The 52924-nt window shown below is 39.5% G+C and overlaps 2 protein-coding genes across 18 annotated transcripts; one reads left to right on the forward strand and one right to left on the reverse strand.

The window, feature by feature from the left end:
• Positions 1 to 1411: 1411 nt before the first annotated feature.
• Positions 1412 to 31186, reverse strand: PLAG1 (PLAG1 zinc finger). 15 transcript variants are annotated; one of them, XM_033155257.1, is made up of 7 exons: positions 30973 to 31186; positions 23248 to 23381; positions 18982 to 19058; positions 12221 to 12330; positions 8214 to 8317; positions 3436 to 3794; positions 1412 to 2905 (listed from the first exon to the last, which is right to left on the reverse strand). In XM_033155257.1, exons 6-7 carry the CDS (start codon positions 3675 to 3677, stop codon positions 1642 to 1644), a joined length of 1506 nt encoding a protein of 501 aa, XP_033011148.1. In that variant the 5' UTR covers positions 3678 to 3794; positions 8214 to 8317; positions 12221 to 12330; positions 18982 to 19058; positions 23248 to 23381; positions 30973 to 31186; the 3' UTR covers positions 1412 to 1641. The 15 variants fall into 15 exon arrangements, with proteins under 15 accessions (XP_033011148.1, XP_033011149.1, XP_033011141.1 ...); XM_033155258.1 differs by having other exon boundaries at positions 8176 to 8317; XM_033155250.1 differs by having other exon boundaries at positions 8155 to 8317.
• Positions 29338 to 38990, forward strand: CHCHD7 (coiled-coil-helix-coiled-coil-helix domain containing 7). 3 transcript variants are annotated; one of them, XM_033155266.1, is made up of 4 exons: positions 29338 to 29464; positions 35972 to 36063; positions 37112 to 37210; positions 38613 to 38990. In XM_033155266.1, exons 1-4 carry the CDS (start codon positions 29353 to 29355, stop codon positions 38715 to 38717), a joined length of 408 nt encoding a protein of 135 aa, XP_033011157.1. In that variant the 5' UTR covers positions 29338 to 29352; the 3' UTR covers positions 38718 to 38990. The 3 variants fall into 3 exon arrangements, with proteins under 3 accessions (XP_033011157.1, XP_033011159.1, XP_033011158.1); XM_033155268.1 differs by lacking the exon at positions 29338 to 29464 and adding an exon at positions 31369 to 31529; XM_033155267.1 differs by lacking the exon at positions 29338 to 29464 and adding an exon at positions 35265 to 35321 and having other exon boundaries at positions 35929 to 36063.
• The last annotated feature ends 13934 nt before the right edge of the window (positions 38991 to 52924 follow it).

A 52924-nucleotide genomic window follows, 5' to 3' on the forward strand; every position in this document is an offset into this window, starting at 1 on the left:
ACTTAAAACCTTGTATTCATTTACACAAATGATTGGAGATAATTATGCCAAGGAATAGAATGTTACCAAGTTACAGCAAAACTACATTTTGCGTTTATATATCACAGTTTTTCCCTCTTTTGGTTATTGGGGTAGGAAATATAAGAGGGCATTTTGAAAAGGAACAGCAATTTGACATACAGCATGAGTAGCCATTTTGTTGTTAGTTTTCCCAAACACCCTTTTATATTACCGTAGGTAAAAGTGGCATAAGCAATATGCTTTTACTTCACTCCTAAGAGTCCTGTTATTAATTATTGGCAGTGAGAAAAATCACTTGCCAAATACCCAGGCGTGGTAAGTGTGATTACCATCTGCATTGTTACTTAGGGTGACATTACACACCATGAAATACAACTCAAGAGATCCGCTCCAATGATAATATAGAAAAATGTATTTGCCAGTTTACACTCATTTTTTGACTGCAAACTAAACATCAAATTGACATCATATAAAAAACTTTCTGTCTCGACTTCACCCCATCTTTCTGATGAGACTGCTAAAAAAGATTATGGAAAAGGTAACGTTAAAATGGATTTTATTTTATGCTTTCTGCTTACTTACTGAAGGAATTAATCAGCAGAACTGGAAGAAGGCACTTGTTAGCAATTCTAGCAATTCCTCCTTCGACTGCAGCTTCCCTGCCCCACAATGGTTGCTGTAAATCTGGTCCGGAGGGTCTGGCACAGGTGGTGGTGGGGTGCAGGGGAGTTCAGGGGAGAGGGGAAACTGCCACAGATGCCTACCTCCTCCATTCTGCTAATGGATTCCTTTAATCAGTGAGCAGAAAGCATTGGATACTTTGGGTACTCACTGGATACCCAGTGAGGAGTATTCAAAATAGCCCTATTGAAATTAATAGACCTAACTTAAGTCATGTTCTATAATTTCAAAGAGTCTACTCTGAGTAAAAACTTAGTTGAATACCACCCAATATTTTTATTTGAAGGTCAGCTCTTACATTTTGTCTCTTTTAAAACTTCCCAATCAGGCATAACTTTCTTACCAAATTATAATACTTTGTAATTGCACTTAAGTGAGAGGTTTCTTCCTCTCTATTCTTGTGAAGTTATTTAAGTGTAAGTGGTAGGTCCTTCAGACCTTTGAAGAAGACTACACATAAAAACATTTTCATACAAGAGTAACACATTTCCTTATTTATAGATCATGATTTTCAGTTCATGAACAAGGCAAAAAAAATATTCTGATTTTTTCACAAATTTATCTGTATTAACAGTAATGTTTTGTTCTTAGTCTTGAAAGTATCAAAATAGCCACAATTCCATTGACAAAGTGAATTATCAGATCTTAATGAAATTTTAAACAAGGGATACATAACTTTTAGTGGGAATGGTTTTCCTTTTCCTTTTTAAAGTGTGGGTCTATTGGCAGTGAGAATACAGAGACTTAAAAAAAAACAGAGTAAACAACTGTGAATGAACACATTCAAAATATTTTAAAAGTTAATTTGAATTTCATACTGGCTTAATGAGATTGGTACTGTACAAAAGTAGATTTACAAATGACATAGTAGGCACTACATTAATAAAAGTAATCTAAGGCATTTCTACAAATAAACTTGTCACAAGGCAATTTTTCACCCTATTGGAAAGCTTGGTGAAAACGTGGTAAGGTTGTGGTTGTGTTTAAACTGCTTGTGAAAGCTGCTGATAATGAATGCAAAGACCCAAGACCTATACCATTACCAGGGTCATGTGGATCTTGTGCCTGTTGAGGAAGCTGTGTCATAGATGAATGTGCTTCCTCTTGCGCGTAACTCATTCCAAGATTTCCTAGAGAAACAGAAGGATTAAAAGGAGGTCCATTTACTGGTATAAAATTGAATAACTGAGAGAAGTCCAGTGATGGGGTGCTTAGAGGTTCACTGATAGAAACTGAACTTTTTGAAAGGGAAACATCCCCAGATCCATCATCTAGTGGCCCTACTTGAGGATCCAATCCTAATTTAGATGAAGATGCTTGAGAATCTTGGGATGAAGAAGGCATACCACTTTGCAGTTCCATTAAGTAACTTTCAATTTCCCCTTTCAATGGCTGCTCTTTATCAGTCATAGAAACTGTATATGAGGTAGAACTGAGTGGATATTTTAGAGAGAGCTGGTGAGAAGGATGGACAGATTCCATATCTATTGGACAAGGCATTCCTAAAGGTAATGATGTGGCAACCATTTGGTGTGCAGATGTTGAACTCTGCATGGACTGAATCTGAGTATTGTAGAGATTTAATTGCAAAGTGTTTGTAAATGGCTTTGATGTCAGTTCACTGGAAGATAAAGACATCACTGGAAGTAACTCGTCCTTTATAGGCACAGAAACATTACAAGTAAATGGGTCTAGTAGATCCATTGGCTCCGTTTTGACCTTCAGAAGTTCTTGGTTGTGACTTTTCTTCATATGCCGTGTTAGGTGATCCTTCCGGCCAAATCTCTGTGCGCAATACTGACAGAGGAAGTCCTTTCTTCCAGTGTGCACTACCATGTGTCTTCGGACATCCTTTCGGGTGTAAAACCGACGATCACAATGTTCACACTGGTGCTTTTTCTCCTTCACTCCACCTGATGATTTGCCTGCATGAGTTTTTAGGTGCTCCAGCAACACCCCTGTGCTTTCAAATGTCTGCAAACATACTTTACAGGTGAGGTCACCACTTGTTGCAGCATGCAAAGCCAGGTGACGCTTAAACCCAAGCTTCGTGTTGTAGTTCTTTCCACATTCTTCACACTTAAAGGCCTCTTTATTGGGATTATGTGTATGTAGGTGATTCTTTAGGTGATCTTTTCGATGAAACATTTTCTCACAATAATTACACTTGTGGGTTTTCTCAGGAGAATGAGTAGCCATATGCCTTGAAACACAGATATATTCTGTAAGTAATTATTTTGATAAAAAGTATACGTGTTCATTTAATGGCAGCTAAATACTAAACTATTTTTTTTTTCAAACAAATATTTTGCAGAAGACATGTCACTATAGACATTAAATGTCATACTTAAATATACCAAATCACACATTACAAGCAATTTCATTTCAATTGACATTTTAGTTGATGTTTAAGTTATTTTAATAATATATTTCATTATATATGAATATTTCAATTATGCCCATAGCAAACATCTCAATCCATACACTTCTTTGCAACATGTTTATACAACTGAAAAAAGCTTTAAACTCCTCTTTGAAAACACACACAAAAACTGAAAGATATTAGCTTGTAAAACTATGCACTATAGTTTATACTTCTACAATCTGATGTCTAAATTAACTAACATTTCCTCCCTGCAAATCAGCTAAAGTGTACACAATATATACGTTTACAAAGCTTAAAATGGCCAACAAATGATAATATAATCTGAAAAATAAGTAAGAGTTTAATACCTTAGTAATTTGTACTTAGAAACAAAGGCCTTGGTGCAGTCTTGTTGTGTGCACTTGTAGGGCCTCTCTCCTGTGTGAGAGTATGAGTGAACCTTTAATTTCTCAACACTGTTAAAGGCCTTGTCACACAGTTGGCAAGGAAAGTTTTTTCTTGGTTTGGATTCACCACGCTTACGTTTCCCTGAAGGGACTTTCTGGGTATCTCTTACTTCTGACAAATCACCAGGAATGACAGTGGCCATCGCAGCCTAAACCAGGCCTTCTTGTTGGACACTTGGGAATTGCCCAACTCCACTAAATGATTTAGCTTTAGATGGCTTCTCAAGTTTCATGTGGTCGTTAAAGAAAGCAAAAGGGGACTGGAAAAAAAAATAAGAAACAACTATTTGTAACTACACTTAATTTTGAAGTTTACTTGCTATGTGATGTTTTTGAATAAAGCTTATATAAAATTAGGTTCAGCTGGTCTAATGTAATATATGTAGGCTCATTTAAGCTATTTATCACAGCTCAAAATTCACTGCTCAGGATGGACAGAACCACATATGTGCTGAAACTACATCTTGCCATTCTTTTGAGGTTCTTGAGGCAATGTAGTAGTACTACAAGAATTTATCTAAGCCTTTAAAAATAAAAGTAACTGTTCCTATATTTCTGTAGAAAACAGTTTCTTTTCTTGTATCAAATCAAAGTGATATGGCTAAGTGAGTGCCACCTACTGAAGAAGAAAAAAAGCACAATTCAAAAGGAATGTAGTCTGAAGCAGCACTGTAAACAGGACTAAAAATAATGGCACATGATACAGCACTCTCATGACTATACTACTACAGAACTTTGAGGAAAATGCAAGTTTGAATAGCCTTACATAATTTTTTTTATTGCCTGTAGAATACAAAATGCCAAGGAAAAGTCCCTGTGAACAGACAACTATAATGTCTAATCTAACTCAGTGTCTTCTGACCTTCTAGTTATTTATGCACAGAGACTTCAAAATATAAATAATAATAATAATAATAATAATAATAATAATAATAATGTATTAAGTGTATTCAATCATGCAAATCCTCAAATTGCATTCCAGAGTGCTATAGTCCTGAATGGTGTGTACCATGCAATTGTTCATCATGTGTAGAAGACCCTAATATTAGCTACATAAGGATCTGACTGACAGCCAAACTGTGGTGATTTAGTGCTCAGGAATTACATGGGCACAAGTACTGGTATGTCAACATCTACCAAGAGTTATCTAATCCTTGCTTTTAGTAACCATGAGCACTCTGTAATCCTCTATTCCTAACAGTACTGTTTTTCAAATATTAAAACTAAGCTGAGATCATAGATAGCAAGGCTCAAGAAGCTATTAAGGAAACAGATTGGAAGCTAGATATGCAACTGACAGATACTAAAGGTTTATGAGGAAAGACAAGCATAAGCATAGAAGGTACCGCAATAAGATTTATTCAGTGGTGTAGTTTGCATGTCATGGCAAATCAAACTATGGCTTATTGAAACCATGTGAATGTGTCGGCTCCTGGAGAGAAGCTCATACCTGCTTTGCTCCTCTCCCGTCCTTTTAGCAGTATGGAATGGCATCCAAACCCAAGATCATGATATCTCCTCAAGCATGATCTGTAACCAAAGGACAAATCCCAGGTTCAGAAGACACACTAAGCCGAGCCTTAACTCAGCTGTTGCACCACTCTGTGCTAAAAGGTTGGGGGAGGAGCCAGGCTCTCTTCTGGAGCCAACATGTTCATGCAGTTGCAATAAGCCACAGCTTGGCTTACAGTGATATGCAAAGTAGGCCAGTTCCTCCTAACTGAACGATTGTCCATAAAATCTTTGGTGCTTTCAAACAAACCATGTATTCTAATGAACGCCTAGTTACCATCCAAATATTTAATCTGTATATCAACTTTTGAAAAACCTGATACTCTTTTAAAAACATCCATCAGTGGATAAACAATTAAACCTACTTCTTGGGGGACAGGGAATGGCAAAATGTATAGATTAGCCTAGCATGTTTTTCATTGTTTTATTGATTTCTGCACTTCACATTGTAAAAAGAAAAAGATTTTGCTATTCATAATTGGTGCCAATTTCTTTCTAAATGAACTAGATAGATGATATAAGAAAAAAAAATACCTCCCTTTGGGAAAAGTGGTAATAATTATCTCCAGGATGTTTTATCCGCAGGCTAAAACCTGGTAGTAGCAGATTCAGCTGGTTATTTGGGGAGCAACCCTCTACAGACATTAAATTCTAGATTTTTAGGCTTGGCTACCACTACACTTTAACATAAGGAAGTTCACAGACAGCAAGTTTCCTGTCCCTTCCACCCCCTTGCAGCCACCTGCCCTTCATGAAAAGCCTTTCTGGAAGTCATGGTAGTGGTGGTGTTCATCTGAATGCCCCTATTGTACAGCAGCCTCATCATGGCTGTATAGTCAGGACCAGAATGCAAATTTGTGTGCTCCTGTCCTCCCGAGACAGCATCCCTAGCCTCTGATATTTAGGGCTTGCTAATATTGATTTTATGCCTGCATCAGCAATTTCATTAAGCAGACTTAGTATCAACCACAGTTTATAACCATAGTTAAGACCATTTTTTAAATAAAGTGGCTATTGAATATGTTGGTGCAGTTGCAATACCAATAATAGTTAGCCCAAAACTGATAGTGGGAGAAAAACCCACCTGAGAAGGCTAAAACCTCAGGATTCAAGTCCTCGGGGAACTGCTGATCTCTCATGTACTCCTGGTTAGGCTACTGGGAAAGGCCAAAATAGTTCTAAGAGCTTTTTAACAGCAGAGAGGAAAGGGCAACTATGAAACTGACACAACTGACACAACTCGGGGTGGGGTGGGGGACTACATTTTTTAAAATTAAAATGGTACATTTTAATGCATCTTCCACAACAAATTAAATAACATATCCTTATTTGTTGTGCCAGATACTGACACTCTGAGGACGTCCTAAGTGAAAAGGAACTGAAGCTGTTCTAGTGACCAATTGTTGTGTCCCTTAATTAGCAACAAAAACAAACAAGTGCAAGTCAAACTACAAATGAAAAACAAAGCACATTTAATTATTAGCTTGCAATCTTTCTAACCTTTCCTTATTGGTACCAATAATGCTTAAGAAAATATGAAGAAGTAGGAACTGGGAAGCAGAACACGCATTCCCAAAATTCAGTTGTGTGACCCTATAAAAGTCTTAAGCAAATAAACTGCAAAACCTAAGAGCACAAAAATAAAATAAAATAAAATAAAATACAAGAAGTGTTTATGGAAATACTTAATGAATTCAGAAAGAAAGTATAACATCTCATGGTGATTACTGCTTCATCATAATTCCGTAGCGATATGGCATCTTCAAGCCCTATAAAAGAAGCTACACCTATAGTGAACTGCAATCTTATCTACCCACATAGGTTTAGTGGTAAGATTTTCACGGATTTGTCTCTTAATACAGTAATGATATTGAACAAATTGTAAGGCCTTAGAAGTACCTTGGAAAAGAACTAGAACTACTGTATTTTCCTGTCAGGAAGTTGTGAGTAGGCTCAACCATATATGTTTGTGCATGTGTGTGTAATTGCTATACTTAAAAAAAATGGGTGAGACTATCTCAAGACCCTACATATGGCACAATCACCTGCACCGTGGACCACAGGTAGTGGTGTGGCCAGCTGTACAACAGGAGGGATATGACTGAAAGAGAAAAACCAGTACGAGAAATGCTGAGCCCTTGCCCCAGCCACAGGTTTTTGTTCTTATTTTTGGCAATCAAAACCAGTCCACCTAGCCACGTTTCATTTTGGTCTATGAGCTCAGCTACATGTAATGGATTGTGGGGCACAAAAGCTAAGGACAATGAGTTCAGCACTCCTCTTTCACCACCTCTCTTTCACTTTAAATATACCGTGCTTTAGAGTTGCGCTGCAGACCCATGTTTGAATGCTCAAGTCTACTACTACTACTACATCTAGTTAAGGCCTCGAGAGCATTTAATTTAAGGAGTTGAAACTATGTGCTGAATAAGAAAGATCTTTATTGCTCTGTAATCTAACCACTGAATTCATTATGATGATGCAAATGCTAATAAATTAAGTGCAGCTATGTCCTCATATAAAAACAGTTTCAGCAGGCAGGATCCAAAGAGGCCTGTGCATGCACGTAAAGCACTTCCAGGGGTGGGGAAGTTGATCTTCACTTGCAACTGCACCACCTTGTGCTCACTGAATTCTCTCCAGAGTGTGCCCTAACCGTTAGAAGCAGCTGGGAGGAGAGGGAGGGAAAGGAGAGGGATGCACGCAAGGAGCTTCAGTAGAAAAGGAGGATCAGTAAAGCCCTAGTGCACATGTAGAACACTGCATAGGGTCCTCTGGAGCCCAGCCATTTAAATTTGGTTATGCTAGTCCTGGAGTAAATTTCTGATTAAACTACTTACTAGCTTATTATTTCTAACTATCTAGATAATCTAATTCAATTGTGGATGTACAGGCTGAGCAATGCCAACAGGATTTTAACATTAATGTTCAAATATTACACTTCTCAAAGACCAGCTGAAATTTTTTTGAGTCACAATGCCTATTTTCAGCTTCAGTATATTATTACTTATTCATATTGGTTCTTTCACAACTATAGGTTGGATGATACAGTTATTAGAAACCATTTAAAATCTATGTTACAAAACAATACTTTTATATATTTTGTACCATTTTAAAAGGTGTTCATACTCAAAACAGATTTATGGTAGCCTCTGTTCAGTGCACACCTGGTGATGGATAACGAAGAAAAACCTTCAGATTTTGGTCTTAACCAGTTCCACTGACATGTCTAGGAGCAAACCAGAATCCAGTGCTTCCCATTTTTGCTGATCTGAAAAACAAAGAAGAAGGGGCTAGACATTAGTGAAGAGGTTGACTTCAGAAAACTAGATGTCAATGGGAAAGAAAAATAGCCTGTGCTCATACTTTTTATGGTATATAACAATAATTAACAGTAATCATGATCCAGATTTTCTGCATGCAGAGAACAACATATCTTGTCTCTAGACAGGACTAGAAGACGGCAAGTCAGAAGAGGAGATAAGCTAGAAAGCTAATATAGTCTTCTCCCACCCTTGGTGCTAACAGTGTTGCCCAACAGTACACTCCTCTTTCTGGCTGCATGCAATCTTCTAGTCTTCAGCAGACTAACAGCACCAGGAGCAGTTCTGCACAAAGGATCCGAGTAACTGAATGTGCCCAGAGGGAGAATGTTCTGTGAGACACTGCCATTACATGAGAACCAAGAGGGATGATAAGTCAGATGTAATCAATCTTCACTGCTCTTCTTGTTTGTGTCCTCATACCCTGTTCTGCTCCTTCCCTTTGATTCACTCACTTGTTTCCAGTCCTTTGCACATGGAATCAACATGCTTTACAATGGTCAATGCATACCAGCTTACCATTACTTTTTAATTTAATGCACATAACTGATAATGGTGAATTACAAAAGGTAGTAATTCCATAAGCAACAACAACACCATAAGCCAAATAACTCCAAAGATGAGAGTACATGTGTTTGAGTTCCACTTTGAGGTGTGGATGCATGCATGCATTTGATTTGAATCAAGAAGTATCAGTTAGAAGAATGGTTAAGCACTCTTCCCCCATCCTGTCTCTTCACCAATCATACATGTGCCTGAAGTGGGGCTTCCAGTTATGAAAAGGGATAATGGGCAGGGATTACACATACTGATACATAACTTGCTCCCTTGTCTGCAAGTATGAATTGCAATATGCTCCTCAGTACACATAGCAGGACTATGCCTGGATCAAATTCAAATTCTTTTAAAAAATTAAGGATCCACCTTATTTCTTTAATTTTAAGTACCGGTAGTGTTAAACTGTTTTAATGCTGTGTTTTAATTGTTGTAACCTGCCCTGGGACTTTGGGTGAAGGGCTGGTAATAAATTGTAGCAATAATAATACAAACAAAACAATTTCTCAATCCATTTACATTAGAGAGAACAGATTCACAATACAAACAATGTTACTTTTGACATGTCGGACAATATTAGCTTTAAAATGAAATTGAAAAGATTACTGTATTAGTTTCAAAGGCTTATTCACACACAACACTAAGCCATGGTTTATATAGGCAAAGTGTGATTTGTTCGACCATCCGAAGCATGCCCAGCAGACTAACTATGGTTTATTTCCAGACAACAAACCATGATGTAAAGCCATGGTTTGTTGTTGGCATATGAATCATGATTTGTTTTTAACTATGGTTTATCATTATGTCTAAATCCTGCAGCCTCACCTAACCATGGTTTGTTTGACAACCTCACCTCAAACTCTCACCAAAAATGGTCATCCTACCATAGATACAATCATAAAATATGAAACTATAACATGCAATCTAAACAGTTTTAATAGGAAGTAACACAAAACAGAGCAGACAAAGCCTGGGAAGTATTAGAAGTATTAAAAGAAATAGCGTGTTTACTTCCACAGGGGATGGGCTAGGAAATTTTGGAATACAATCAAGAAAGCAAATCAAAAATATAGAGTTACTGTTGAATTCTCTATTATTGTTCACTTTATATAAAAGAGATACTGTTCAACATTTATGCATTGATATTGTGTATGATTGAGTCAAGAATAAGTTATGCACAAATTAGAGAGCATTCTATCTTCCCACAACTTAGAATAGGAGAATGAAAACAGCAGTTATCAAAACAAACACTTCCATTCAGACAGATGTTCCTATTCTAGTTGATTTTATATCAAAATTGTTTAATTATGGTGAACACATAAAGATCAAAAGGTAATACTTATTCTAGTACATTTTTATTAATAATTAACAGAAGTTTCACACATCAAATACAATTTATATGTTCAAGTTATTTTAGCAATGTATTATTGTTAATACATTGCACATATTTAGTGTGCTTCATAATAATAACAATTTAAATATTTATACCCCGCCCACCTGGTTGGGTTTCCCCACAATGCATCAAAGCCAACATTTAGATAATGGCGAAAGGTCATCAACACACACGTGTCTGTGATAAAAGTATTGATTTTTTTTAGATTTTAGCAGGTGTAGTTCTACTATCAGGCACTGGCACAGAGTGCAAAAAGCAATCTCCCTGAAGCTACTATTCAGGAGACATCCCAGTCCTCTGGACAGGCTTTTCAGAGAATCATAGAATTATAGAGTTAGAAGGGACTGCGAAGGTCATTTAGTCCAACTCCTTGCAATGAAGGAATCATTTGACCAATGTGGGGCTCAAACCCACAACCCTGAGATTAAGAGTCTCTTGCTCTACCAACTAACTATAGTAAGGAACTACAGTGAGAAGAGGAAAAAGAAAAACTGTGTTTTGTGAGGTTCCTCCCTCATTTGGTTATCAAGATAAAAACACAGTGCCCTGTTCTCTCTCTCAAAATTATACCATTGTAAAATGAAGTATATGCTATCAAGTTGTCATTTCATATTTAAATAATCATTTCCCTCACCCCCAATGACACTTGCACTTTGTCTGAATATAACTTTTAAATTACAGAGGAATCTCCACTTACACGGGGGTTCCGTTCCAGGACGCACACAAGTGGGGATTCCCCTGTTCTGCCCTGCCCTTTTTTGTTGCCATTTTTGGCATGTGTGTCAGTAGGAGCACACATGCTGATTGTGTGCAAGTTGGGAGACACCTGTATATTACTGAAGTGGCTTCTTAATCAAATATTTCAGTTTATTTTATTTTTTTACATATTTATTAAGGCCTATTTCTGCAGGGTTTTTTGTTTTGTTTTTAACAGACTGGATCAAATGCCAGTTAGTATATAGAACCTGAAAGTTTTCCTGTTCAAAATATTCCAAAACAACCCACAACACTGGGCATATAAGAGTATTAACAGACTTGTTAGATCAGATGAAGTCTAGTGCACCTTTGCTTTCAATGGTGACTAGCCAGATGCTTGTTCACAATCAAGACATAAATATCATTATATTTCCCACCTGCAAGTGTCCCTAGCATCTAGTATGGAGAGTTATACTGTCTCTGAACATGTGGGTTTAGATATTATGGCTGATAAGAGGTAACTTCAATTTGCAGAGCTGTGGTAGAATAGTAAAAAAGATCCATGTAAAGGTGTGGTTAGGGGTAGCTTGACAGAACTGGTAGGGTTTATAGCATTCCCACTTCTGGGAGGCATCAGCTATCCCTGCTTGTAAACATGGGAACACACCTATAATTATAAATGTGAATAAAAGTCAATGTGCAACCAAACTAAGAGCTCGTCCACTTGTTCTGTGTCTAAAAAAAAATGGGGCCGGTCTGAGTGGTATTCTGCTGGTCCCATGCTTTCTAGGCATGGGTCTGAATGGCTGTGTGTTTGCCCCCCAAGCTTTCGCCTAGAAAACACACTCTTGACTGCTGAATCGGAACAAACAACAATCCACAGAACACCCAATTACAATTTGGTCTGATTCAGTGGTAAACTGTGGGTTTCCCTGGGGGAAAGCAGTGGGGCAAATGGAGGTGTGGATGAGGCCCTAAAAGGCATCATGATATGATGCGTCATGCTTGGATGAAGGAGACCAGAATACAAATCCTAAATCAGTTCTGTAGTCCATTTAAAGAATGAAATATTGCGCCCATTTTTCAGTCTAACACACCTCACCAGATTTTGTAAGCATAAAAGGAATCATCCTAAGGAATTACATATGTAATAAAAGTTTGTTAAAAGCAAAAACATAAAAAATAAAAATAAAAAACCTTCACCCACCTTTCAAGCCAGACATGTAAATAACCACTTGCCTAGATATGTAGCAGCTCACAGGCAAGTGGGAACTCAGAACTCTTGATCTGCAGTACATCCACATCTCGTGTCTAGCCCTTTAAAAATAAAATAAAATTCCATCGCAGAGGGCCGAGGAAACTTTACACTTTCCAGGTATCAGCACCCAAAAATGCCTTTTAACAGTTCTATCTGGTTCACCAGCTACAGCTTTTCTTGCACAGTAATATCTTAATAATAGTAATTTATTATTTATACCCCGCCCATCTGGCTGGGTTGCCCCAGCTACTCTGGGCGGCTTCCAACAAAATATTAAAAATACAATTAAAAAATCAGACATTAAAAACTTCTCTAAATAGGGTTGCCTTCAGGTGTCTTTTAAAAGTCAGATAGTTGCTTATTTCCTTGACATCTGGTGGGAGGGCGTTCCACAGGGTGGGCGCCACTACCGAGAAGGCCCTCTGCCTAGTTCCCTGTAACTTTGCTTCTTACAGTGAGGGAACCGCCAGAAGGCCCTCTGTTCTGGAACTCAGTGTCCGGGCTGAACAATGGGGGTGGAGATGCTCCTTCAGGTATACTGAGCTGAGTCCGTTCAGGGCTTTAAAAGTCAGCACCAACACTTTGAATTGTGCTCGGAAACATACTGGGAGCCAATGTAGGTCTTTCAGGACCAGTGTTATGCGGTCTCGGCAGCCACTGCTGTTATATGTGTTTGTAACCTAAAGGCTGGATTACTGTAATGCATTCTATATGGTGCTGCCCTTAGGGCTGCTTTGGAAGCTCCTGATTTGGAAGCCCATACAGATAGGGGTGCATGGCCGACACTGTGACACCACTGTTAAAACATTTTCACTAGCTACCCATTTACTACTATGTCATGTTCATTGATTTGCAAAGCCCTGAACAACTTGAGAGATCCAGGGTACCTTATATTTCAGCTCAAACACTGAGTTCATCTGCAAGAGCACTGTTAGTCCTCTCCCAAAGTTGGTAAAGCTCACCTGACAGCAATAAGAAACTGCACTGACACAGTTCTAGAATGCTTTGCCAATAAAGATTCAGTAGACATCTTCTGTTTTAATTTTTACATTTCCACTAAAAAGCCCCCTGCTTTCTTTTTCAAATAGCACTGCCACTTTATCTTTTTTTGTACCTAATGGAGACCTGGTAATTGACCACAAAAATGCAACATGTATGCTAAAGCTCACAACTTACACACATTTAACTTGTGTGCATTCAGCTTTACATACTTGGCAAAAAAATTAAAGAGTAAATACCAAAGGGGTGGATATCAAGAAAAGACTTTGGCAATGCCACCTGCCATTGAATGTGATGCATTTTGACTATACAGGCAGTGACCATTTTATTTAAGCATGTCCAGTATGTGTGTGACTGTGCATGCGCATATCATGCCAAACTCAGTTTATCAGTTTATCAAACTCAGCATATCATGCCAAACTCAGAGAGCCAGTGTGGTGTAGTGGTTAAGAGCGGAAGACTCGTAATCTGGGGAACCGGGTTCAAGTCCCTGCTCCTCCGCATGCAGCTGCTGGGTGACCTTGGGCTAGTCACACTTCTTTGAAGTCTCTCAGCCCCACTCACCTCACAGAGTGTTTGTTGTGGGGAGGAAGGGAAAGGAGAATGTTAGCCGCTTTGAGACTCCTTCGGGTAGTGATAAAGTGGGATATCAAAGCCAAACTCCTCCTCCTCTCCTCCACTCAAAGTGACCCAAAAGTCACAAAAAGGGGTAGAATGGGGAGTTTGCAGGCTTTTTCAATGGGTGTTCTGACTATACACAATTTCACGTAAGAGTGCAGTACCTCGGAACATAACCCCTGCACAGGTCACTGCCTGTATTTAAAATGTAATTGAACTTAAAGGTAATAAGCTGGTTTGAGAAATATAACTGATTGATCGATAAGAATGATTGTGAGGTGCTTCAAAGCCTATTATAGCTTGTCAGCTATAAAGTTTCAGGATAGCTGATCACAGATGAAAATTACTTAACAATCTAGTGTTAGGAAATACAGGAAGTTAACATGAGAGAAACCTGCTTAGGAACTGTAGGAAAACTGAAATGCATCAGAAGGTCTGGTACATGTGGGACATCTGTGTGCAGATCGGTGTCCCTATGGGCTAAATATTAACCACTTTTAAATGTCAATCTCTGTAGAAAAACAAATTCTGAGTACCCGTGCCTGTAATGCTGGGATAATATTCCATAGGTTAAAAGAATTCTAACATCAACTATTACATTGCAACAATGATCATGCTATATATACCTCATTCTAAATAAGTATTTGGTCGTGCCAGTTCTGGACTTCTTGCTATGCCCATGCCACCTCCTTTTTTAAGGTGCTGGGAGTAAAGGGGGAGTGTCTAGGTTTTAGATGGGTTGGGTTACTGAAGAAGCAGGCAAATTTCCTTGGGGCTAGGAATTTGGGCAGGTCTACTGTGACACCGGGTTCTTCAGGGTCTGCAACTGGTAGTGGTAACATGCTTGCCCACTAGTGGGTGGAGGGAGTCCTGCCCTTTTTGCAGTGAACATAACAATTTGCGCACCCAGATGCTCGCCCAAGTTGCTGTGTGGCTGGAAGCGGGACAGTTATGAGAATCAGAGAAAGCAGCATTGTTATTTGCATGTCAGGGTACAGCAAGGAGACCTTATAGGAGGGGGCATGATGAAGTGTGTGTGTGTGTGTGTGTCAAGTAAGCACATATCCATGGGTGACACTTTTGGGTCAAGGTAGGTACAGTGCACTTAAGTACTCAGGATACTGAGTCATAATGTGAATGGAGTTCATGGGCAGAGGTGGTACAGTTCATTCAATTTCCATGGGAGAACTCTTCATACAGACTTCAGAGCAGGGCATCTGCTACTTGCAATCATATTCTCTGCAAGGTGTCACGCTCCTCCATGCTTTGGGCCATCTTTCCCTGCCTCTTTCTTCCAGGGCTCACATGCGCACTTTGCCCTACTCTGCACATGCAAACCTCATGAGACTCTCAGAGGACACCGCTACCACAAGTCTACATATAAGCTGATTGTTGGATCAGAAGAGGGGAACCCACTTAAAGAATTGAAAAACTGACCCCAAAGAAGGCAAAGTGCTGAAAACATAACCCTGGATGACCACAACAGAAAGCAGAAAGGGGAAGTGATAACAGAAAAGAAGTACAGAAATAAGTAGTACTCAGGTGGGTCAGTAGCATCAGAGAATGGTGGTCCATAGCATCAGAGGCTAGTTATAAATCAATAATGGGGAAAGGTGTCAAATGTCATAGGGAGCACTCACCCTCATGGCATAGCTATCTTAATTTCCCTGGCTTTACCACTGTGTGTGAAATAATTTCCCCCTGATTTAGAATGCAAACTCTTGTCTCTCTGTTTTAGCACAGAGCAGAAATCTTCACTTATCATTGCCACCAGCCTCTGTGATTACTAACTCAGATCAGGCACACCCTGGGTCAATACTTCAGACCAATTCCTATACTGTATAGAAAATCAAGATCCATTTACATGAGATAGAATATAAAGTTGAATGATTGAACCAGCACCACACTTTAAAGTTTTATACCATTAGATACTATTACATCTTCGTGATCCCAAATAATCTTTCTGACTGCTTACTGTCCCCACAGAGCTTCAGCACAAAGTAACTGGACAATATAATGTGATCTCCAGCTGTGCTTTTAGTTGGCCAACCAAATGACAAATATAGCAGTTTAGTGTGAAATTCCTTTTGATGGATGAGTTTTGGCAGGTAAGCTGTTCCATTCAATAGGCTTCCTCTCAAAAAACCCACAATGCATTTAATTTGCAGTGGAATTGTACAGCTCTATTTTAAAAACTGGTGCACATAAAAGTGAATATTGTATCAAGCCCATATTTTCTATGGATGTGTCATCACAACTGTCAAATAATTTGCAATTAACAGAAAGGTATGTGATTTTATGTTACCCCCGATGTTTTATACATGCCCTGCAGAATGCAAGTTCAGATACATTTAAAAAAGATACTGATGCTTACTTAATATTTGCATCCATAGTTCAGAATCAGTTATGCTAGGATGGCATAGCCTTCAGTTTGAGGAAGGAGCCAAGGTGCTTATACATTCACTCAAGCATGGAAATAAATATGACACCTGATGAGCGCCATACCCCATAGTTGCTTTTGACTGGACTTAAACGTCCAGGGGTCCTTTACCTTTACCTTAATTCCATACTATGTAAGTACTACACTTTTCTACAGTCTCATATTGTGCTTACATACAGCTCAGTATTTATGCATCCACATTTCCCTTGGATCTGTGAACAGACTAGATCTGCAGGTCAAAATAACCTAACGAACTAATCCAGAGACTGAAAATCAACTGAAATTATGGCAGCTGCTACCCTATATACCCTGGGCTCTCACTTTCTCACACAAGCACAATACCACATTAAAATATAAGTTTATTGATAGAAGCTTGTGGGAGTTAGATGTTAAGAACTCCTAAAATGTACGTGTGTGCTAATGATCTAAAAAGGAGTACCACAGATAATACAGAAAAGTGTAGTGGTTTTCTTTCAGAAGATTCAATAACAGTGCCAAGAGAATTGTCAAAAGTGGTATTTTCATTCAACTTGTAATTTTAATTAGATAATCCTCACAAGTTATATTATTGCTAGGGAGGTGGCAAAGAAGTCTAGACTTGTTTCTTAAAAGTTTAGAAATTCAGGCCAATAACAGCCAAACTTAGGACCGAACTTAATTAACAGTTTCCACTCTTAAAAACTGGGTGGAATGCAGCTAGTGTCTCAGCAGAGGCATCATTTAATGGTTTAATTAAAGCAAGAAACTGCTAGGAACTCCAAAATGTTCTCTCCAATCTGGAAGAATGGGCATTAAAATGGCAAATGCAGTTCAGTTTAAGTGTAAGGTGATACAAAATTCCTAACTTCACATATATGCTAACGACATCTGAATTGGTGGCAACTGATCAGGAATGAGACCTTGGAATGAAGATGCCAAACCAGTGTGCAGTAGTTATGAAAAAGGGTGAATTCCACTTTAGAGATAATTAGGAAAGGGACTGCTAATCTCACAGTCTATGGTACAACTACACTTGGAATACTATATACAGTTCTGGCCACTTCACCTCAAAAAGGATATTGTAGAGCTGGAAAGGTTATAGATAAGAGCAACCAAAATGATCAAGGATCTAGAACTACTAACAAAAGGTATAAAGGTGAGTAAAGGGGGACATAATAGAAGTATACAGATTTATGTATGATGTGGAGAAAGTGGACAGGGAGGAAAACCCTTTCATAGTACCTAAGGCTATCCAATGAAGGTGAACGTTAGAAGATTCAGGACAGATGAAACGATGCATGCACTTCTTCACACAGTGCACAAGATGCAGTGATGCCTTTTAAAGATTAAGCAAATTCATGGAGATAAAACTATCAACAGCTACTAGCCCTGGTGGCTATTTACTGCCTCCAGAGGCAGAGGAAACATGCCCGGAATACCTGTTGGTAGGGTACTTAAGTGGTGAGTCCTACTGCACTCAGGTCATGCTTGCAGGCTTTCCTTGGCATCTCACTGACCACTACAAGATGTTGGATCTGATATGCCTTAGGTCTCTTACATTCTTCTATTTAATCACTATTGGTATTATCAGACTAAGTTACAGTCGGAGTAGAGCTATTGAAAACAACTGACTTTAGTTATGATGAACTTACTGTAAATCCATTGATTTCAACAGGTCTATTTAAAGTATGACTTATGACCCTGTTTCTCAAAACTTACAAACACACATGGGAAGCAACACCACTTACCATTCCATAAGCAATCCTGAGACCTCAGATCATTTCAGCTCCTCCTTTCCTGGAACTGCTTCCATCCCAGCCAGGTTGGGTTTTATTTTAAGTTTTTTTTTGGGGGGGGGACTCTTAAGATGAAGGGGTCCCTTGGTTTGCTTTTTACCCTCTTTCTCATCCCCCTTGTGTGCTACATCTTTTAAGACTGTAAGCCTGAATTTTTTTTATTGATCTGTAAACTCTTTTGGCTGACTATCTGGTTTTTAAAATGCTTTAAATAAGAAATAAATAATAGAGAGCAACACTAGGGAGGATGACAACCTGCAGCTATCCAGGCACAAAGCATGGCAAGCACCAGATATTGACACCACTACCCTCTTGATAATTGCTTAAGTGAAGCAATTATGGGAAGTAATTCACAAAGTATTGCCATAAATAAGTTGATTGTAATTTGTTTATTGAGCTAACTGCAGTATCTACAGTAGATACTTCTGTAAGATGTTATGGTGCCTACATGCCAAACAAGGTATCTGGTTTGCAAGGTCCTTTGATACCCAAAACTACTATCACACTATCTTTCCATTACCCACCTAGAGATTTATAAACATCACTAGTCAAAGAGTAAATCTACATTTCACCACTCCCCACCCCCATCACATTGTTGCTACTTTTCAAGGTAAGTGGTGAACTGTAAGCAATAAGAAAAAACTTGGCTTTTGTTAACATGCCCACATTTGTTGTTGCCTCCAAAAAACAACAACAAAGTGGTATACAGCCATAAATAAAAATGAAGCAGTCTAAAAAACAAGATATTTTAAAATAAACAGAACTAGGCAAGATTCCATACAAAATCAAGGATACACAGCAGTTTTCAGACATCAGTAAACACTCTCAATAAAAAATTAACCCACCAAGAGAAATTTAACAGATGAAGACAGGTATACCTTAGCTGGCAAAGTGTTCCACTACGTGGGCATCACTGTGAAGAAGGTGCAGCCTCATGCCCTTGCAGCACTCACATCTGTAAAAGACAGGGCATGGAGGTGCTCTTCATACCAGCAAGTTCCAAGTGTGCATTTTGCTTAAATGGTACAAGCTTATCAAAGCAACAAAATAGCCAACTGTCTTGGCAGCTGTTTTAGAAGCCTGAGCATATGCTTAGTTGGCACATGCTAATTTGCAAGTTTTTGTTAATTACAGACTTCTGTAATCAAGTACCAACCACAATCAGATACTAGCCCACAAAATGTTTAAATACTGTCAGATTGCAAACTAATAGAACCATTTGAACATTCTGTGAGCTAGTTTATTCCATTATTGAAGAGATGTCGGTGGCAGACATTTTCTGACTTGAACTGGTCCATCAACAAACTATGAGGCACAAATTCAATTCCTGTATATTTTGTATGTGCAAAACAGGATGGTGATCAAATGGTGAAACTTAAGCTGGACTTCAGCTGCTCTGCAAAACTCCAATCAACTATCTTATTTGAATCACATAGTCTCAGTAGCGCTTGTTATATGGCAAATTCGGAGACAGAGCTATGAAATATTCTGTAAGTTTTATAACAAAGTCTGTAACTCAAGGGAGTTCATATCTAAGGCTCAACAATGCAGACAAGGGGCTTGGATCAGTCAGTGCAACCATTTGCACTCTGCACCCCTCTTGGCTGATAAAAGCTAGCAGGGAGGGGGCAGTTGGCTCAGTCAGGGAGGGGATTCATACCTCCTTGCAAGATGGTGTGGTCCCTGCCTGCTTGAAGGAGGTAGTGGTAAAACCACTCCTCAAGAAACTCTCACTGGATTTGAAAATCTTAAGTGACTACCGGCCAGTTGCCATTCTCCTCTTCTTGGTCAAGGTTCTTGAGCAGGTGGTGCTCTTGGAGGAAACTTATTTTCAAGATCCATTTCAATTGAGGTTAAGGCCCAGTTTTGACACAGAAACTGCTTTGGTCATTCTGGGCTGCCTTTGAGGTTACATTGGAAATTTCAGCTGGTGGAAAATTTGGTGGCTAGGCTGTTCACCAGGGTAAGAAGGTTTGAGCATGTTACAACAATCCTGGCCCAACTGCACTGACTGCCAGTTAGTTTCCCAGCCTATTTCAAAGTGCTGGTTTTTAACTATAAAGCCTTAAATGGATCAGGACTGCAATACCTCAAGGACGACCCTCTCCCATATGAACTGACATGGACCCTGAGATCATCCTCTGATGCCCTTCTTCATGTGCCTCCTCCATGTGAGGTCTGGAGACTGGCAACACGAGAACAGCCCTTTTCTGTGGTGGCTACCCATTTGTGGAATGCTCTTCCTAGGGAATCTGGCACCTTCAATACATTTCTTTGGACACCAGGCAAAAAATGTTTCTCTGTAACCAGTCCTTTGGCTGATTAAATGTATTTGTGGAAGGCAGAGTTATTGGGTTTTTTAAATTATGCATTGTTGTCGTTTTGTATTTTTATGTTATGAACCACCATGTGTTCTTCGGATGAAGGACTGTATACTAATAAAATAAAAACATTAAAAGTAATACCTCACACTAGTCAGAATTAGCATGCACACCTTTTCTGTGAATAGGCTCACTATTCAATTAACGTTAGTTCTGGCATTAAAATCTAATAATGAAGATGGAAACATCTGAGCAGGTAACCACATGGAAAAGGTTGCATGGATATTTGATCACTCTCTTATCTAACACTAAGAATGGTACAAAATTACAGTGTACTTCTACAAATGCACAGACACACGTATACTTTTAGAAGAGCTATAAGTACCAGATTCCTTTAAATTCTTACTGAGGCATGTGTTTGATAAAACTTGGATAAAAACATTTGTTTCTGTTGCAGGTTTCAGCTTATTTAGTGAATCTGGTGGTGAATGTTGAACTATTTTCTTATACGCAAGTCCCATTCCTGCTGAAAGACATCTAGGATTTCAGGTTTTTGTATGCATACATGATGTTATCACTGTCCTTGATTAAAAAGCATACAAGTTAGAAAGCACTTGGAATAGTGTGGCATAGCTGAATAATCTAACAATAAAAATGCTATGTAATGAGCTTCTTGATAAGTGGGAATGTCAACCCAATACAGATTTGTCACTTAATTTCAGCATGCTGGGCCCCAAATTCATTTATCCTCACAGAAACATTTGACATAGGTTGAGAGGAAAAACCTGCCTAAGTTAACTTAAACAAGCTTCATGACTCTGCAGGATTTCAAGCCTTGGAAAACTCACTTTATCCATTTATTACACAATACCATTCAAAATTATACACATTTGTTTGATCATAATGAAAACATCAAAATTATTTGCCCTAAGACCGTGTACTACTGCAGACAATCTTTCATCAGGAAAATGAGGGACTCTTTCATCAAGTGAAAGGGAGGGGCACCAACTGGATTCCAATTCATAGCTTCAACCCAACTAAATCACTGCACAAATGAAACAACATCTGCTAGTGCAATGAAAGTTCCCTTCCCTTTCACCCAAATACCTCTCAAATTTGCTCTGTGGGGTTCCCTCAACCCTCTGGAGCAGATTAGAGGGTGTTGTAGGGGGAGGAGAGTGAGAAGTTCTGTTGCACTTGTGGAAACCATTTCACCTGCACAATGATTTAGTTGGATTTTATGACCTATAGAATGCAAGTGATCATTTTGCAAAACAGAGTTATTGTGCACCAAAATAATTCCAATGGAATTTGGGACTGAATTCACTGGATTGTAACAAATATTTATAGACCATCCAATCAATATCATTGTGAAAAACAATAGGGCACCTGTTCGATCTCAACTAGAAGGGAGTTCTACAAAATTGGCTTTACAATACAGTACTGAATGCACAGCTCATGGTGGATACAAACCATGCATTTGGGGACTCATTGGACTGAGGTACCTCTAGCTGCACCATGGATCTTAATGGGGGTCCCATCATTGAAGGGGGAACTGGTAATATAATATCAAAGCTTACCAAGAAATGGTCTGGCCATAACAATGGGGTTATCAGGACACCTCCCTCCATTTCCAGACTCTCACTCCCACCTGCCCTGAAGCAAAGACAAGATTGAGGGTGTGATCTTCTCTGTGCCAATGACAAAGACAGTCATGGAGGTTATGAAGCCAGCATGGATGTTTAGTCCTCAGAATAACAGGAGTTCTTCAACACCACCTTCAAGACCACCTTAGCAAACTCAGTCCAGAAGGGTTAGGGGTACATGAGCAACACTCCCAGTCTCTCTTGATGGCCAAAGAGTAGGCTCTCAAAGCCCATTCCAAATCAGGGAGCTTTCTTAGCCAGATAAATGAATTATATTGACTATAACAACTCCAACTCACACACATGTGTTAATCCAATTCAGCTGGTGCTGTAGAAAGTACATAGGTAAACAAACTTTCTTAATATCTAGCCTACATATGTCTCAGAAACACATCCCAGAATGGCCCCCTCGTGAGTATGGTGTTATTGTGAAATGAGCTGGTGTTAAACAGCTTCATCGTCAGAGCAGAAGACCCAACAACCAAGCTACTAGCAGACAAGAGATAAGGGAAAGACCAGAAAGGCATAGTCTGTACATGGCTGTGTACCTTTTTCTGCAAATGGCCTGTCTGCTCTCCAGTGTCATAATTTGTTCTGCCTGTAACCAATGGAATCAAGGAAAGCCTACTGAACACCCCAGGCACATCCCAGAAAACTATCATGACTCTGCTCCATCCACCCTTACAATATTAATTCTCAATATCCAGTTAAACACATACAGGACTATCATACCAACATAAAAGCACTCAACACAATCTCACCCAACCACTACCAGCTCATAATCTCCAAGAGTATCTATACAAGCCAAATTTTCATCAATCACTTACTACCACCACCTAGCAGTCAACACATCAAACGTATTCCTATCCCCATTCTGTTTCCACAACCGCCACACATACTCTCATACCACCCAGCACTCATACTGTAAACAGATCCCAGTTGAATACTTCACCCTAGCTGAAGGATTCCATTATCAAGCTTTCACCTGGTCATAGGTGTAGGTCCTATCCTAAGACTCAGAAGATCTGTATTCCAACTCAGGAATCCTTCAAATGGGCACATGCAACCACCAAAACCGAAAGAGTAGTGCCCTTGCACCTTCCTAAAGCAGAACCCTTGCTTTGGTGTTATACTCTTTGGGGTTACCTCTGCTCAGTACCCCACCACTGCAACTCACAGTTTTATGGAAGTGCCGCTTATATCTCCATGGGTCCAATATTCACCACTGCCACCTCTGCTTGGTTGTTCTCTGGCAAGCGTTGCTATTTGGCAGATGGTCTCAATCAAGAAAGCAATGACGGTTATCAGGAGCTAGGGTGGTTAGGTGTTTAAACAAAATTAGGTTACTGAAACAAATCAGTAAGCATATTGGATACAGTTGACCTTTTTATTAAAGTAATTTATTTTCTTGTTTCAATCTTTACTTGGTAATGGATCTGGACTTTAGTAGCAATCAGTCCAGCCACAGACTCCTTGAGTAACTGTAGGAAATCATTTAGCCTTCTGTAGGATTGTTTGAGAATTAAAAATATTTCTTCTCCACTCCAAGTCTCAAGATCAGAGCATGCTATAAAATCACAGTTTTTATTAATGATAACATTAAAAGGCAACTATCAAGCTATATGTATCTAATTACTGTTAAAGTTGCTTGCTTGCTCAAACAACAACAGATTCACTTGACAATATCCTCTTTCAATGGACTGAAATGCATTTCCTATCTGTTTATGGGAAAGTTCTTATACTTCAGTCTATACATATTTCTAATGTGGACACTGAAAAAAATACACGCTCCAACTGAACTGGCATTTTCAATAAGCATGCAATACTGGATCTGCTCTTTATATGCATGGTTCATAGTTTCTTAAAAGTCCCCTAGAGGAAAGTGATTAAACCTGCATCAACTACACTCTCTTCCAACAAGCACAATCAGCTTTAACAATATCTGTTTGATTTGACAGAAAAGTTTAGTGCCAGAAAGTTTTAAAAATTGTTCTTAGTAATGGTACTATTACTATGACTAATCTATTCTGAACATGCAAATAATAGTTTTGTGCTAGTTAAGAATACTAAATGATTTGCTGTGTAACCTCAATAAAAAATGTCAGCATTTTAAAGAAAACTTTTAGTATCAAAATAGATACAACTATTTAATACTCAAAGCATATTTTAAACAATTATTTACACTGCAAATAATTTTAGAACATGATTTACCAGTTGTAAAGTTAACAACTGACATTTAATATTAAGTATAAAAATATTCCTACTCTTTTAGAACATAAATGTTTTGTATGATTTTCTATCTACACACACAAACACATATGAATGAGGTTCTCTTGGCTGAACAAATCTCGATCACCAGTATGTAACTAAAATATCTTTAAGAGCCTTATGATAACAGTAGCATAGTATATTCAGGATACGTTATATGCTATCATACAATACATATACCTTTATTACATATAATATATATCTCATAAGCTAACATAACAAAACCAGTTTCTTCCACTTCTCAAAATGTAATTGCAAAACATTGCAGCCATCTCTCATTAAGCAAACACACTGAAGAAAGAAACAACTATTCAAGAACATATTTAAATGAGCTTGGACTATCACTATTGCACTTGTCAAATGGAAAAATGCATATTGTAACACAGTACTTCATTAGTTACTTGACCAGCACTTTGCAAAATTAACATAGTAGCTACAAATAAGTAATTGCTTTTGTAATTAAAATCAAAGATCCATGCTTAAAATCTGCTTAAATGGCAGAAATTCAATATAACCATAGTAATTTTGAGTTTGATGTTATTGTGGGAGGGACATTATCACAGTATTCAAGATTAAAGATAGGTCAAAAAATTAATGAATCCAGTTCACCTTGTCAGCATATGAATCAGATCTTAGCTTTTATAAAAGTAGTATTTGTCCATAAAAACGCTGATAACTAATTCCCATTAAACACTTTCTAATCTGATTTCTAGGGATATTCTCCACAAAGCGACACTTTTGGCTCAACAAGTGCAAATAAGATTATAACAGCTTATGGCAAGACACTTTCTCCCCATGTTGAATTTCCTAATTTTTCTTTAAAAGTATATTTTTCTTATTTCTCTTTCAGTTTTCTTGTTAAGCTCTTAATACTTCATTTATTTAATGCAAGATGTATGAATTCCATTTTGAATATTATAACTTAGACTTAGAACACATTCAATTTAAAAAGAGCTGAATTAAGAAATTATGCTGTCTTGCAAATAACCTGCTTCATTTTCTTCTTGGAAATTATACCAGTTATTACTAAACTCACACATTTTAACATTTAATGGGTTATAGATCTGGCAAGAGATATGCATACATATGAAACATTCTGCTACTATGTACATTCCTCAATACAGCAAGTTCAGAGAATATATATTTAAACATACTGAGATAGGTAAGAAAACCTGTTTTTTATAAACTAACTAATGTTAATATGACTGCATCATCTTTCCTACTTGTTCAATTCAGCTTACATATAAAAAATCCCAGCACTCACAATAACTTTGATAACAATTTTGAAGCAATTTAAAGCACAAACCATAGATTGTATGAATTCTAACAATTGTACTGATCAAAGAACATGGCACTTTCAATTGATATAAACACTTTTTGGAAACTGAATTCTTAGGTATGAGATTCCAAAAGTTATTTCTGCCATGTCCTAAGACATACTGAAAAATATATGTGCAAAGGATAGGTAGCTAGAATATAAGATACCAATCAAACAATTATGCATAAAAACAAACATAAACATTTTAAAGACTGACTTAGTGCTAGGTAAGACAGTGCACAGAAGATACTAATTGCTACTTATGTAATAGCAAATAAAATCTTTGCAATAGCAAAGAAAAATACTAAAATTTCCAATGAAAAAGTAACATTCAGTCTGCTGGTCCTATTCACAAATCCATGACATTTCCAAATCAAGAACTAGACTACAATTGTATCTTATGTTTTCTTCCTAATATATTATCTATTACTGAAATGTTTTACTTGCTTAATGCAGCAACCATCCATCATGTGTTAGATTTCAAACACATATTGTATGTCAGATCAGTACAAAATATTACATTGTTCACATATTTGAATTATTTCACATTGTTCTGAAAGGCTTTCTAAATAGTTAGAAATTGGTTAAAGATGGTCAACAGCTCATTTGAACAGCTATTAAATCTTTCTACTAAAACAAATGAATGGTATCTGCAGATATTTGCTTTCAGAAGCATACCATCAACATATACTGTATTCAGATTTTCCTTTTACCACTACAGTATAGTGAACCACAAAAAGGGTTTGAAGACTATACCCCAAAATATAAGTTTCTTATAATCGAAGTAAAGTTTCAGTATACTTTTATGGTATATCATTAAGTGCATAAAATTATTAAATTGTCACTATTAGTGGCAGAAGATTTTACCACTATAAGGTGCTTTTCTAAGAGTACTCCAACTACATAGCAAACTCTCAAAATGAATAAATCAGCTGAATGCACTGAAGTGAGCAACTTCAAATATATTTATTAACAGAGTAAAATTGTGGTGGTGAGTCACCATTTTGACAAAAAATGCTTAATAAGAAGATGACAATGACAATTATATTTATATACACCAACATTTAAAACTTACAATGAAAAGCTCAAAAGCTACTTTAGACTTCAAAGGTTTTGCTTAAGGCAAGTAGCATAACAAAGTAGTTTGGCCAATAAGATTCACTCAAGAAGCCTTGGGATCTGTCTGCAGAATCTATAGTATATAATGATGGGTCTACATTATATGAATTATAAAAAAATTCAAATAATTTCATAGAACATTGTTTTAACTAACCAACTAAAGTTATATGCAAGTGCTCCATAGTTTTAACAAAATAGTTCTCAAATATAAATGCAGCTTTATCAGCATCCACAAATTCAATATTTCAGGCTATTTTTCTACTAACAGTTACTTTTCTCAGTCTCCTTACTGTTAAATGTATCACTGGAATGAGCATTCAAACTTAAAGGCATTAAATTTGCATATGATGGAGAACTTTCATGACAGAGGAAGAAAGCAAAATTGTAATTGGTGCTTCCAGAAAAATGTATTTCTTCCACAATGCTTTTACCATGATACTTAATAATTGTACAGCAGATCTGTATATACATCTAAAGATGCAAATGCAAGTTTTGTACTTCTCCATATCTACAAAATAGCTTTAAAATTTAGATTATGAAGAGCCACCAGACTTCATGTGTTCTGACTTCATGTGTTCTTAACAATTCATGCCACACACTTACTGTCATGGTTAATGCCTGTGATAAAACGTGCATGTTCACCAATGCTGAATCAAATATATTTAGGATAAGAACTGACTACAGGCTAAATTTCTGCTTATTATCCTAGGTGCATATATGGACCTAATATCTTAACTGGTAGATGAAAATTATCTACAAACACTAGTAATTCATGTGACATTCTTAAACCATATGGCATGCATCAGCCATTTGCCAAGTTTGCTTTCAGATATTTTCTATTTTGATTTAAATGATAACGTTTATGCCAAAAATAGGGTTGTTTTTAATAAAAAATGAATGTGTATACAACTCCAAGTTAACAGATCAATGTTCCCCTTATGAGCTGATTATTTTTATTAAATATGTATACTGCCCTTCATCCAAAGATCACAGGTGGTTCACAACATAAAAATACAAAATGAGAACACAAAATACAAAATAAAATAAAAACAAACCAATAACCCCCACCCACAGACACATTATTACTACTATACAATTTGTATAAATCCATTCTCTAAGAATAAATGACGCAGTTTAATTTTGGGGACTGTGTCACTGGAAAACAAGATGCTTTCATTCTAAAATCTGAAGCCACAGGATTATCCAGGACAAAGGTCTACTACATAATGCAATAAAGGTACAAGGCATCTATGATAACAAATGAAGAAATCTTATGTACACTGGAGAATCAAACCCCCTCAACACATTGAGATTTATATAAAAGTGAATAGAAACAGGTTACACATTGAGCAGAAAATTGATTTGGTATATAAATACCAAAAGAAAGTATAACTGATGAAGTTTCTCTCAAGGTTTGGTCCATCACTTTGAGCAGAATACCTGCTATCAGAGTTTAATTTAGATTTAAATCAAGACAGTGAAAGAGCAAATCTTCAAATAAATGAAAATGTCATACACAAGATCTGGGACAATAGATTTCCGAAATACTATTCTACTACCCAGCAGCTTTTTAAACATGTAAGCTAAGTCTTTATAAATAACATTTCTTATCATGGAAGTTTCACATTTATAAGTTAAAGATTCTGCAACATCTATCAGAGATACTTTCTTGGAATCTGTTTCAATTAACAAAAATTTACTGTCAAACAAATAATAAAAGCACAACTATGTTAGATTTAACCTAAAATTAGAATGCATTTCAATAAAACCAAATCAAGAGACATTACACAAACCTGTAATAGAGCAATTTAGAAGACTGCATATATTCTAACCCCTTGAACACTGCAGGTTTGAAATTCAGATCCTTTGAACACTACTTGCAGGTTTGAAATATGAACAGGTTTGTATTTTAAATCAATGGAATGAAACAGAAGATATCCAAACAAGTTGTTAAAGTCTGCAAAATGGCTTTAAAATTATACCATAAAGTCCACTATATGTCTTGTGTTCTTCCAGCAACTTGAAAACTAGCAGAACATTATTATAATTTAGGCTATCTCTACACCATTCTAAATCCAAGACACAACGATAGAATTAAAATTCAGCCGCCATACCACAATCTTGAGTTGCATCACAGATAATAAATGCTAGGTCCAAACAATACCCATCAATTTCTCCTACAAAAGGGGTAAGCCAATCACTGTTTACACCTCAACAGCTCCCTTGGATTTAATGCAATCCACCAGGATAAGAAGCCACTGGCTTGCATTCAGAGTTTGATTTATGACTTTTCACTTTAACAAATCCAAGCCAACTTTAGCCAGAACTTCTGCATAGGTGAGCATAGCTAGAAGAAAAGAGGTGCTGTCTCTTTAAGATACCATGCTCTGTCCCTGATCCCACGTGGAAATCAACATCAGCAGCACTTTCGCGTTTAGTTCTATGTGATGCAAGTTGAGGCATCATTTTTTAATAAACACGAGAAAATTGCAGAATACATTCTTCCCCGGAATACAAAATAGGTGAGAAAGCATGCTAAAGTAAGCCCCGGTTGTCCTCCAAAAGTGTGGTCTCACTATGTGTATTTTTCATTTTCTATATGGCACGTTGCTTCCAGTCCATACTACTCTAACAGAAAGCACTTCACAGACAGTGGACACAAACACCGGGATCCATAGGCAACGAAAAGGTACTCCATAAATCGGAAATATTTGCTGTTTTGCATTACATATCATAATTGGGTCGGGAGAAAAGCAATGCATAGGTATTACATTTCGCGCCACCTCCCCCTTCCCCCCCACATGTGCCCCCCCAAACAAACAAAGGGCACGAAAACGAAGGTACAAAGTTGGCAAATGCAGCATTTATCTCCCGTGCAATCGCTCCTCGTTGCCCCAAAGTTGTGCAGCTCGTGCATTCCCACCTCCCACCACCATTCAAGGGAGAAAGGGGATTTTCACGTTCTCGCATTGTCGGGAACGAGCTGTAAAAGAGCTTTTGCCTTTCCAAAGCAGTCATCAACAACAAAAATAGGCATCAGTTTTAACTCCATGCTCTCTGAGAGCTGAAACCCCGACGGGAGGGGACGCGGGGTTCAACCTGATCTCTTAGGGGGAAAATCGGGGGACGGAGACGATTTGGGGCATTTTTTAGGATTTTTGGGGCTATTTTTTATTTTGTTATATGCCTCGGTTCTCCCTCCATTTTGGTTGTTTATGATACTGACAACAAGCTGTCCCTGCTCTCTCTCCAGATCTCTCCTGCTTCCAGTTAGAGAACACCCCCACCTCCCCAATACAACCCAAAACGCCTTCCCAAAACTCCTCTCTCGTACCCACGCAAGAAGGGAAAGAAAAGCCTCCGCGGCCGGTCCAAGTCAAGCGGGAGGCAATCTCGTCTCTTGATGGGGTGGAGTGGGGGGAAAGGGAGAGAAAAAAACTTTTGTCCAATAAAAAGCGGGAGGAGAAGGGCGCTGCACGCCCCAAAGCGACTCGGGAGCCCCCTAAAGCTTTGGCCGCGGGGTCCCCGCCGCCCCGTCCGGACAGTGCAACCCGCCCGCGACATTTCTGCGCAAAATGTGGCCGCTTTGGTGCTACGGCTGAATTTATATTAATTTTCTCTCATTTTTGGGGGCACTGCGGGCTCTTAATGTCTTCCGCTCCCTCCTCGCTGCTGCTGCTGCTACTGCTGCTGTCACTATATTCAAAGCACAAGCTCCGGAGCTCAGGGAGAAAAGGGGGGGGGGGAGATAGAGAAGAGAGAGACTCAGAGCGGAGGAAAGCGGGGTGGGGGGGGTGGGGGCTTCTCAAAAAAGTTTCTGCAAAACCGCCTCCACGTTTGTATAACAAGAAAAGAGGGGGAAGAAGAAGGGGGGGTGCGATCCTCTTTTCAGCCTCTCAGTGAAAACCTCACTGAAGGAGTGGGGGGGGGGCGGAGGAGAGGAGAAACTCTAAGTCAGAAAGCTGAGGAAAGCGAGGCTTCATTTCGAGGGGCTGCTCCTGGGGACCCCCGCGAGAAGCGCGACGCAGCCCAGGAGTGCAGGGGAAGGAGATGGAGCCGCACAAACTTTCCCTCATCGCTGCCGCTCCGCTCTCCCCCCCCCTTCTCCTCCTCCTCCTCCCCCTTCAGAATTTAAATAACCCTAATATTTCCCTGCTGAACCCCGGCTCCTGACCCCCAAACCCGCAGCAGACTCACCGCGGGAGCCTCAGCATCCCCTCAGCGCCCTCTTCCCGCCTTTTACAGGGTTCTCCGATTTTTCTGTAATTTTTTCCCCATATTTCGGGCTGGACGCGGCGGGCCTGGAAATTGTTTGCTTTCCCCTCTTTCCAGCAGCCATTGTAGTGTATGCGCTGCGGTGCAGCTCAGCCTGCCGCACACGCCGCGCCCACACCGCCAGCCGCCCACACGCGCCGCGGGTTGGACACCTCCCCCTGTCACTCAGCCCTTTGGCCGCACCCTGGAGGCGGCACTTCGGAGCTACCGGCTCGCTCCGTTGGTAGGACGGGACGCCGCTCCGGGAAGGGAGAGGAGGAACTGCGCGCGGATTGGCCCGTCGGCGACGGGCTCGGAGCTGTCTTTCAGAGTGCCTCGGCGAGAGCGATTGGGCGACGGGCTTGTCAGTTTCGGCAGGGCTGCGGGGCAGTAACGGGGTAGGCTGCGCCGCTTATAAGGTGGCTGCCCAAGCCGCTGACGTCTTTCGAATTGGAAGCGAGTCCCGAGCCCGCGAGTCGGTTTCCCTCGCGGCGGGTGAGGTGAGTGTCGCCTGCCGAGGAGCTGCCTGGTCGCCGGGCGCCCGGTCCGCTCTCGCCGTGGCGCCCGCTCTAAAGGGCAGCGCCAACCTCCCGCCTGCTCCCTCCGGCGGCTGGCTTTGTTGCTGGGCGTTCGAGGCGGGAACGGAGCGCGGCGGCAGGCCCCGCGGCTCCACGCGGAACAGCCCCCGAGAGCTGTCGCTAGGCTAGAGGCTTGTGGAGGGCGGGCGGGCGGGCGGGGTCGGCGGCGGCTGCAGGCCCGTGCATGGCGCCCGTGGGTGCGCCCAGGTGCGCCTCCTGAGGCTGCTCCGCCCACCGCTGCCCTTTCTGTGGCTGGGCCAGGAAGCGCTACCTTCTCCTTTTTGCCCTCGGTGGCTCCCGACATGGCAGCTGAAGTGGGTGTGGGGTGTGTGTGTGTAAGAGACACGCGGCATGTTGTAGTTCCCATCCCTTATAGCTAGCTGCTGCTCCAGGGCTCGGGGTGGGTTGGGGGTTGCAGCATCCACACCCTCCAGCCCATCCGCCGGATGAGACAGGAATTAAAGAGATAAGGGTGGGGGGCTTCGACGTCAAATCTAAAGCGGTTTGGCTCCCCCACCCCACCCCACCATTCATTCATTCATTCATTCATTCATTTTTCCTTTTGCACCATTCTTATGTTGCATCGACTCTTTTCTATTCTAACTCTGACATCTGTAGAGACTGCCTTGAGTTCTGCTGTTTCAGTAAATGGTAGGGAAAGCAGCTTTGCTGAGCCTGTGGGCCTCCTTGAAAGCACTTGGTTGGAAAGGGACAGGACGTTAGACGGGAGGAGGGATCCTCCAGACTGGCAGTCTTATTTCATATGTTTTCTGCAACATGTTGTTGACACTATAATAGTGCATGAGTGATGGCTTTATTCTGCGATTTTTCTCCAATGCTACTACAGTATATTATTGCTGTCCAGAAGGGTGGTTATAGTGCAACAACATCAACCCAAATTTTGAATAAATGTGCAATTAATTGTGTCTTGGATTTTATTGTGTTAATTCTTCTTCTTAGTGGACTGTGAAAAGTGCTATTCTGAACAATGTTTTTTGTAGGGTAGTGGGCACTGTGAATGAGGTTAAGAACCAAGAGGGCGGTGTCCCCAAAAATGTGGGAACCGCTATTCTAGATAGAAACTTAGATCTCCTCTTAGGCTACTTAAGATCTCCGCTTAGATCTTAGGCTACTTAGATCTCCTCTTAGGCTACTCCTTGGGTTGTGTGTGGCCTTTCACTTTCAGGAAACAATCTGATTGGTGTTAAAGTGTGGCAACCTTCTATACAGTACTGTATAAGACAAACGTCTCAAAAACACATTGAGGTGTTTTTTTTTTTTAATTCACATGGTTTTATACTTGGCACATTATTTTTAGGTTTTCCCCATCCTTATGAGAGACAGAGACCTGGAAAAACTTGGGACTGTTATCTGACAGTTGAAAAAGTGGCTTGTGAGAGAGAACTAGACAGATAGCATCATTTCGATACAATGATAAACTAGAGTTTCACACTCCAGGAATGAGCCTTTGCCAGCTTTGGACTTAAGCACACTCCCATCTGTTCTCTTCTCCATTGCAGCCACAAGGAAGAGATCAAAAGCATTTGCTTCCTGTCATAAACTAACCAAGATTTGTCAGTATGCACTGGGATACACTGGGATTCACTTTAACTTCAAATTGAGGCTTTACAATCCTGGCTTGTTTGGATTTGGATAGAACACAGTTAAAACTAGCTTCAGTTCTTTGTATGGATATAACAATGCACAACAGTTGAAAATGGAAGCAAATTCTTCTTAACTGGGTGAGATGCGAGTCTGAGGCTCATCAAGGTCTATTCCCATGGCACAGAACTATGGTTTAGGGTTTCATCCAAATAAAGGCAGGGTCATGTGCCTTGTCCCTTCTTTGGGAAAACTGCAATTTATTGGGATTTGAAACTGGATTTCAAGTGCTAGTTTAAGAGCTGCCTTTTGAGGGATGCAGTTTTCAATTTAGTGGTGTGGTTGGGAGATGTTTTAGCTGAAAGGAGGAACTTGCTGAATGACTACTTTAGGGAGCTGGTATAATAGAGGATCCACTCCTCATTCCTAAAGTGTGCCAAGAGGGATAGGACTATATGTGGTGTTTAGCCTCCATGGACAAGGTTATCCAGTTGAGGAAGCTGTTTAATCTTTTGTGATGACTGCATGAAAAAAAGCCTTGTGGGTTCCAAAGCTTTCATCTTTACTGATAATACTCTACTAATAATTATAATTAATGACTGACAACTGAGAGAAGCAAAACAATTTTAGGTGTTTCAAAACAAAAAAGACCCGAGGTGTATAACAAATGTAAGAACAAATATATGTTGTCAGCACATTAGTATGAATGACTGTGTTAAGAATTTAAATTACCGGTAACATGCTTAAGTACTTGTAAGAAGGTAGATTTGTTCCCATATATCTAGACTTGCATGCTTTTTTTAAAAATGAAACCAGAGCTTGAAAGGTGAACCAGGGTTAGAGAGCAACCATTGATGGGAAAGTGGTTTACAAATTTAACAAATATTCAGATTAGCTGGTGAACAATGTAGCCAAAAGTTTCGAATTATACTCATCAGAATACAGGCCTCCTTGGATGTGTGACTTGGTCTAGTCATACTGGCCAAAGAATTAAATCTAAATTCTCTCTGCGACCGTACTGCTTCTTGGATGCCTTGCAGATGTTAGTAGTATCTTGCCAATATTATTTCTGGTAAGATTATAAAAGTAAGCAGGTTTTTAAAAGTGCTGTTCAGAGTGTTTTATGAAAGTGTATTTAGTTCTCTTGTAAAGCATACCAAGTCATGTATTTTTAGATGATGCTGTGATATTGATGGGAAAATCTGAAGTGATGATGTATTGTAAAACATGCTGCTGGCACCTAGAATCTGAAGTATTCTTCCTTTTTTATAAAACATGAGATTTTTATTAAATATTTTCCATAATACAATAAAATAGCAGCTACAAAAGATACAAATAGCACAAGTAACATACAGAGTCCTCTCTTCAAAGTAATTCTTAGCCCTTACCACTCACAGAAGCTCCTCCCAGTTCTTGTCTAGGATCTTTGCTTTCTCCTCCCAGCCTCTCGCCCTAAGAGACCAACATTTTTCCTATTTGAAGTATTCTTCCAGCTCTACTTTGAGGAATCATTTCTAGCCAAACGGAAGCCTATATGTTTCTAATTACAAATATCTACATTCTCTTCAAATAATAGTTTTGTCTTATGTTAGTAATATGTTTGGGGCAGGGGTAAGGAGCCTATGACCCTCCTGATGTTGTTGTTCTACATTTTCAAATTTCACTGGTTTTCCACTGAATGCAGTAAACAGAAATGTGAAACCTATGAGAAGTAAGAGGAATGAAGATTCTGTTATATCAAAATCTTGCCACCATATTTCAGGAGGAATATGGTTTGCAGGCTCCCTGATTACATTTTTGAAGAATTTGAAAGCACTTTTCTTACATAAGTCCTAAAAGTATTGCTCAATCAGTACAGCATCACAGTCATAATTTTCTTAAAGACATGGTTTGTAAAAACTTGTGTTGGGTCACATAACAGCTGCAAGGGGCCACCAAGCAAGGATATCATTCAGACCATGGCTTGAAGCTGGTTAACAAACCACAGTTCTAGCACAGTTACAGTTGTTGCTTCATCTCAAGAAGCTGTTAGACCTTGAAGATTGGAATGAATTTATGAATGCTAAGCAGATGGAAAATGAAAGCAGACTGACAGCTTTAAACTATGGTTATGTATCTTAATCCTATAAATTCTAACAATAAAGTAAAAATAGTGGATTTCCTATTGTACGTGCAAGCCATGGTTAGCACAAAACGTGATAATATATCTGCATTGAGGCAGTAGCAGCACTTTAATCTTTAGCCTTTCTATTGTTGAATTATAAGAGATTTGCAGAAGTATGAATTGGCTGTGAAACAGTATTTAAAAACATTGATTTAAGACATTAATTCAACTTCCTGAAAGACAAAATAATTAATAATGGACTATTCAGTTCTCCTTTCTAATTTTTCAGTTTTAAACCATGGAAAATGGGATTTCTCCCCAGTTTGAGAGTACCCTCATGACTCTACATAGAGGTGACTTGGCTGGAACTTGTATTTTCCTGCTCACCTTAGCAACCCATTTAGCTGCTAGCATTAGTCTGCATTAACACATAGGATGGCTTTTGAAAATTTGATCTCTGGATTAAATCTATAGTTTTGGTGGTGGTGTATGAAGAGAATATTCAAATGTTAAATTTTGGGGTGAGAACCTATCTATGTGCTTCCCCCCACCTGCAAAAATGTACTGCTGATAATATGCACCGTTCCTTGGGAAATTCCTTAACTCCTAATTAAGAGAGATCCTGTTTTGTTTTATAAAACCTCCCCCTTTCTTCTAGGTGCTATCTTTAAAGTACCACCACAAACCAATATCTTTATGTCTAGAAAACTGCAACGTCTTCGAGATCATGACATAAATCCCTGCCTTGTGGTAAGAATGTGAATTGTAGTAAACATAGATTCTTTTTGTTAGTATTATTATGTAGTTTGATGCTTGCAAGTTATTTCAGCTGGCTATGCACTATTAGCCATTTTAAAACATTGGAATAGTTTTTGTGTTCTTGAAAAGTTTCATAAATAGAATCAGTTTGTTGCCTTCTGTCAAAAATACAAATGTACACCAGGATGCCTTCTTAAGTACAAAACTAGTTCAGAATTAATATTTTCCTTTTCATTAATAAGGTATTTAAAATTTGTTATCAAAAATACCAGCCAGCTGGAGAACAAGGGATACATAAAGAATCCAGATATTTTTTTTCTGTTCAAGCCACACAGACAGTCCTGATATTTTTCTGTCTTGTAGTTTGAGGTATTGATTTCATCTGACAACATTGAATCATTAAATAGTTCACCAGAGAATAGAATTTATTGTATTTAACAAGTACATATGTCCTAATTGTACATTTTTGAGACAAGTCAAAGGGAGAAAGAAGGATAATGAAATCTGTGGTCCTAAAAAAAAAAAAAATATATCACGCCCCAAACACCTATTAGTCCTAGGAAGGATAGTGATCCTTCATCACTCATTGCAAATGAGTGAAACTGAGCCATTTTTCTCTTCCCTCACATTCTGTACTAACTTTTTTCTTTGTTTTTTACACTTGTTTTCTACAAACTTTAATGTGAGGGGTAGGATCCCATTAAATTATATAATCAGTTAGTTTAAGGCATTCTTAGTATTATCTGGTCTGAAATACAGAATGATTTGATTTCTTGTGTGCCTGGTAGGCAGATTGGATGATCTCTTGGATTAATAAATTTTGGTGGGTTTTTTTTTTAAACACAACCATCAGATTGCAGTTTTGAACCAATCTTCTGAGGAAGCAAAATGAGTACCACTTAGTTCATACCGGTACATACAGAATTTCAGCTTTGCTGTTCAGCAGCATTTCAACCTGTTTGTGTGGCATTTAAAACATGTGGGAAGTTAATATTTGTCCCCTATTGGCTTTTTAAGTGTATCTTGTTTCATATTCAAGGAAGCAGATGCCTCTAGCAAATGTATGGATAAGAATAACTACAATAGAGATGCATGCACCCTGTACTTTTTAAGATACAAGAGCTGCAAAAAGTTTTGGGTAAGTAGGCTAATCACACTGTAATCAGAATGTTTGTGGTATTTTTTATATCTGAACTTGCAAGATCATGGAAGTGGGTTTAGCACTTTAATTAGCCATTGACCCTGGAAAAGCTGGAAATTTTAACGAGGCAAGGAATTTAAAACTGCTGTGGGTATATGAAAACACAGATATGATTATGATAACTCACATTATCCAATTTCTAGAATTTAGATGCAGGTCCCAGTCCCAGTAAGAGTGCAAGAGTTATCAGGGGTTGCCTTACCCTAGGGCTGCAGGGGCATATGCTTTTGCAGACAATTGGATCAATAATAATAATAATAATAATAATAATAATAATAATAATAATAATAAATTATTTGTACCCCACCCATCTGGCTGGGTCTCCCCAGCCACTCTGGGCGGCTTCCACCAAACATTAAAATACATTTAAAATATCACAGTTTAAAAACTTCCCTAAACAGGGCTGCCTTCAGGTGTTTTCTGAATGTCAGATAGTTGTTTATTCCCTTGACTTCTGATGGGAGGGCGTTCCACAGGGTGGGCGCCACTACCGAGAAGGCCCTCTGCCTGGTTCCCTGTAGTTTTGCTTCTCGTAGTGAGGGAACCGACAGAAGGCCCTCGGCGCTGGATCAAAACTAGATAGCATTGACTTCATGTGAGACAGTGGACTCACAAAGTAGAGCTAGCCGGATGCTGTTATTCATTACAGCAACAACACTATTTCCATCTTTGCCCAGGTAGTAGCTCCTCAAGCTGACATCCTTGCTAAAGCGGCTAGCACATCTCTTGCTCTTCCTTGGTAGTAAACTAAATGCCCATGTATGGCTAAAGAGGAAAAATTAAGGCACAGTGCTCTCCAGGCAGTTCTAGGAAGTGCAAACAGTCCAGTTCAAATTTGTGCAAGAAATTTCAGGACCACGTTCCATTTCCAAACTGCTCAATTGTTGCTAGTGTGGATCATTAACAGTTCACTTGATTGAATTTCACTTTAGACATCTGATACCATTCTCCTTTAACCTGCTTTGCTTTGAATCAGTCTTTGCCATCTTAATGGGCATAGCTATGCAGGGAGTTCACGTCTATTTTGAGTTAACATGACGTCTCCAACTTTAGACTCTCATTAAGCGGAATATTTTTAGCAGATAAAATGCTGCTTTTAAATTAGCAAATACTTTTCATTTTATGTGCAAACTGGTTTTGGTAGGTTGTACCTTTGTATTGCAGCATAATAATGATTCTTGTAACCCAGTGTCTTGAAACAAGTAGGGGAAAGTTGCCAGTATATCAACTTAGAAGACAGCTAGACTTCCAGTTATCTAAATACAGTATTTAAAATACTTACTTTACTAATAATGAAGGTAATGTAATTCACTGCCACACTGATTCTCTGTATTTCTAGAATGGGATCGTGATGCAGAGAAGAAAAGATGGAATCAAACCAGATATGCCTACAGCAGAAGAGAGAGAGAAGATCCTGGCATCAATAGGAAGAATACCATACTGATTGTGCAGTGTTACAGTGGTGTTGTTGCAAGCAAGACATTCTGGAAAGAATGTTGAAAAACACCTTTAGACTAGGTGGCTATTGTTGCCACCTTCTTAAACACCTTTGTACAATGCCCTTCTGAACAATAATATAGGGTATTGCCTCTATAATTTAGGTTATTGCCTCTTATTGAAAAGAAAGCAGAAACCTGAAGCCTTGATGACTATCAGAAAGTAACTTACATGGCATGTAAGAGAAACATTTAGTAATAAATCAGCCTTTTTAATGATGTAACTGGTTTTTATTTTTTATGCTATAAAAAGCAAAAAGGTGAATCTCATAAGATTACAAACAGTGGCAAATTAGAATTTAATTTCAGAGAAAAAGCCTAGGTTATACCATATCAGGAGAAAGAGTGAATATTGTTCTGAAAGGAGAACCACTTTTAGTTAGATTTGCTTTACATAATTGGGGGGGTTCTCTGATTTGTCTATAGTAAATCAGTTTTGCAATTCCATCAATATTGCACGTCCTGAAAAATGAAACACTTAATTGGTGTTATGCTATTCTTCAGTACAATACTATATTCTCACTACAGTAACAGATCTAGTTATAACTTCAGTATCTCCTTTCACCACAGATTGATTCATATAATTCAGTAGTATAGCAATTGGGTCTTCTGATAAACTATATCTCAGAACTTCCTATAAACCAACACTATTTCCCACCAACTATTACATCACAATTCTGGAATTGTGTAAAAATTGAGGTACCATTCAGCATATATCAAACTGTCATCAGTTTGCAAATTACAACTAATTTTCAGCCTCTGTTGAGTCGGTAACCACTTCTGATGCATCTTTAGCATGTTTCCTATTGAGTTCATAGAATTGTAGAGTTGGTAAAGGTAAAGGGACCCCTGACCATTAGGTCCAGTCGCGGACGACTCTGGGGTTGCAGCCCTCATCTCACTTTACTGGTCGAAGGAGCCGGCGTACAGCTTCTGGGTCATGTGGCCAGCATGACTAAGCCGCTTCTGGTGAACCAGAGCAGCACACGAAAATGCCATTTACCTTCCCGCTGGAGCAGTACCTATGTTTCTACTTGCACTTTGACTTGCTTTTGAACTGCTAGGTTGGCAGGAGCAGGGACCAAGCAACGGGAGCTCACCCTGTCACGGGGATTCGAACCGCCAACCTGATCGGCAAGCCCTAGGCTTTGTGATTTAGACCACAGTGTCACCCACATCCCTCAATGTAGGAATCTCAACTAAAGCATTCATGATAGATGGCCATCCAACCTCTGCTTAAAAATCTCCAGAGAGTTCTTCTGAGGGATCCCAATGTCAAACAGCTCTAGCGGTCGGAAAGTTTTTTCCTAATGTCTAGTTGGAATCTCTCTTCTTGTAACTTAAAGCCATATGTTCAAATTTCATTTTGTTTGGACCCAGTTCTCCAGTTTGTTAAGCAGTTAGGGTCATTTTGATTCCCGATTCTTTCTTCTGCAGCATTAGCCACCCCTCCCAGTTTGCTGTCATCTGGAAATTTGATGAGCATCCCCTCAGTTCCTTCACCCTAGTTGTTTATAAAAATGTTGAATAACAGCCGGCCCATAACAGAACCCTGCAGCACACCACTTGTCACTTTTTTCCAGGAGGAACCATGGACTTTGTCAAAAGCCTTACTGAAATCAAGATACACTACGTCCACAGCATTCCCCTGATCTACCAAGCTTATAAATCTTATCAAAAAAAGAAAAAGGATTTGTCTAGCATGGCTTGTTTTTGAGAAACCACGGCATCCTTATCTAAGTCCTCACAGATCTGTTCTATGACCTTTTCTGCTGGTATTTATGTCAAGCTGACCGGTCAGTAGTTAGTTGTAAAAAAGTGGCATGTGGAAGCACCTCACAAGATAAACACAGTACCAACAGCTGCAGTCTTAGCACTGATACAGCATGTTGCTTAATCAAGGTAAGTTCAGGTTTTAAAGTCAGAGCATATTTTCATTTGACATTACATAATATTCCAAATTTACTGTACAAATTTACAGCTGGCAAAACTGAACAATATTGGCTAAACTGTGACCATGTAAATATGGAACTACAACTCCCATCTACCCTGACAATGATAGTTGTAGTTCAACATTATCTGGAGGGCTGGAGGTTAGCCATTTGGACTATAAACAGTGCAGAAACCAGAACGTTATGAAGTTACTGCAACACATTGTAAGAAAACCAAGAGACATTTTCAGCTGCCAAAGACTGAACTGACACAAAATCATTGGAGTGCAACATTGCAGCAAGTTCAAAGAAAACCTGATACAACATGGCCTAGCTACTTCTACACTTTTACAATCCCTAATATGCCTTGCCTGCCCATACATGTTGCATCCTACTTCTGTTTCTGTTCAGCTGCTAGCTTTATTATTTTCATTTCTCTATTACTTTATATTTTTAAAGGGGTGGGTCTCAAAAGTGGTTTACAACCTACATTAAAATATCAAATACAACAATCAAGAATAAAACATCACTAACTAAAATCAAGTATACATTCAAAGCAACATAATGAACAGGAAACTAAGATATTATCTTTAAAGATTTCAAAATATTATGAAGGAGGTCAGCTATAGAACGCGTATCTAATGCAGCAAAATGAACAAAAAGAAAATCTTGAACATTTCAAAAATAACATTACTAAAGGAAGTCAAATATAAAATGCACATTTAAATTAGCAAGAAAATAAAATACAAACATATAATGCTGCTGCAAATGCTGCCAGTAGTGGGTGGTGGCTGTGGAAGCTCTGGCTTGATGACCTGGGTCTCTACTGGAAGACAGGCAAGGTGGTCTCTGGCCTATTCAGCTGCTTCTGCTTTTGTAGCTGAAATAGCTAAAGTCAATCGGGGCCCCACCTTCGTATGCTAGGGGGGAAAGGCCTTGTAACAATGGGGAAACATTGTAACCTGGAGGTCCAATGTATAAGGGTAATTAGGAATGTATAAGGGAATTTCCCCAATGTGTCAGTGAATTAGGAAAGCAAGAGTGCTTTATTTAAATTCATAAATAACGTACATAATATACACATATGAATATGAATTTCAATAAAGTTATTTTGATGTGGTTAAAAAAGGGGGGGAATCCAGTGTGTTAAACCTACGGTAATATGCCTGAATTGGAAACCCTTCTTCATGGAATGTTGTGAGTTCCTAATTCCTCCATAGGTGACTTATTCATAAATAGTCTAGATTATTTTAAATAGTCCCTGTCCCTCATTCAGACCAGTATGTGCTGAAGAAACAGGGCTGTACATTGGTTTCCTTCTAGTGTTCTTTTAGCTGCTAAGCATTACAGTGGTACCTCGTGTTAAGAACTTAATTTGTTCTGGAGGTCCGTTCTTAACCTGAAACTGTTCTTAACCTGAAGCACCACTTTAGCTAATGGGACCTCCTGCTGCCACTGCACCGCCAGAGCACGATTTCTGTTCTTATCCTGAAGCAAAGTTCTTAACCTGAAGTGTAATTTCTGGGTTAGCGGAGTATGTAACCTGAAGCATATGTAACCTGAGGTACCACTGAATTTGATTTGAGTGCCTTTGTTTCTTGAATGCTTGTTAATTTATGTTCTCTACTGCAATGGACACAGCTTTCGTATAATGTTTTTGTGGAAAAATAAACTATTTCCTCTTAAAACATCAGCTGAGTTAATAATAATTTGTTGCTTGTGAGCAGTGGAACATATAGAAAGCAAAGGATTGCATTAGGAACCAGCAGATTTATGAGACTTATTAGTCATTTGTTGCACAGAGGTCTTCAAACAACTTACAACATATTTAAAAAAGCATATTGTGTGCGTGTGTGTGTTATACAAATATATGAATATTATCACATACAAAAACAGGTGCAAGTCAAAAATATATATAACAGCCTCAGGAAGCTTTGGAGCCCACAAACAGCAAAAACATCTTAGTCCATCCAAAGCTTGGGGGGAAAGATAAGTTTTTACCAGACGCCAAAAAGAAATTTGTGAAGGCAGCAGGTGGACAGCGTTTCACAGATGGAAGCCATAATGGAAAAGACCCTTTCCCTTGTCATCAACCTCTATGTCTCCTTCAAATAAAAAACGTATGTACTGTGGGTGGTACATTTCTACTGAGGCTTTTTGCCTTCATTCTTGGGATGAACTGCTGCATTTTCTAACTTTGCTGGGAATCATAGTGCAGTGGTGTGACTAGTCAGCTCTGGCAGTGTGTAGGCTGTTTGCTGACCACTGTGACTGGTTGTATATTTTTTTAATAGCGTTTAATTAGCCTTCCTCCAGCTTTATCCCTAATGCAGTCACTCTTTGTGCCGGAAGCCACCACCTATCAGAAAACCTTTACCTGTAACTGAGCATCCAGGGGTTCTGTTTCTTAATTATTCAGTAGGCTGGTCCATGCTTTGCTTTTTCTTAAGTCTGCTTGACCTTGCTCATGTCTGCAGGAGCAATTCTCTTTAGCCTTGGCTAGATCCCGTCTGCTTGCCTCCCCAATAACCTTGCCCCTTAGCAATAATTTTTCTATGGTTAGCCAGGAGCCCTCCATCTATTTCTATCTCTATCATACAAACAAACTAAGTGTGATCTATAGGTAATTTCAGGAATATATGTTTGAGTAGCCTGGTTATTGTTACAACTAATTGCCTTGTAACAACTAACCAACCTGCTATTCTGTATCATTGTAATTGGCACACCAAGCTGCTAATATATTTTACTCACTGTCTCCCATTTGGGCAGAAATTTTTTAGACTAAATAATATTTATGGAGAAATTTATTGACTTTTCTAATTCCTCCAAGTATGCAATAATATTTTTACTTTGGTAAACTGGTATGGACAATAGTAGCTGCTCTGTGCGGCGAAATGGAACATAACCAGAACTGCTTCCATGAGCTCACAAGAAACAAACAAGTTCATATATAAGTATAAACCGAGAAAACTGGAAGCCTGGGAGGCACTGTGCAAACAATAATTAGGCGACACACTAGAAAACCTCAATAGGAGTCAAACTCTGTAGCATTATTGGATGGCTGGAAGGCATATAACACTCTCACCCCAAATATTGCTTCTTCACATGGTGGTATGCCATTTTCCTCCAGTTTCTGGATCTCCTCTGCATGATTAAAGTTAGTATTCTCCAACACACACACACACGAGGGAGAGAGAAAGTATAGGCTTTTGAAGGGGAAAAATACTGAGTGGGGAATTTATATAAAATACAGGAGTGATATACAGGTAGAATATAAAATCACAATAGTTAAAATAGTTAATTTACATTTGGAAGAATAGTGTGGGATATAGGGTACTCATGCTATATGCACCTTTCTGGGGAGGGGATTCCACGCAGAAAGACATGGCCCAGGCCACCATTCCCTGTACTTCTGAGTATGCTGGAACTACCAAAAGGCCCTCTGTTTATCTTAACAGCTGAAAGGGCATGTAGGTTTCAGCTGTTTGTGGCCTGTTTATGGCTTTAAACACCAACAGGAGCACCTTTAATTGGATAGGTTAACAGGTTATTTGAGCCCTGGCCAGTAACCTGAACACTGCATTTTGGAATGGTTTAAGTTTGAGTAGCCTTCAAGGGCAGTCCCATACAGAGTGCAATGCAATCCGGAAGTTGCATGGAATACAGTTGCCAAGCCATCTCTATGTAATAGGGTCTGAAGCTGGAAACAGGCACTCCGAAGCCACCGAGGCCAACATTGGCTCCAGGAATATACCCATGACACAGACTTGTTTCTTTCAGAACAACCTCTCTACTCACTTCTCAGACAAACAAAAATGTCACAAAATAGTATTTTGTTTAACATCTTGCCTGATGGGGGAAATTCTGCAAAACTCAAAAGCTTGTTCACTACTTCATGACATTTTACTTCGTCTTAATAAAGATATTTCCTTAATATGGCTTATAATTGTCACTTTCTGAATCCAGAATTCCAAAGAGAACTCAGGATTCAGCCAGTTTTTCCATAAGTGCAGATACTAGAATTGCCTGCTAAACCTAACAGATGAATTAATATTGTGTCTTAAGTAAACTGGTAATGTATCTTCCTGTTGCCTTACTGGTGTTTTAAATGACATTTTACATATACTTATAGATTGTTGTTGATATGTTGTAAGCTGCCTTAATATGTTTTATGAAAAGCAGATTGTGAATTTTCAGATAAATAAATTTTAGTATACCTGTAGCAACATTTTATCTCTGAAACTCCCCCCCCAAAAAAGTCGAGTTTCTGTGGTGAAATCATTCTCTCTCAAATGATTGGGTATGACTTTTCCATCTTACTGAAGTTGGTAGCTCCTCACAATTAGCAAGCGCCATAAATAAAATATGTATGATAGAGTGAGAAGTGGATACTGTGGAATGCAAAGTTCAACAGTGGACTTCTCAAAATATATACATTCTTCTGGTTCTTCCATCATTTCCTGGTTACTGAAGCTGGAACAAAGCATCCTTTTGTTGCCAATCACATGGTTCTCATTACGAGGGAGCTTTGATTTTTGTTCTCCAAAAAGCAGAAGCATGCATTTAGTAAATTGGAGGTATTTGAAAACTTTACCCCCTGTCTAAGGTGCTGTTGGTAACCTCTGGGGAGGAGGCAAAACAAGCAAATTTTCCTGCAATGAAATAAGTTCAGTTTACGGTCTTCCGTTTTTGAAAGAACTGTACCTTAATAAAATGCCACACTGTATAAAGTGTCACTACTTGACTGTATCGTTCATATGGTTTCTGTATTGTTGTCTCAGATGTTGTCTCTTGTAATGCAAGTGGTTGAATGATTGCACTTCTAGAGTTGATGAATTGCTTTCTTTCTTTCTTTTCTTTTCAAAATATGCATAGATCTGAAAGATAAAAGGCTGATGGAACACAGTTCTAAATTTAACTGAAAGCAAAACTGTTGTTTTTATTCCTGTACTTTTTACCAGTTAACCCAATTTAGAAAATTATCACATCAATGAAAGTATTCCCACTATGGATTTCTGTGCAGGGAAGTGATTTATTTGCTAAACTTACATATCCAATGGCTACTAAAATCACAGAGGTAAGCCTGGGAGGAGTAAGGTGGCAACTCTTGCCGCTACTCTAATTTTTATTTAAACCTAGAACTACCTTCTACTCCTAGAACCAGATGGGAATAGATTGTTGCAAAGATAAGTAAGCATTACCTCGTGTCCTTCAGCTTTTAGATTGGTTTCTGGGTGAACATATGTGGCTTGGCGCTTTCGTTAATCCTTTCTGTTTTTAAAAGCAAATGTTAGCCCTTGAGGTTCATGGAAATTTTTTATCTGTGCTTCTCAGGGCTGAATGAGGGATGGCAGAGTTGCACGAGCATAAATATCCAGTAATTAGAATTTAAGAAAAGGTTTTGTGGAGAGAGAGATATATATTGGGAGCTTTTCACATAGCACCATGGGAACAGATGTTTTATCTAGACAATGATAGTTGGGCACAGAATGATGGGCTATATGTAACTTGGGCTGAAAGGTGATTCTTAGTTTTCAGGAAAAAAATAACATTTTATTTTACAGCAAAAACACAAAAGCATTGTAATGGGAGATGCTAAGCATCACACAGACTGAAACTGCTCTATATAGCCAAGCTTATATATATATATATTATGATTTCAATAATAAATCAGACAAGACTGAGTCTGCAGCTTCCACAAGTGTGAGTCAAAATCATAATGTTGCTTTCATTTGTTCAGAGCCTCCCCCCCCCACTCCGCCATACACAACCAGGAGTTAGAAAGGTAAACAGAAATTGGACACTGGAAAATGTGCAACTAAGTGTGTGTACCATGTGGAATTTACAATGCTGAATTAGATGACCTGAGAGGGCTTTATGATGTTTGGTCAAATATTCTCCGATCCCCATCTATATGTGAGTCTCTGCATTTGTGAAGCATTCCATATTTTTAGCCCAGAGATGGAAAGAAGAAAGAGTCCCTGCCAGAGAGGAATGATGGACTACGCTGAAATGGCAAAGCTGACTGGAAAGCTCAGGAACCAAGAGGACAAAAACTTTAAAAAAGAATGGGAAAAATTTATAATTTATTTAAGAGACCACTGCAAGCAGATGAAAACATTAGCAGGATTTTAATCTCACTTGTAATATAACAAATATTATGGACAATGTGGATTGACACAAAAACATAGACTATGGAAGAATATGCAGTTGTAAATGTTGACAAAAGGACCCATGGAGGGGATGGGGGGGGAGTCGAGATTCAGAGTAATTTCGATATATGGATATGCATTTGGATTGTTATAAATTTATATTTGTAAAACCAAATAAAATGATTTAAAAATAATAATATATATGAGAATCTCGGCATCTTGGGTGTGTTATTTAACATGCATGCTTTGCGTTCATGCAAGCATTTGGTATGTATACTCTATGTAAATGAGGCAGAGCACTAAAGATTTTTTGTTCATCATATTTAAGAACCTGAGAATTTTTCAAGTAATTTCTAAACTATAAAAAGATCTGAAAAAACGAGCATTTGAAAATGTGATAAAATATTTTTATAGAAAGGTTTGAATTATGAATGTGAGTCTCTGCATTTATGAATTATGTCAGAATGGGATAGTCACCATGGGCCAAAGAACATAGGATAAGTAAATTTCTTGAATATATGAATCAATGGGAAACAGTAGTCATAGGCATTTTAGTACAGTGGTACCTCGGTTTAGGAACATAATCCATTCCAGAAGTCCGTTCTTCAACCAAAGCCGTTCTTAAACCGAGGCACGCTTTCCCTAATGAGGCCTCTCACCGCTGGTGCCCTTCCACCATTCAGCTTACATTCGCAGACTGAGGTAAAGTTCGCTAGCCGGAACACTACTTCTGGTTTTGCGGAGTTTGTATACTGAATAGTTCGTAAAGAGGGCTGTTCTTAAACCGAAGTACCACTGTACAGGTTTTCCTAAGATGCACATTGTTCTATGCAATTCTTCCAAATATACACATATTTGCAAAGCATTTCCCCCTAATATATTGTATTTTTTTGTATTGTACTTTCTAATATATGCATTTATATGTGCACTTATATGCATTTTTGTACACATTATACATTACTTGGCTGGAGAACTGCATTGCAAGAATTTCAAAGGGTGGCTTTGGTTTCAGAAATGCTTTGAAATGAGAAGTGAATAAAATTTCTCCCTTCCTGCGATGGAAGCTCATGTGTCACACCAGTATGCCCATAGAGTGGCTTTGGACACAGGGCATACAAGTCTGCAGGAAGCACACTTGCCTCTTTAAGGTATTTGTAATATCTGATTTGAAACTTGTAGTTTAAAGTGTAAGCTTTCTCCACCTTTTGGAGCTTGTAAATCTTGTATATGTTTCCATGTGAAACCTCCAGAGGGCTCTGGCTTACCTGAGCGATCATAACCCAGCACCACTGTTCATCCATCCCAGTTTTACCACCAGTGTTAAGTACGGATTCTGGCAACAGACAGTGAGGCAGCTCCGAGGAAACTGGCCGCTTGGCAGGCAGACATGTTGCTTGTTTAGAAGGACAGAGCGAGTTATTTTGGAAAGGAAACTGGTGCCCTCTAGAGGCTTGTCTTAAAACGTACAAAACACCTCTCCACAGAGAAAGATGAGCTGTACAAGTTCTGCATCGCATGTCAAAGAGAACAAGCCTACGAACCAGACTGGCACCATCACCTCAATCTTGACAAATGTCAAGCAGCCTGTCTTTCAAAAAGCCTCTCATTGAATTCAATCTGCCTTTGCCAACCTGGTGTCTTTTGAACTATTTGTTTAGGGGGGAAAAACACCCTACAAACCACCACATAAAAGAATAAGCAGTGTACAAAATATAATGATCAGCAATGCATAGCTAAGATGAGCAAGACATAAATAACAAGTATACATGACTAAATCATATGCTGTATACACTTGCTAGGGAAAAATGTTTTTTTTTTTTTATAGCAGAAGTCTAAAACAGTGGGGCTGGGGAACCTGCAGCTCATAGAACAAATTTGTCCCACCAGGGCTTCCCCATGAGGCCATTTCCCCTAAACCCCACATGAGGTAAAGGTAAAGGGACCCCTGACCATTAGGTCCAGTCGTGTCCGACTCTGGGGTTGCGGCACTCATCTCGCGTTAATGCCCAAGGAAGCCGGCGTACAGATTCTGGGTTGTGTGTCCAGCATGACTAAGAGACTTCTGGCGAACCAGAGCAGCACACAGAAACACCATTTACCTTCCTGCCGGAGTGGTACCTATTTATCTATTTGCACTTTGACGATGTGCTTTCGAACTGCTAGGTGGGCAGGAGCTGGGACTGAGCAACAGACCGAGGTGTTTGTCTGCAGACAGTTTTTTCCGGGTCATGTGGCCAGCATGACGAAGCCGCTTCTGGTGCAATGGAACACCAAAACCAGAGCAGCACACGGAAACGCTGTTTACCTTCCCACTAGAGCGGTACCTATTTATCTATTTGCACTTTTTTGGGGGGATATGCTTTCAAACTGCTAGGTTGACAGGAACTGGAACTGAGCAACAGGAGCTCACCCCGTCATGGGGATTCGAACCACCGACCTTCTGATCAGCAAGCCCAAGAGGCTCAGTGGTTTAGACCACAGTGCCAACCGCATCCTATACCTGGCTCAGTGGTTTAGAACACAGCGGCAACCACACCCTATACCTGGCATTACCGGTATATGTGGCATCAGGTGTGGGGCAAGGGGAGATGCAGCTGCCAATCCCTGCAGAAAGCAGGAGTGAACCCTCTGTGCACTAGCTGTTGTGCTTGGGGTTTCAGTGCAAACCTTTGTGATCAGCAAGGGGGTTTGCATTAAATCCCTTGCTAAAGTGAAGGTGTTCCCTCTGTTTTAGCAGGTGTTTCAACTGCTCCTCCCAGAACCATGCACGCCCTCACCATCTGCCTTCTGCCAGGAAGAGGAAGAGGTTTTCACTGAAACCGCCATTAACATGGAAGAAGAAATGTCCCTTTTAGTGGTGGTTTCAGTAAAAACTGCCCCATGCTCTTGGAGAAAACCCCCTATCAGAAAACAGGTTTGTGTTCTCTCACTCTTTGGTTGATGGTGGGAGAGCCAAGCCTGCTTTCTGATAGGTGGTGAGCCTTGCTGCATATGAGGTGCTTTGAAGTATTGACTTTGAGACTTAAAAGCACCAAAACATATGACACTATTGTGACATCAAGTGATTGGCTGGAGGGCGCCCCTACCCACCTGTCAAATTGGGCCTTCAAAGCCAATCCTACTAAGAATCTGACCCATGGAGCCGAAAAGGTCCCTGCAGTGCAGTATGGATGCCTGCCTAATATTGAAAGACAAGGATTTCCAAAGCGTAGGTGATGCTACAATTGTCATCATCTCCCGGCCAGCATGGCAGCATGCCAAAGGCTGGTTTAAATCTTCATGAACTTAGGGAGCAAATCCTCAGTTCTCACACAACCTGGCAGGGCTTTATGGAGTGGCAGGGCTACCACCCCATTTGCAGCCCTGCCACACATAGCAGCCAGGGTGCAGCAGGGGACCTATCACTGAACCAGCCTGGAGTTTGTGCAGCAGTTGAGTCTCATGGCATCAAGCGATGGCAGTAGGGCTAACTTGGGATTCAATGGGTCCCAGGCTGGCTCAGCCCCATCCCAAACCTTCCTGCCAATGGGACTTCCACCCCTGCACATTTGGTGGGTGGAAGGGGAGTGATGGACATAGTTTGACAGACAGCAGACATTAGAAAGCATGTCTCCACCCAATCTGTACACACCCACACCCCACAAAGAGGACCAGGATTGCTCTGCTAGATGATTCATAGCTGAAGCAAACATATCACAAAGCAGAACTTGCCACACATGTTCAAGACAAGTAAATACGCAATGTTCATGTGCAAGCCTAGCGTCAAACAAGATCTGGGGCCACCCGATACTAAGGAACAACTCAAATGTATCTCCTTGCTAACTGTCTGGGATCATTCGGAAAGATAACTTTCCTATTTTCATTGGTTTTTTTTGGAATAGTGTCTTTCGGTGAACTGTTTTAGATAAAAATAGAAAACACTGTTCAAAAGACGGTTTTGCTACAGCACCGTCTGCTAAACATTTAGCCCTGTCTTCAGATATTACCATATCAAGATGAAGAGACCAGCTTTTATATAAAACACAAACCAGACTTCCCCACAATGAAAATAAAGAAGCAACTCCTATTTTGGAAGTAAATCTCTGTAACTAATATGTGGCAAACAGGGGCAGGAGGGTGGAGGCTGAAAGGTTCGTGGTCTCTGGATAAATATAAAACAAATGTATACATCAGACAGCACATATGATAATACGGGGAGCCATGTGGTGCTTGTTTCTCAGTGGGAAGCCATACTTGCGCATTGGCACACAACATGCATCTAGGGATCTTTCTCTCTGCTTTAACATATCAACAGTCATAAGAAACAGCCTGAAATTTTTTCCTAACTATCCTGTAAAGCTACAGCCATCGCATAGTGATATGAGATTGAAAACAAGACACATTTTGTCTTTCTTACTAAAAATAAATAAAAGGGTCATATCCATCTAAATCCTACTCAGAGTAGAATCATTAAAATAAATGGAACTAAGTTATCCATGGGACGCGGGTGGCGCTGTGGGTTAAACCACAGAGCCTAGGGCTTGCAAACAGAAGGTCGGCAGTTCGAATCCCCGTGACGGGGTGAGCTCCCGTTGCTCGGTCCCAGCTCCTGCCCACCTAGCAGTTCGAAAGCATGTCAAAGTGCAAGTAGATAAATAGGTACCGCTCTGGCAGGAAGGTAAACGGCGTTTCCGTGCGCTGCTCTGTTTCACCAGAAGCAGCTTTGTCATGCTGGCCACATGACCCAGAAGCTGTACACCAGCTCCCTTGGCCAATAAAGCGAGATGAGCGCCGCAACCCCAGAGTCGTCTGCGACTGGACCTAATGGTCAGGGGTCCCTTTACCTTTAAGTTATCCATGGGTATTGAGTTCAATGGCTCTACTCCAAGCAGGACTAGCATGGGATGCAGCCCAGTGTAATATTGCCCTACGTTTTGCATAAGGAGCAGCAATTAATTTTAGCAACTAGATCCTATGCTTACTTACTTAGAAGCAAGTCCCACTTCAATTTAACGGTGCCTAAATTTAAGTGTGCTCAAGGTTTCAGCTTTTTAGGTTCACTGGGAACCTAGGGGAATCTCTTGTGTTTGAATTACAGCTCCCTTCATTCCTGGACACTGGGCATGCACATTGAGGCTGATGGGAGTTAGTTCCCCATCCCTGCAGAAAGCCGAGAGAGAGAATATTCTCCAGACTGGTCAATTTTTTAAACTAGCACAGAAAGCCAAACTGAAAAGGGCAATGTCAGGCATTCTGCTGCCCATTTACTAAACCATCTTACTTGTGCTTAAGCAAAATTAGTGAGCCTTTTATAGCCAATGCAGGTGAGAGTTGTAAAATGATACTTCACACCTCACAAAGAATTGGTTACAGGCAAGTGAAGTTAACTTAATTTTCTTATCCTAGCTATCATCACTCTACCACACTAATTGGAGGTAACTCAAAAAAGCTTGAGGTTTCCATATGGAAACACAGTCATATGCATTCATCTGCCAGAGTTGCCTGACAGCAGTTGCCGTCTTTGAATTAAGTGGTTTGGGATTTTGACTCAAACATTCAGTGTTGAATATATTTAACCATCTACATTTGCCATTCACACGAGGCAATTCAGTGTGAGATTTTGATACATCAGCACCTTGTAAACGATCCCTTCTTTAGTAGCAGATTCTATGAAGTTTACCGCGTCTCGCCTGATCTTTTGTGTGCACTCCTCATATTAAGACCCTATAAAAAAGTGCTTTGAGATTTTCGCTCTAGAAACATTGCTTCCCAAACCTTTCCCATGAATTTAGGATTTTTATTCTTCCTGTTACAGCAATTATAACACACTGTGCTGGATGCTGTATGACTTTTAATCATAATTTCTTATATTGTATTTCAGGACAATCTGAATTCTGTGCAAGTGTTCTTCACAGACATGCCACGGATCACCTCAACTAAACTTGTGGACCATAGAATCAATCATAGAGTTGGAAGAGACCACAAGGGCCATCCACTCCAACCCCCTGCCAAGCAGTAAACACCATCAAAGCATTCCTGACAGATGGCTGTCAAGCCTCTGCTTAAAGACCTCCAAAGAAGGAGACTCCACCA

This window comes from Lacerta agilis, chromosome 7, assembly GCF_009819535.1.
Source record: "Lacerta agilis isolate rLacAgi1 chromosome 7, rLacAgi1.pri, whole genome shotgun sequence".
In the NCBI taxonomy this organism is placed as follows: domain Eukaryota; kingdom Metazoa; phylum Chordata; class Lepidosauria; order Squamata; family Lacertidae; genus Lacerta; species Lacerta agilis.

Coding starts and splice junctions, on each gene's coding strand:
- PLAG1 (XM_033155255.1), bottom strand. CDS start 3,677: ATGGCCACTGTCATTCCTGGTGATTTGTCAGAAGTAAGAGATACCCAG. Junction 2,906..3,435: donor TCTAAGTACAAATTACTAAG/GTATTAAACTCT, acceptor CTGTGTTTCAAG/GCATATGGCTACTCATTCTC.
- CHCHD7 (XM_033155266.1), top strand. CDS start 29,353: ATGTGTATTTTTCATTTTCTATATGGCACGTTGCTTCCAGTCCATACT. Junction 36,064..37,111: donor ACATAAATCCCTGCCTTGTG/GTAAGAATGTGA, acceptor TTCATATTCAAG/GAAGCAGATGCCTCTAGCAA. Junction 37,211..38,612: donor AGAGCTGCAAAAAGTTTTGG/GTAAGTAGGCTA, acceptor CTGTATTTCTAG/AATGGGATCGTGATGCAGAG.